A 72,089-nucleotide genomic window follows, 5' to 3' on the forward strand; every position below is an offset into this window, starting at 1 on the left:
CTATGTGATAATATCTAGGTGTAAGAGTTTCTATGTGTCAGGAATTATCTGACTTCTGTAACATGAGGCAGCTAGCAGACGGTTGGTTTAGCCAGTTTGTCTGCTGCTTCCTGACCTGGGCCCCAATTTGTCATGTTTCAGCTCTAAAGGCCGGAACACACCAAGCCGACGGTCGGCCATCGGGCAGTTTTTCTTCATCGGCCGACTAAGTTTCCTCGGTGTGTTTCGCACCGTCGGCTGAAGTTGGTCCTCGTCGGCTTTGTTTCGGCCGATTCGAAATGTTGAATCGGCGTCGGGCCGTCGGGCCATATGATCATTTTGATTGGCTATTCAGCTAGCGAACCAGTGCATGAGAAAAGAAAAACGGAAGTGACGAAGCAAGTAAACGACAAAGTCAAGAGGGAACACACATTGTTTACCTTTTAGATACATGAAGATTTCAAGAAAGACATGGCTATCTGGAACGAGCCAAGTGAAGACGAATTGATCAACATGATCCAGGAAAGGCCGGGTTTGTATGACATTACGGAAAAATGTTATGTCAACCGTGTGCTGAAAGCTGAACTGTGGCGTGAGATCGAAAATAAACTCGTCATATCAGGTAAGATTTCCTTTTTGGCAAATGAGGTCTTTAGAAAGCTTGTTTGCTATTGTTCAATAGTCTATAGCAGTGGTTCTCAAACTTTTTTCCCAGTGGGCCGCACAATGGTCCAAGTGAAAGTCTCACTGTCCGCATATAATTTACATATGACGTCACCAATGCAAACCAATCAGATTTAATGTTATCGTATTAGCACTATAATTATACCTAGATGTTGCACACAATAAATAACAAATAAAAACTAACTTACTGACATTAGCTTTACAATAATTATCAGTAATGCTCAATGAACACACAAACTGTATAAATCACTTTATTTTAATTCTGTATGACTTTATGACTCTCTTCAACAGCGTCGCAATAGTCACCAAACAATCACATAAACGCCTTAATAAGCAAATGTTACTCAGCTCTTTTTACAAACAACATTGAGCGCATTGTAATTACAATCTCTGACGATATCAAGCATTCGGTCACAACGCAATCCCTCGTGCAGCATCGGATCCGCGAGCGCCCGCAGAGTTGGACACATTCCAGCCGCGGGTGCGCTGATGCGGTTATTTTTACTGATTTAAAACACATCAAACAAACACATCGAATTCACAGTTCAGTCTTTTGAAATTGTAGGTTTTGCTTGTCAAGTAGCCTAGTTTACTACAGAGCAAACAGAAAGGCCGTCCATCTCGCTCAACTGATTCTTCCATTCTTCTTACCTTCAATGCTGCCACTCTTCTTGCATGTGTTCCTTCATTGTATGTTCCTCATTTTGTTTTTCTCCTCTAATAACAAATTTGACCATTTTTGACCAGGCTTAAATTTACAAAATTAATGGCTACTGTTTGAATTCTTCCTAAGCGCGCACTTGTGTTTGTTTCGTTAACTGAGTGATTGCATCATTAGCCTACATTGCCTGAAAATAATAAATGCTCACCAAAATTATTTTATATGACAAATAAAGCATTATAGCTCATTTATATTTATTTAATTCACTTTAATTTAAATTTTAAAACAAAAATAAATTGTATGCTATATGTTTATATATATATATTTTAAATTGTGATCGGCATATCGCGAGCCGCATTTACATTCGTGACGGGCCGCAGGTTGAGAACCACTGCTCCACATTTTTTTACAGTCTATGCTCCACACCCATTCAAATGCTTGCTGCAGTGAAGTGTCGCGTTGCGCGACTCGCGCCCAATTACACTCACTGGATGTCATGGCAACTGAATCATCGAGGAAAACTTTAAATATCTCGCCTTCGCTTTAATTTCTGACCATCTCCAAAAAGACATAAAACACTAAACAAATGATTCTGGCATGCGTTTATCAAAGTAGGAAATCCAGACTTTTAATCCCTTAACACAATTACTGCTTACTACTGTCCGGACTTTGAGAAGTGCTGGTCTATAGTAAAAACAAAACCTAGTGTTAGTGTTTTGTGTGTACCAAACTAAGTTTGTTTATGGAAACAGACAGTAATTAATAATATGTGCTAGCATCTAATATTTCATAATAATATTAAAGTTAATCAAATTGTTAAAAATATAATTAACAATACAGCAAAAAATAACATTTGATGGCATAACAAATACTCATTAAAGTGCCATAATAAGTAGCCATAACACTTAATGCTTACAAAATTTGACTTTGTCCCTCAGAGAAAGAGCTCAAGAAGCGGTGGGATTCATTGCGAACCCAATACATGCGTTATAAGAAACAAGGACCCTCAGGAAGTTCTGGAGCTCAGAAGACTGGCAGGCAGCAATGGATCCTGAACCGCCTGCAGTTTCTAGAGCCTCTCACAAAAAGGAAGGAGAGCACTTCAAATCTAACGATCACGGTAAATAAACAAATATATATGTATATATATATTTATTGTGTTTAATTTCAGAATAAAAATAAACATTTTGCTTTTTGTAAGGTGGCCAGTGCTTCTTCAAAAGAGTCTAATTACAAGTAACTCAGCATATTAAGTCAAGCCATTACATTAACTTGTCACAGTTGTATCTTATGTTTTTTTTTTAGGAACCTGCAGCCGATAGTGATTCCTGTTCACACTCAGATACCAACAGTGACACCTGGACTGGCACCCATGAAGACCCCAGCTTCAGTGAGGCTGACCTACGGTCAAGTACACCCTTGGCTGAATCCACCATCTGTGGAACTGAGTCTACAACCATGAGAAAGGACCATTTGCAAAGCTCCATCATAAAACCAAAGCCTCCAAGGAAGCGCAGGAAGATGCAAGATGCGAGACATGTTACATTTAACTGAATTGCACAAACTTGATTGGTCTTGTGTGTTTGGACCAGGAGAAAGCTTTTGACAAAGTAGATCATGAATATCTGTTCAAAACACTTGAAGGCTTTGGCTTTGGGAAAGTTTTTATTTCATGGACAAGGCTTCTATACAAGGATGTTTATAGTATACTGAAAATCAATGGAAATCTGACAACGCCTTTTTCTGTACGTAGAAGAGTGAGACAGTACATTAGCAACATGCAACATGCTAACAAAACAGTTTATCTGGCCTATTGTACATAATTTCTATTGAACCGATGTTGAAGATGTTAAGAGAGAAACTGCAAGGATTGACATCGTCTTGTTTCTCAAATATACCAGCAGTAAAACTAACAGCTTATGCTGATGACATCACAGTGATCATTCGATCCGATGATGATGTTAAAAATCTAATTTTGTGTCTTAACATCTTTCAGAATGCTTCTTCTGCACGTGTTAATTGGGGAAAAAAACTGACACGTTGTTGTTAGGGCATTGGACAAATCAGAATCCACCTCAGCTTCTACATCAGCGTCTTTGGAATAAACAAGGAGTTAAAGGTCCCCTAGAACATGTTTTTAAAAGATGTAATATAAGTCTAAGGTGTCTCCTGAATGTGTCTGTGAAGTTTCAGCTCAAAATACCCCATAGATATTTATTAATTAATTTTTTTAACTGCCTATTTTGGGGCATCATTAACAATGCACTGATTTACACTCGGCGCCGCCCCCTTAATTCGCGTGCCCCCCCTGCCTCACGAGCTGTCGACTATATTACAGCGCATTTACAAAGTTCACACAGCTAATATAACCCTCAAGTGGATCTTTACAAGATGTTCGTCATGCATGCTGCATGCATGCTTCGAGTTATGTGAGTAAAGTATTTATTTGGATGTTAAAGTTTTATTCTGAGTGAATTTGAGGCTGTCCTCCGTGGCTAACGGCTATTGCTACACTGTTGGAGAGATTTATAAAGAATGAAGTTGTGTTTATGCATTATACAGACTGCAAGTGTTTAAAAAATGAAAATAGCGACGGCTCTTGTCTCCGTGAATGCAGTAAGAAACGATGGTAACTTTAACCTCATTAACAGTACATTAGCAACATGCTAACAAAACTTTTAGAAAGACAATTTACAAATATCAGTAAAAAATATCATGCTATAATGGATTATGTTAGTTATTATTGCTCCATCTGCCATTTTTCGCTGTTGTTCTTGCTTGCTTACCTAGTCTGTTGATTCAGCTATGCACATCCAGACGTTCTGCCCTTGTCTAATGCCTTACATAATGATAATTGTTGGGAACGTGGGCTGGCATTATGCAAATATTGGGGCCGTACACCCCGACTGTTACGTAACAGTCGGTGTTATGTTGAGATTCGCCTGTTCTTCGGAGGTCGTTTAAACAAATGAGATTTATATAAGAAGGAGGAAACAATGGTGTTTGAGACTCACTGTATGTCATTTCCATGTACTGAACTCTTGTTATTTAACTATGCCAAGGTAAATTCAATTTTTGATTCAAGGGCACCTTTAAGATACTTGGACTGTTTTTTGGGACTGAGCAGTATATGGAAAAAAACTGGGAAGGACTAATAGAAAAAGTGACAGGAAAGCTCCTGAGATGGAAATGGATTCAAGCCCAGCTATCTTTTAGAGGCAGAGAGTTAGTATTGAACAATCTAGCCGCCTCAATGCTGTGGCATTGTCTAACAGTGCTGGACCCTCCAGAAGTACTTTTATCACACCTTCAAAAAGCTTTTATAGACTTTTTTGGGGTGTCTTCCTGTTATTGAGGGTGGTCAAGGATTAATTCATTTAGCCTCTAAGGTGAAAGCCATGAGGTTACAAACTGCCCAAAAACTGCTCTATACATCTGACTCTGTACCATGGATTAGTTTTGGTCTTGCCATTGTAAGGGGGGAAAATAAGATGGAATTTGATAAATGTTTTTAAATTCAGGAAAAGTTGTAAAGGATATGTTTGAGATTAGGTTTTATGGATCTGTTTTTAAAGCTTGGAGTTATTTTAAGTTGGAGCGAAAAGAACATTTTGGTTTGGATGAACCACTTTTTTATAATCCTTAGTTTTCCCAAAAATGTATTACTTCCAAAATTTATATTTCTAACGTCTCAGGTGGGGTAACTAAGGTTAATGAGCATGCGCAAAAGCTGAGCACACGTGTGAATGTCGAGCTCTGACAATTTGTTACATTGTGGTGCTTAATTGAATAAATAGCTAAATAATGCCTTAAATGTAAGTAGACTGAATCTAAGAGACTACAATTGGTGTTATGCCTCCTAAGAAGTCTAAAGTACAGTCTAAACAAGGCAACGAGGTGATTCAACAGGTGAGAACAAGCAACATGGAAAGTGGGAAAGACAACACGCATGAACTGCCAGCCTTGATACGCGCTGTGATAAGAGAAGAAATAAGTGTGGTGTTGGACAAACTTAACGTTCTCACAGAGGACATTTCTGTGTGCACACGGAAGCTTGGAGAAGTTGATGAGACTTTGTCAAATATGGATAGTCGTATCACAAAGTTGGAGTCGGTGTGTGAGGGGCTCCGTAAGGCCAACGAGGATTTAAAGGACAAGGCTGAGCGGCTCGAGATACACAGTCAGAAATACAACTTGCGTGTATATGGCCTGATGAGTGACATCGAAAAGGGCAATCCGACCAGCTAAATGTCCGTGTTGTTTAAGGAATTATTTCATGATAAAGTGCAGTCAGAGCCAGAGGTGGAAAATGCACACAGGATTGGGCCAGCGGGGAAAACGACGGGTAGAGCGATGATTGTGCACCTACAAAAGTTTACAACGAGAGAGCAGATATTAAGAATCTCAAAGAAAGAAGGTGTGCTACATGTTCGAGGTATGAAATTGAGGATTTTCCCGGATCTGACAACGGAGATGGCAAAAAAACGAGCAAGCTTCCACGATATCAGGAGCAAACTGAGGAGCGCAGGGGTGAGGCATGGCATCATCCATCCAGCCACGCTAATTATAACTTTCTCCAAGACAAAAAAGTTCAAGGAGTCCAGTGTGGCAGAAATGTATGTTAAAACTATAATCGAACCTGGATTGCATAACAGTGGACAGAGTTGATGAACTGTAACGACAAGCTGTGAGGACATGATAAAATTGATAAACTGAATTGACTGGATTAGTGATCCACCACCCCTATGAAATAAACTCTGAGTAAAGGCTTTGCTTTTGTTAGATTAAGTGGAAGAAAGTTACTTTAATTTAATTTAGTATACATGAATATATGTGTGTATATATGTATATGTGTATATATACAAACCCGATTCCAAAAAAGTTGGGACACTGTACAAATTGTGAAAAAAAAAACGGAATGCAATGATGTGGAAGTTTCAAATTTCAATATTTTATTCAGAATACAACATAGATGACTTATCAAATGTTTAAACTGAGAAAATGCATCATTTTAAGGGAAAAATAATTCGATTTTAAATTTCATGGCATCAACACATCTCAAAAAAGTTGGGACAAGGCCATGTTTACCACTGTGTGGCATCCCCTCTTTTTATAACAGTCTGCAAACGTCTGGGGACTGAGGAGACAAGTTGCTCAAGTTTAGGAATAGGAATGTTGTCTAATACAGGCTTCTATAGTTGCTCAGCTGTCTTAGGTCTTCTTTGTCGCATCTTCCTCTTTATGATGTGCCAAATGTTTTCTATGGGTGAAAGATCTGGACTGCAGGCTGGCCATTTCAGTACCCGGATCCTTCTTCTACGCAGCCATGATGTTGTAATTGATGCAGTATGTGGTCTGGCATTGTCATGTTGGAAAATGCAAGGTCTTCCCTGAAAGAGACGACGTCTGGATGGGAGCATATGTTGTTCTAGAACTTGGATATACCTTTCAGCATTGATGGTGCCTTTCCAGATGTGTAAGCTGCCCATGCCAGACGCACTCATGCAACCCCATACCATCAGAGATGCAGGCTTCTGAACTGAGCGCTGATAACAACTTGGGTTGTCCTTGTCCTCTTTAGTCCGGATGACATGGCGTCCCAGTTTTCCAAAAAGAACTTCAAATTTTGATTCGTCTGACCACAGAACAGTTTTCCACTTTGCCACAGTTCATTTTAAATGAGCCTTGGCCCAGAAAAAACGCCTGCGCTTCTGGATCATTGTTAGATATGGCTTCTTTTTGACCTATAGAGTTTTAGCCGGCAACGGCGAATGGCACGGTGGACTGTGTTCACCGACAATGTTTTCTGGAAGTATTCCTGAGCCCATGTTGTGATTTCCATTACAGTAGCATTCCTGTATGTGATGCAGTGCCGTCTAAGGGCTCGAAGATCACGGTTATCCAGTATGGTTTTCCGGCCTTGACCCTTACGCACAGAGATTGTTCCAGATTCTCTGAATCTTTGGATGATATTATGCACTGTAGATAATGATAACTTCAAACTCTTTGCAATTTTTCTCTGAGAAACTCCTTTCTTATATTGCTCCACTATTTTTCGCCGCAGCATTGGGGGAATTGGTGATCCTCTGCCCATCTTGACTTCTGAGAGACACTGCCACTCTGAGAGGCTCTTTTTATACCCAATCATGTTGCCAATTGACCTAATAAGTTGCAAATTGGTCCTCCAGCTGTTCCTTATATGTACATTTAACTTTTCCGGCCTCTTATTGCTACATTGGGATGTGTAGCTCTCATGAAATCCAAAATGAGCCAATATTTGGCATGACATTTCAAAATGTCTCACTTTCAACATTTGATATGTTATCTATATTCTATTGTGAATAAAATATAAGTTTATGAGATTTGTAAATTATTGTACTCCTTTTTATTCACAATTTGTACAGTGTCCCAACTTTTTTGGAATCGGGTTTGTATATATATATATATATATATATATATATATATATATGTGTATATATGTATGTGTATATATGTATATTTGTTTAGAATAACTACTCAGTCTTGTATAATATAAGCCCACATGATGTTTAGTTTAGAAGAATAATATGTCATGAGCAGGCGTGGCTCAGTTGACGCAGTAGCCTATGTATTTCGTTACAATGTTGAAGGGGTTTGTGTGCATGAGTGTGTGGATGAATTTGTTTAGTGAGTGTTTACATGTTGCGAGGGTTCTAGTAAAAGCTCAAGGTGATACTAAAAGTATAATAAGAGTGATGATAGGAAAGGACCAAATGTCAGATGGTTGAAAACAATATTATGTTGGAAAAAGGTGGTTTTAAAATGGCTCATTTGAATATTTGTAGTTTACGGAATAAAGTGAGTGACATTTCAGAAATTATACAGGATTACAATTTACAGGTATTAGTCATATCAGAAACACATTTAGATTCAACAATAAATAGCACTGTGTATAGATGGATATAATATTTACAGGCAAGATAGAAACTTGTATGGAGGAGGGGTAGCTTGTTATGTTCAGAGCCAAATTCCAGTTAAAGTTCAAAAGGACCTAACTATTATAGGAGTGGAAGTAATCTGGTTACAACTACAAATTCCACATTTAAGACCGGTCCTCATTGCATGCTGTTACAGACCGCCAAATGCTACAATAATGTACCTAGATCAAATATGTGAAATGTTGGAATTTGGATAGAGCATGTGATACAGGAAATGAAATATTTTTCTTAGGAGATTTAAATATAGACTGGAAATCTGAAAATTGTACATTAAGGAGTAAGTTACTTTCATTTGCTAATACTTGTAATTTGTCACAGATGGTTACTGAGTATACAAGAGTAAGTTTGAAAGCTGATGGGACATATTCAGCAACTCTTATTGATTTGATTTTTACAAATGTATTTGAGTTGTGTTCTGCGGTTGTCTCTATTCCAGTCGGCTGCAGCGACCATCATTTAATTGTGGTTAAAAGAATAACAAAGGTACCAAAATCAGGTCAGAAATTTATTTGTAAAAGGACTTTTAAAAACTTTAAAGAAAATGATTTTATAGCAGAAGTAAGGAGTATGGATTGGACTGAGGTAACACAAGAGCAGGATCCAAATAGGGCTGTGGCCGTCTTTAACAACTTGATAGCACAGGTGATAGACAAATTCGCTCCTATTAGAAAACGTACTGTGAGAAATGTCTCAACTCCATGGCTGGATCAAGAGCTCAAGGAATATATGAAGCAAAGGAATCAAGCTAAGATAGAAGCAATCAAATCTGATGATGTTGTACAGTGTATTGCAAAATTAAATAAATAAAAAAACGTTTATATTATCAAAGAAAGATTAAAGATGCTAAGAATGATAATGCAAAAGTATGGAGTACATTAAATGAACTAATGGGAAGAAAGCCTAAATTGCTTACAACATGTTTGGAGGCTGATGGGATTTGTCTCACTAAACCATATGACATTGCTAATTACTTGGGCCAATTTTTCAAAAACAAAATAAAAAAATTGAGACAAGCCATGGAGTTTTGACAAGATAGGTATATTTTATATAGATTAATAAGAAATATTATAATGAATTCTAAAATATGTAATTTCAGATTTAATACAATAACAGTAGACAACGTTAAAAAACTACTACGGGCAAGTAAAGATAAACCCTCGGGTATTGACAGCCTTGAGGTCAAGTTGTTAAAGTTGGTGGCAGATTTCATTGTTTTGCCTGTTGCTCATATAATCAATTTAAGTTTATTGAAATGTGTATTTCCATCACAGTGGAAGACAGCAAAAATTATACCTTTAGTAAAAAATAAAAAATAACAAAGAACCATTTTCAGGTCAAAATAGCCGACCAATTAGCTTGTTACCTGCAATAAGTAAAATTATGGAAAAAGTAGTATATGATCAAATACAGGAGTATTTTGCAGTAAATGGGTTAAATACAATTTATCAGCATGCATATAAAATGGGTCGCTCCACAACTACAGCGTTGACTCAGATTACTGATCATTGGTTACAGGAAATTGATAACAAAAATTTAGTTGGTACAGTTTTGTTGGATTTAAGTGCGGCGTTTGATGTTTTAGACGTTGCTAATTTTCTCCTGGACAGGTAAGATTCATCTATGCTTGGCTAACTTGTACTTGATGTCAATGGACATTTCATATATTCATGACAGTCGAACAAAGTTATGCATGTTTGTGCAAAGTAACATAACATTAGCTCACATAGACGTATGCTCTGTCATTATGCTCCCTGCTAACAAAATTACGTAACCGTTACGTAATTGCAACGTAATCTGGTGACCAAAGTTTCGTCATGGCGACGTAAGGTGCCTATATATGGAACGCGAACGGGGCCAAATGTCTTTAAACGAAACGCGTGACTTTTGACCGTGTCAACACGCACTGTTTGTTCGCGTTAACGCGGCAATTTTTTATGTGTTTCTTTTGTGTGTGTAGACATGCACATTCTGGTCGTGTTAAGGCGTCAGTTGTCGTCGCGTTACTTTAGTACATGTAAAGACGCACAGTTTTACCATGTTAAGACGACAAATTTGAACGTGTTTCTTAACGCGCACATTCTGTACATGTCGAAGAGTATATATATATATATATATATATATATATATATATATAATGAACTTTATTCACTTTCACATAGCCTAATAATGTTTTTGTAATTTGGTGTTTAGTTGGTTGTATAGTTTGTTTATACTGTTCTGTCTCTGTTTTGTTTCCAGGAACATCATATTGGCTGCTGCAGGCTGATGAGTTCTATAATAAAATGACTTCATTATATTTAAAATATGTTTTGATATTCATTTTATTTGCATTATTATTATTTTATTTACCCATAAACATGTCTTTAGGAATCCATAAGTTATAGAGACAAGAATAACTTTGTGAAACCTTTGGGGGCAGTTTCCCAGACAGGGTTTAAATTAAGACAGGAGTAGGCCTTAATCTGCTTAATCGTGTTTTTTAAAAATAAAATGGCTTTCTGAAACAGATTAAGTACAGATTACTAACAAACAGAAACTGAAACTGATGTGTGAATTTTTTAATTTATTTTTTGCATTAAAATAATTGTCTTTTAGGTTTTTTATGGCAGTCTTTTTTGCTGCCATTTATGCTTCTCGGTCCCATGCAATTTTAAGATTTTCTTGGTTCATTCCATATAGGCGACCTCTGTCACGGTTTGTTTTACAGTTTTTTCAAATTGCTTAGACACTAAAAGTGTGACTTGAGGCTCACTCACTGAAACCATTCACTCATGTATAGAATCTTAAGACCAAGTCTGCAAAACTACAAGCACATTATATGCTTTACACACAGTTTGCAATTGAAAAACAACCTTTTTGGAAAACTCTAAACACAGTTCTCTACATTAGATATGTCATTCAAAACTAACAAAACCTTTTTTTTTGTCGGGGGTGGTGCATTGCCATTTACTGATGACCTATACAGCCAATGATCATGTGTGAAAACACTTATACATAAATTGATAACTTAGAAATCAAAACTCAGGTTTGAGAAAGAAAGAATATGCATACAAGCTACAATATACTGTATATTGTTTCATAGTAGCTTCAGTAACAAATTTAAAACAAATTCTGCTGCAAAGCGGCTCTAACAAGCCAAAATAGTGTCAATATAAGTGACTTCAGTGTTGATTCAGTTCAGTTGATTTCAAGTTCAACTGTAAAATTCCTCAGTTGTGCATATTTGTGTGTAGTTATACTCAAAAACAACATTTTTGGAAGAGTTAAAATAGTTTTGCATAAAGTGTTGCTTTTGCAAGAGATGTCTGATGTTTTGCATGTTGTGTGTTTTGTGTGTAGAGTTACAAGAAATGGAGCCTTATTTCAGAAATTCTGTGTAAGCAATTAGATAAAACTGTAAATGAATCCTGTTTATTTTTAGTTCAGGACTCATAGTCCAGGTGTTAGTAATCTGTGCTTAATCTTTGTTCCAGACAGCAATTTTTTAACCCATGATTAACTATTCATTAAGGCCTACTCTTGGCATAATTTAAACCCTGTCCAGGAAACCACCTCTTGAAAATCTGCATTGATAATTCATAAAATGTGGTGTGAGCTCAATTTAAATTACAATTACAGACAAACACACATTTATGATTAATAGCCATTTAGAAATCATTCACAGTGCAGGGTGGTAAAATAAAGTGAACCACTGCATTTATTAACTGTTGATCCTCAGAAAATCCTCTATCACAATTTTTTTAATAGCTGCCTTTAAGGGTTTCTACCAATTTTGGACCATCACTTCTCACAACTTTCATTTGATCAGTATTTCTGTGTTGTCTCGATTTCATCCATCTTTTGGTTTTGCCATAGCATCTCAGTTGGCTTGAGGTATAGGAAAAAATAATTTTGGTATGTAAATTATGTTTTACTTGATTTATTTGTGTGCTTTGGTTCATTGTCTTGTTGCATCACATAACCTTTCTGAAGACAAAGGTTGAATTGTAAATTGTTCAAGAAAATGCATGACTTCAAAGCAGCATTAAACCATGTTTCACAGTGGGGTAGAGCTTTCGATATTGGTTTTGGTATTGCAGTGCCTCTTTTCCATAACAAAAATGCTTAGCAATAATTTAGTCTTTTTTGCCATGAAATTTCACTAGGCCTATTTTAATATTTAACCTTTAAACATTTACTGTTTCCCCTCCAAAACTCCTACATAAATGAATTATATTTAAAAATATACATATCATTATATGCATGCAGTTTATTTAGGCCTACCTAAATTGCTGCTGGATCCATAATAGTAAATAAACATATTTGTCATATAATTTCACTTAAATACAAAAAAACTTCCAGTACATGCATGCAATGACCAGTTAAAACATATAGATCATCCATTAAGTGCCTGCTGACCTTTTGTGGGAAAAAAAATTACATAAAAAGATTATTGCCGCTAGATGGCCTTAACGAGCTATAGAGGGCATTAACTGGAACATCGAGAAAAGTATTAATATGACATCGCTAGCACGATAATGACACTGAGGAGAAGACTTGAGGCTTTAAATACAAGATTTAATGCATTAGTACAAAATCGATTAAGAAATGAAGACGAAGACAACAATTTGTCAACACAACACAACACAATTGACAGGTTGGTTTTCTACACCTTTAATGTAATGCAATTCAAATTTCACGCCAAAATCTAAATAAGCGAAACATTTTAAGTTACTTAATTACTTAATTTTCAATTATCAACGTTAAAAGCAAACCTACGTCCTTGGATTTTAGATACAAATAATTTATTTAATATGGTACCAATATAGTAAGTATGGATTTACTGCAGTAGGCCTAGTCCTTCATTATCGTTTATCATTTCTCATAACATGTCCAAACCTCCACAGCAGTCACTTTACTAAGCTGAAAAATGACACGTATACAAAATAACCCACCATGTCTTTGCATTATGAAATAAATGCTTTTGTATCAGACTGAGAATGTTCCAAAGCAACATCCCCAATGAAGTCTCAGCCACGACTAGGAGACGAGCTGCTAGGCAGAGCATCATTAGGATTTCTTTCATTGAAAATAGTGGGGAGCATCTAATCACAACACAACGTAAGTGGGTCATTCTACAGAAACGTCCACTTTTGGTATGACAAAATGTCTTAAAATGTATTTCTTTTTTTAACATTTAAACTTAGAACACATTATTATATTACACTTGGACTTTATGAATACACATAAATGACAGCTTAATGATTTTTTATTTTTTTTGTACATTTATTTAAAGACTGCATGTCCCCTCTTTTTGTCACTGGTGTTACCTTACTTCTCTGGCATTTTTAAACATTTTTATGAAATATTATTTCTCATTTTTTTCAGCACATGCAGTCAGAGTTACAGAATAATAATGATAATGCAAGAAATAAGGAGATTATGTGTTATATATTTTAATCAGGTTAGTTAAAAGTGTGATTGAATGATGTTAATTCAATTGCGCAACCATGTATTTGCTATAACAATAAAAATATTTGAAAAACCTATATAAACAAGTAATGATACAATCCTTTACATCTTAATTCTTGAGTGTAGCAGAATTCAATGAATGTAAAATTATTATCATGTCACATATGACATTTTATTTAATGTGACAGACAAAAAACAGTAACACCAGTGACACAATGAATCACCAGTGACGTATACATAGGACCAAAGATCCTTAATTTTTCAACTATAATTAAGTAGTTTGGACTAAATTTTACATTTGGTGTACAATAAAAGACTATCATTGACACTTAGTGAAAGCAGTCAGAAAAAGATTATAAACAACATTTTAAAACTGTCTGTAAAGTCGCTGCACTGAATTTAGCCAAATCCCCTTAATTTAGCCATATCTGACCAAAGGAGGATTAACAATGAGAAAGAAAAGTTAGAATCATGTAATCTTAGTGCTTTTTTATGCAAAATAACTAAATGAATAGCTTTAAATAAAGTTTATCTATAAACGGTAACACCAGTGACGGTACCACCAGTGATATTTTCATAAAAAGGTAACACCAGTGACAGTAACACCAGTGACATTTTTCATGAAAAATGCATTTTACAAAATGGCTGCTGCAAGGAATCAATCCACATGTTGTAAATTATGATATATTCACTAAATCAAGTAATTTAATCCATTTGTATTCTAGTTTTTTAAAATTCCCTAGCGATAAAGTAGGTCACACCAGTGACTTCAACTAAAAGCTTCATATGAAAATATGATTTTATAATTAAAATTTCTGATAACTGAAAAGAGACAGTGGACTTTTCATTGGCCTTTCTTCATTGATCTTCAGGAAATAGGAAGAAGGAAGTCAAGTGATGCCATCAGTGTGATTTTTTTCTTTCAAAATAAGAGATTTTTGTTAAAGGTAACACCAGTGACACAACACCAGGGGACAACTACATTCATTAAAAATTTTATAATATTTATTTAGCATTTGTTTTTTTTATGTCATTTACATTATACATTTGATAGTTATGCATACATTATTGTATTTGAAATGGTAGAAAAACCTGTTTGTGAGCTCAAAATAAAGCACTTTCCCTCTGTACATGACTGTGGGGACGAGCACTTCTGTGGCGCTTGGAATTTTTATAATTAATTAAAAAACAAATATTGCCACATTGATGGCTCAACAAGGTTTCATTGTTCAAATAACATATTGTTTCATATTAAAATATAAAAAAATTGTAATCCTAAAGTGTTTTTTAAGTGTAATATTTCTGTAAAGTCTAGGGACAGAAAAGTGGACGTTTCTGTAGAATGACCCAAGTGCTTTCTGTTGTGTCTAATGAGACATTATTAAATGTGGTTATTATATGAGCATTCATTATCATTTGTGATATTCATATTTGATATTCATAATTATTTTTCTTTAAACAGGTACAACGGTTAAAAAACTAGTTGTACCATTTTCAATGGATGAGAGAGCATTTCACCAGAAAATTAGGGAAGCTTTTCCAATAATAGGAGAGGGTGAAATTGAAATCTGCAGAGTTGACAGGAGGCGAAGGGTAATACCTGTTGAGTTGAGTTCAGTTTGCCCTGCAGCTATAAAAGCATGCCCAGAGTTTGGCAGGTCAGCTGTATATGTGAGGCTTAAGGTAAGAACAACAAATTATTCTACCAAATGTATATCCCAAATTAATTTTTATGCTATAAAAACAAACATGTTCTTTTTCTTTGCTGATCCTGCATTGCTTTTACTGGGATGCTATTACTATTATTACTATTAATATTCAATTAAAAAGAAAACTGTTGTTTGAAAGACTAGTCACCCTGTATTTAAGCCATGTGTTTGCACTGCCACATTGTGAAGTATTGCCAAGTTCACTGCCTTACTAAGTGTTCTTCCATGACTCCCTTGCTTGTGTTCTTTGGACTCACGTTTTTGGATTACTGTTTTGGATTTGTCTGCCATTGGATTGTTTTGCCCGTGTTTCGACCAAAGCCTGTGACCTGACTACGAGTTGTGACTGTTGTTTTGGATTTTATGTTCAGATCCCTCAATAAAGACCCGCTTATGGAATCCACTCGGCCTAAATCCCCCTTACATTATCCAGTGTTTGTCCATTTTTAATTCCTCGTCTCAGTATTTTCTAAACAAACACACCATTTTAATATGCGTCAGCAGAAAATATATAAAACTCACACACGGCTAACCGTGACACATGTGGACTGAGTATCTTTATTCAAGCACATATTCATATTCACATACTCTCATATTCAGTCACTTGTAACATGAAACAGGAAACTCATGAATATTCATATATGCTTCGTCCAGTGACTACTGAATGTCTCAGAAGAGGATTCAACTGGAAACAGCCCAATTCATTACAAAGCATTGCAGTCCGTAACTATCTTCCTTTGGTTCAGCAAAATTATCCAAAAACTCATTTTTTGAGCAAGTATATTAACTTAACTTGAGGGTGAGTCACAACAGTAAGCTTGTAATAATGTTTTATAATAAGAGCGACCTGGTGGATTTCCGCGGGAAATTTGAGCATGCAGCAGTTCCTCTGTGCGTCATTACGTCACGTATGTAAACAAAGGAAGGGGTCGAGGCTAGTCGGTTTTATCATGTGAGGACGCTGCTGGTAGCGGATCATTTATAGCCTGTTTTCACAGCAGCTGAAATAATTAAACTTATCATTTTGATGGCGGATTGTAATCTAGAAAGGTCCAAATGACAATCATCAGTGACAACTGGAGATTCACTTGTAGTCAAAAAGCAAAAGGCTTTGGACAGTGGAGTGGCTACAGACATTGAAATCTACAGGTAACGTTAATATACACTAAATACACAGTCATGCAATGCTGATGTTGTTAACATTAACAATTTGAGAACACTATAACATTAATAATAATTTGCACGGTTTGGTGTGATTAGAGCTAAGCGAACGTTAGATTTAATCATCATTGGCAGCGCGATTTATTGTAGGCTTAATACTTTTTTCCGTGTCAGTTGGTCAAAACAAAAGTGGCAGAAATGTTACTTACTTGTTCAGATGATATTTTCCAGTGAAAATTCTTATATTGGTCATACTTTCAAGACGTAGAATCTGTGATTCTGAAGTTCAGTATCCACACCAGTGCGGTGACTGACAGCAAACATTAGATTCATCGGCGCTGACGAGCTGTGCCGAGGCACAACGCACGTACAGATAACTGTTTCGCATATGACTGCAATTGCAGGTTTCAAACAAGAGATGGCGGGAAAGAGGAAAAATGGTGGACTGCAGCTTTAATTTCATTTTTGTGTATTTGAATTACACCCACTCAATTTGTCAATTGAGTGTTCATTGATGAGTGTATTGATTGTTGTTTAAACGATAAACATTTATATATATATATATATATATATATATATATATATATAAAACACACATTTATAACAGCTGACTAGCCTCTTCAGCTAGTTAGTACAGTTATCAAAGTAATTTATCACTTAAAACTTGCATATGAAATAATTAGATTTCATTTACATCAATTTTGTTGGCAATTTAATTTATTGTATTTTCCATTGCTGCATACAAAGTTGGCAGATATGGGGTGATGGGCTAAGCCAATGAACAGTCATTTTTACAATTGTTACATTTATTTGAAAAGCTTTAAAATATCAACACAAAGGAGAATTTATGGAGTGTTAACGCAATAATAACTTACACACTCTTCTTAAATCTCATTACATTTATGTGATGTTAGTTCATAATTCAGACATTGGAAGAGAACTAGGAAACTGTAACAGCTGGTTGAAAATGAAGGAGAAGATGCAGGATCTAAACACAGCAGTCAAGGTTTACTCACAAAAACTAGAAACAAAAACTCTCTCTTGACTAATAAAAACAAATAGAACAACCAGTATAACATAACAGAGAACTGACTAATGAACAGAACAAACACAGGGCTTAAATACACAGTGAACTGAAGATCTAATGAGATAATTAACTAAACACAGCTGAACTCAAACACTAATCAATCTGTAACCAAGGAGACAAAAAAGTGGCGGGAAACTGAGAACAAAGAAGAACATGTGACTAATAAAAGGCAAACTCTAAACATGAACAACTAAACAGAACAAAACACAACTCAAACCCTTACACAAACAGCACAATGTGTTTTCTTGTATGTTGTTACAAATGTTACACTAGTATTTTATTCACTGTTGTTGTTTTTTTCCTTTTATTCTTCTGATAACAGGCCATTGCTTCTGTGTTCACTTTCCAAATTCTCAGTAAATGTACACACACCTATGAAATATAGATAGTTGGTGATTATTTATTTTTCTTCCTTATTGATTTTGTCAAAACATCAGACAACAACAAACCTGACAACCATATATAAGCAAATTAATCATTAATATTTGAATCAGTTAATCAAATTAACTTAACGTAGCTGAATTAATATTACAATATTACATTAGTCTGTTCGGCCAAATCAATTTCAGTGACATTGATTTATAAGCAGATCAAAATCAGCTCACAAGAATGTACACACAAGTTTTATTGAACTAAATCACGAACACATAGCTAGACTACACAAACACAAACATACAAATCACACATACACAGGAAATGAGAGAGTGGAAATTAATTGAACCGTATCATAACAGGATAATGAAGTGATGAAAAGAGTCATTTAACCAGCTGGAAGAACCATCAGTTTCTTCCTATAAAGCACCTTTGTTAACAAAGGGGTTCACAATCTTAATACTAAATCTGTTTAGTGTTCAAATGATACTTGCAAATGCCTTAGCTGTTGAGGAGCGTCCAGATCTGCAGGCTCAGGAGAAATTCTTGACGGTTCGGTCTGATGGTGCTGAAGTTGTAATCAATATCTTCTGCGTTGAATAAAGAAAATGAAGATAACTTGCGCCGTTATTTTGACCCTGTTGTCAAGGAAGTTGCGCATGGCTTGAAGGGAATGAGGCCTGGAGCTGGGTGGGATCTCATGTGAGCAGTCCGTAGTATCAGCAGGAACAAAGAAGAACCAGAAGAGAGACGATGATTTACGTGGGGGCTTTTTAAGAAATCAAACCTCTGAGTTTTGGCTTGACCAATAAGAAAGGTGCAATTCTCTGGTGGGAGGGTTTCTTTGTTTGAAAGTGGAATCATTTGCATGAGGGGAGTAAGCTGGTAAGTTTGTGTCCATTTATACGCTGATAAATACAACAAACATACTGTGGTGGATTTGGTTCGACACTCCCAGTGTTTGATTAAGTTGACTTGTGTGTCGGACTGATCATCTGTTGATTGCTTATGCCTGGCAGAAGAATAGTCAGTAAAAGAATCACATGGCTCAAAAGCACTGTCTCGTGTTGTTTAATAAATACAGTTTACAGTCACATTTAAATATCACTGCTCTCCATTCAGACACAAATATGAGGACACTAGAACACAACACATACAATGCCTTCTGTGAGATGGTGATGTCCACCTAAGTGTGAGTCATTAAACTAGGAGTAATTTGATATGAATCACCACCTTGATGGGCTACAACATCTAGAAGTTGTCATAAGTGTCTTTAAAGAGTGTGTGTGTGTGTGTGCGCGCACGCATTTTTGTGACATATCAGGACACAAATGTGTATAATGACATGGGTATGACATAGGTATTACAAAAAGAGGTGACTTATGAGGACATTCCCCATGTCCCCACTTTTCAAAAGGCTTATAAATCATACAGAATGAGTTTTTGTGAGAAAGTAAAAGTGTGCACAGTTTCCTGTGATGGGTAGGTTTAGGGGTAGGGGTAGTGTAGGGGGAGAGAAAATACAGTTTGTGCAGTATAAAAACCATTACGCCTATGGAATATCCCCACAATTCACAAAAACAAAAGTGTGTGTGTGTGTGTGTGAGAGAGATGAAATAATCCTCCTCAAATGAGGAATTTGACCATGAACACAGAAGTGGTGGTAGTGAAGGCCATGCTGAGAGCAGAGAAGTGACCCAGAGCCGAGTTACACAGGTCAGTAGAACAGCACGTCTTCGTCATCTGGTATATCTTTGTGCTTGAGTCAGACGGGAAATTCACCTGTTCAGTTGTATTGCATTTGGACACTTCGAGACATCCTTTCATCTTAATATCCACAAAACCAGCTGAAATTGAGATGCAAGAAAACATAGATTAAGCTTTAAAATATAATTTAAAAAATGTCTGCGAACACAAAAAATATATGCGAACATTAACAATTTTCTTCACCCTGGAAAGCGTAACAAGTAATTAAAATCACCAAAATAAAATGAATTATTCAATTTTAGTATATTAAATCTTACGATTTAAGGAGATGCAAAAAATAATGACTCTTTAATGAACATTTACGTTTTGTGTTACGTTGGTGTTCAACAGCTTTTGAACAGAATAAACTTACCAGCCTTCCCTAATCCACTGAAGCACTGCTGACCAGCATCACATGTCTTTTTGGTTGTGTAGCAAAGACTCCCGAGTCCCAGTTTACACTCATAACACTGCAGGGCCTGACCTGAGAGAGAGCAGATTCATGAAACATTTGAAATCTTTTTTAAAAGGCATATAAGTTTCTTCAGTATAAAAAGTAATAAACAGTTCTCCGAATCTCCTGTTTTACTGGAAAGGTAAGGTAAGAGCATTAATGCACCATTTTGCAGATTTGTTTCTGATCTAATCGTCAACATAAATAACATTTTCAGCATTTCTCAACCCTTTCTCTTCTCAGTATGTGCTCTAGCTCAGAGGAGTGCAAGTCATGTTTCTTTACTACAGTACACATATGTGCTAAACACAGGCAACAGAGGGATGAAGAATTCAACAAAACTTAAACATGTAGTTGACTGAAGCAAAGTTCATCTACAATAATAGTTCACCCAAATATGAAAAAAAAGGTTATTCCTTTTAAATGTCTCCTTTTGTAACCCATGGATTGATTGAGTAAATGTCAACAGAACTTTACATTCTTTAATATCTGAAACACATGGTACAAATATACCCTTTGTATTACACAAAGAGAGAGAGAAATCTACACAGGCGGGTTTCGGTTACACCCTGAATGGAGTTACTTATCTGAGTCATTAAATACTCTCAATCATCACTTTGTTACACAAACAGAGTGTGCTTTAGATTTTTTTTGGTTTTGTAAGATCAAACCAAGCATAGACCTGATTGTGACATGTCAGATAATTACTAAGTTCATCCCTCTTTTCTGTGAAATGTCTCTTTTCTTAATCCGCTAAACCTTGTTTTCTAAGCATATGATCATGTGATCTTCCTTAGAGCAGAATTTCTCACCGACAGTAGGGTGGGTGGAGGTTACAGTAAATATTCATTTGAAACGCTGTGAAATGTTGTTTGATACTTAGCAAAATAAATAGACACTTGGTTACCAGCATCAGGCACTATTTGTGAGTGGATTTTCATAGCAATGAGCAGAAGAAGTCCGGTTCACTAAATACAATGTATATTGCATGTATGAAGTATAGTGTTGCAAATATATGCTGAAAATGTAATATTTATGACTATATAATATGTTCATTAATATTCAATGTAACAAATTATTATGGAATAAAATACATTTTCTTCTCTTTGGTGATTGAATTGGAAAAGCGATCCAAACATTTTCTTGGTAATTATAAAGTTATTAATTATTAAGTTAAGCTAATTATTAAGTAACTATAATATTAATAAAAGGTCTTCTTTGTGATGTCTGAGCTGGATATTAGAGAGAGCAAACAACACAGCATCAATTTATGTATTGATAGTGTTCTGCAGTGTGACGCTAAACTCAATTAAAATGATAATATAGTTATTGTGAATGCAGGTTGTGACTTCATATGAATTAAGAAACTACATGTACTTTTAAAGGTGACCTATTATGCCCTTTTTGACAAGATGTAATTTAAGTCTCAGGTGTCCCCCGAATGTATCTGTGAAGTTTCAGCTCAAAATACCCCACAGATCATTTATTATAGCATTTGGGTGTCAGCAAAATAAAGCCGTTTTTGTGGGAGGGTTGCTTTAAATGCAAATGAGCTTGTGCTCCTTGCCCCCGAGCTCACTCTCATTCCAATACACTGAGGCATACATAATACAGAAATTCACACAGCAAATATAACTCGCAATATAACCGTTCATGATGTATGGCATCAAATGATGGACAAAACAGCGTGAGCGCATAAACAGCGCGCAAGTGAATTACAGCAGTGTGCGCACAGTGAAAAAGCTTCCACGTAAAATGTAAACTTGCAGAAATCTACTATAGTTATAATTAATATATCTGTTATATTATAACTTGTCTAAGATTTTGGAGTTATTTGCACAGCCATATCCAACACTGAAGCTAACCAAGGCTGAACCTGGTCAGTACCTGGATGGGAGACCTCCAGGGAAAACGTCTCGGTTACGTATGTAACCTTAGTTCCGTGAAAGGGAATGAGATGCTGCGTCGAAACGCTGTGGGAATGCCGCTACATGATTGCGTCTTGAAGTGCGTATAGAATCTGTCCAATGTCTTGACAGAACGCGTAGACGGGTGACGTCAGCGACCAGGAAACTATAGTTAACCCATTCAGCTGCGTTGAAACACTGTGGGAATACAATACCCACGCTGCTGTATGAGCAAGTTCTTGTCCGTACGAAATCATGAGCACAGATCAAGACAGAAGCACCTGCGCCCCTGGAGTGAGCCGAGGTGAAGTTCATAGAACCTCATAAATGTATGCGGTGAAGACCAGCCTTCCGTATCTCAAATATCCTGGAGTGAAACTCCTGACAATAAAGCCTTAGAGTCAGCCATACTCCAAGTGGAGTGGGCACGTACGGCTAAAGGTGAAGGCTGACCGGCCGACTCATAAGCAAGTGAGATTGCTCATTCTCTGCTTAGTTGCAGGACACCTCTTTCTAGGTGACCCAAAACAGATGAACAGTTGTTTAGATTTCCTCCACAGGACAGCTCTACATGTAGGGCCCTAACTGGGCAGAGCAGATACAGTTTCTCCAGGTATGACGTATGAAAGGGAGGACAGAAGGTGTGATAGGCCTTGCAGTATTAGTAAGGACCTTGGAAAAAAAAGTGATTTCAAGAACTGTTCTTGAGGAACCCAAAATGGTTGTTCTATGGAACTGCTATGAAATTCCCTGTTTGGAACTTTTATTTATATGAGGGCAGACTCAATTAATGTGTGCTGTGCATGTGATATGTTGGAGTTAGGGGTAGATTCATTTTTATTCCTTTTCAGTCACACTTTAGTCAAGAAAAGGAGTAGGCACCAAAACCAAAAATTAAAGTGAGATTACAAAATCTAACAGTATCCAAGTTTTAAAAGTATAAACTACAAAGAAACTATGTGCTCTTTTTTATATTCTCTCTGAAAAACACAAATGAACTTCCATTCTACTCTACAAAATATTAGCAGAGATATGACAGATACTTTTTCAGATTCAGAAATGTGGTCTATAGCCAAACTGATGGGTTCTTTAGTGTGCAAGTTTTCCTATGTAACTGGTTTGGTCTTTCTGCCTCAACTAACCTGTCTCTCTCATGAACACATCGACAAATGGGTAAGAATAATCCAAACCTCCCAATATAATGTTCTATTAACATGTTAGAAACTGCATTAACATAGCACTGATTATTGAGATAAGGGACAAAATGCCTGCTTTATGTTAAAAAAATAAATAAATTCATCATAATAAAAATACTTTAAAAGTTACATCTAAAGGAAATCTGGATGCTCAGGACATTCATTGCTTTTATTTTTAAATAATTTTGTTACTATTATTTAAATACATGCTCTATACTTGTAAAATACATGTAATTTACCTTGTCCTCAGCATGAGGACAAAACAAAATGTTTAAAAATGCAACAAATTTAAAAATATAAATTTTAATTGAAAGGTGGAGATCTGTAATATATCAAACAATACAAAAAGTCAGTCAACTCCTTTAGACGTCAACTCCATCAGGTTTTATGTCTGATGGTTGACAAGTGCTCTCAAAATGTCTAGATGATGTGATCTAATATGTTTTTTGCATATGGTGAATTCTTCTAATGTTGTTTCACAATTCTATTTACATTTACATTTTAAATTTGGCCCCAGCTTAACCTTTGTCAACTCTGTCAGTATTTAACACCATCAGGTGAAGGTTTATGTCAATTTTGAAAGAATTCAAAGACAATGAATTGAAAGAAATGTTTCAATTCATTGTGTTAAAATATTAAAACAACAACTGAACTACATGATATCATGTCTGATTTACCTAAGAACGATGATTATATGTTTAGTATTAAAAAGGTTAGAGAATTAAGAATTAATCTATTTTTAACTCCTTTACTGAACACCATTCTGTCATAATTGAAGACTTTATACTGCTGTTGCATGGATCAAATTCAATATGCTTTTTAATGTGTCGGATGGAACAAATTAAGTTATGAAGTGAATAAATGTAATTTTTTAGAGAAAAACATTGCAGCGGGGGAGAGCGTCAGGAGACGCGCGGTGGATGAGCGGGTTAAGCGCAAATAACAAACACCTGTCTCTTGTTACAGTAATTGGCGTGGAGAGAGTATTTAACGCCAGGAGAAACAGGAGACAGGTGTTTGTTATTTGCGCTTAACCCGCTCATCCACCGCGCGTCTCCTGACGCTCTCCCCCGCTGCAGCGTTCGCTGAACCACGCCCCCCTTGCCACAAACATTTTCAGAAAAACCTGTTCCCTTACATGGTTCATTAGCTGAGACCTTTGTCTACAAATATACCAGTTTAAAAATAATGATAGAAAAATAAATATAATTATATTAATACATAAAAAGTCATAAAAATCAAGAGTATTTCTTTGTGAAAGCTTGTTGTAGGCTCAAATCACTGAAAGCAATATCCCGGATGAGAATGACTCATAAACCACAGCTTCATTCGTCACACAAAAAAACTGACCAGAAATATTCAAACAAATAATCTACTGCTGATTTATACAGTAAGCTATATATATATATACATCTTACCTGCTGCAAAATACAGAACGACTGCAAAGAAGCCGAAAATGATTTTGTTCATCTTTCTTGCTGTAGCTGAGGTCAAGTAGAAGACCGTTAAACTCTAGTCAGACTGCTGTGAATAGCAGAGATCTGCTAGATTTATAGGTCCACACCCATGACACCATCCGTTACACTTCTGAATACAGTCCTGCGACATCTCAAGGGTGTGGTGTAAATTAATACAAAAAAATAATAGTGAGGACATTCCATAGGCGTAACGGTTTTTATACCATACAAACTGTACATTCTGTCCCCCTACACCTAAACCTGCCCATCACACAAAACTGTCTGCATTTTTACATTTTTAATAAAACTTTAGTGTGTTTTTAAAGCTATTTTAAATATGAGGACTCATGAAATGTCCACATTTCAAAATGTCATTCAAATGTCCCGCAAAAACATGCTCTCAATATAATTGTTTAAATTATCATTATTATTTTTTTAAGAAGCACCGGTCAGTACTGAAGCCTGCCATTTCAGTGAAACACGGAAGTCTATGTGGACCAAACTGTGAATCATTTCTCATTGCGTTCATGCAAAATGCATTCAATGGCCACAATTTTTTTTTTTTTTTTTTCAAAATTCATGAGCACTTTTGTCACTTTTGTCGTTCATACATACCCAGGGGCGTGTCTAGAGGGGTGGCACCAGCCCCCCCTGGAATATGATTGGCCATCCCTGGTGCCCCCCCAACATCATAGGACAATGCCCAACGCCACTGGATCAGAGTGCTGTCAATCACTCATTGGATCAGAGCGAAGCAGAATTGCAGTTCCCCGTGTTTTCAAACAGAAGGGGAGGGAGACGCCACGACATGGCACTGTTTATAGAAGATACACACTCAATTTTCTATTTTGAAATATCTCACTTTATTTTATTATTTAATCTGATTACTTTCGTGTGACTGCCCTGCTGAAAAATCCAACTAAAACCAGTCTAAGCTGGTTGGCTGGTTTCAGTTGGTCTCCCAGCCTGGCTTAGCTGGTCAAGCTGGTCTTCCAGCCTGGGATAGCTGGTGTTCAGATGGTTTTCAGGTGGTCTCCCAGCCTGGCCAATCTTGTGTTCAGCTGGTTTTAGCTGGTCTCCCAGCCTGGCTTAGCTGGTCAAGCTCATCTCCTAGCCTGGAACTAGCTGGTGTTCATCAGAGGGCTGTTTCATAAAAGATGCTAAGAAAAGCGAGGATTAAACTCCACAACCTGACTTGAATTAACCTAACAAATGAGCTGGGGCTAAAACGGTTTCATAAAAGGAAATTGAAGTTCACGCAGTACCACTAATTTGATCCAGGTTTCACCTAGTCAAGATAATTTCGCCTGCGCGCTTTTTTTAAACGGCCCTAGAGGTCGATCATGGATCAAATCGATCCACCATAGGAAACAGCAACATTTTGTGCTATTTTATGCGTTTGAGACATGGTGTTTTCCTCAGTGCATAACTTACTTTACACAAGTTTATTCTCCATCTGTAAATGTTAGAAAGTCATGATAATATTTCCATTTTGCTGCTAAACTTCACATTGAACGAGCGCTGCTGCGCGCTAAACAGACGGGACGCAATAGAAGCGCAATAATTCCAAAATATACATTTCGCTAAAATATTTGATGTTGGACATTAAATGTGCTTTATGTACAATTTTAAACCTACAAGTAAGTGTATTTTTATGACAGTAGCTGTAAATGGACTATTGTAATGGGGTAAATCAATATACTTTGGGACAATTACTGAGTTTAGATTCATATTTAGTCTGTGCATATTTATTTTAATTTTTAATTTTGTGATTTTAATTTTTGCTCTTCTAATAACCATAAAGGTACTACAGCTGCCAAACAAAACCAGAGAGGAATGTATTCATATATTTTAAAACAATCTTAATTAAATATTGGGCACAAAACATTTAGCCAGTAAGAAAGGAAAACCTGTACGTTACACACACACACACACACACACACACACACACACACACACACACACACACATTATATATATAATTCAGGTTGATTGGGACACTTTTTCCCAGTCATTTCAATAGCAAAAGTGTCCCAAGCAACCTGAATTCAGTATATATATATATATATATATATATATATATATATATATATATATATATATATATATATATATATATATATAAAGACCAGAGTATAGATTAAATATGGGCCTTGGAAAAGGCTAGCTGACTTTATTGTGCTTTGACTACAGTGGGTAGTTTCAGTGTGGACAACAACCATACATGTCACTTCTGCAGGCTGCATCTTACTCTGTCACTCTTTTCATAGCTTTTGCTGGCTCTGAGACACTCACTTGGTATTTCTCCTGTTCTTTGTCTAGCAAAAAAATCACTCATCACTTAATAAAAGATTAAAAATAAAGGCCTGATTGTTTCAGGGGTCTTGTCACAGGTCTATTGACTTTGAATTTCTGTGTTACTTTTGCTATAGTTTCACACTTAAAACAATGATTTGGTAATCCTCTTGTATTCTTTTGTGCTAAGAAATAAGTCTCCTGACAGTTCTCTCCCAAGTGCTTCCATTGTTGTCAGTATTGCAGTGGGTACGGAAAGTATTCAGACCCCTTAAATTTTTCACTCTTTGTTATATTGCAGCCATTTGCTAAAATCATTTAAGTTCATTTTTTTTCCTCATTAATGTACACACAGCACCCCATATTGACAGAAAAACACAGAATTGTTGACATTTTTGCAGATTTATTAAAAAAGAAAAACTGAAATATCACATGGTCCTAAGTATTCAGACCCTTTGCTGTGACACTCATATATTTAACTCAGGTGCTGTCCATTTCTTCTGATCATCCTTGAGATGGTTCTACACCTTCATTTGAGTCCAGCTGTGTTTGATTATACTGATTGGACTTGATTAGGAAAGCCACACACCTGTCTATATAAGACCTTACAGCTCACAGTGCATGTCAGAGCAAATGAGAATCATGAGGTCAAAGGAACTGCCTGAAGAGCTCAGAGACAGAATTGTGGCAAGGCACAGATCTGGCCAAGGTTACAAAAAAATTTCTGCTAGACTTAAGGTTCCTAAGAGCACAGTGGCCTCCATAATCCTTAAATGGAAGACGTTTGGGACGACCAGAACCCTTCCTAGAGCTGGCCGTCCGGCCAAACTGAGCTATCGGGGGAGAAGAGCCTTGGTGAGAGAGGTAAAGAAGAACCCAAAGATCACTGTGGCTGAGCTCCAGAGATGCAGTCGGGAGATGAGAGAAAGTTGTAGAAAGTCAACCATCACTGCAGCCCTCCACCAGTCTGGGCTTTATGGCAGAGTGGCCCGACGGAAGCCTCTCCTCAGTGCAAGACACATGAAAGCCCGCATGGAGTTTGCCAAGATGGTGAGAAATAAGATTCTCTGGTCTGATGAGACCAAGATAGAACTTTTTGGCCTTAATTCTAAGCGGTATGTGTGGAGAAAACCAGGCACTGCTCATCACCTGTCCAATACAGTCCCAACAGTGAAGCATGGTGGTGGCAGCATCATGCTGTGGGGGTGTTTTTCAGCTGCAGGGACAGGACGACTGGTTGAGAATGATTCAGTGGGCTACATAACACTTAATTTTTAAGAAATTACTTCTCTTTAAATGTTTTGGTCCATCATACTTACCTTTTAATAATAAAAAAAAAGTCTTAAATTTACACCATTTTTTATTTTATTTTTTTTATTTAGCACTACTTAGTAAATGTGTGTGTGTGTGTGTGTGTGTGTATATATATATATATATATATATGTATGTGTGTGTGTGTGTGTGTGTGTGTGTGTATGAAGACCTATATATATATATATATATATATATATATATATATATATGTTAATATATGTTAATATATGTTAATAAAGTCAAATAATTGTATGTGAGAGAGTCAGTTGTAATATCATTGCGTTCCTATTGGTCAGTGTTAGAGGAGCTCAGCTTAGCCTGACAGTTAGCCTACTCCGGACCAGGGTATAAGTTACCAGAGTAACTGAGTTTAACTAATTTAAGTTTGTTTTATGAAACAGAATTCGCTGACAACAAGTCTGACTAAGTAAAATAAGCCTGGCTTGTTTTCTAATCTTGTTTTATGAAACGGCCCTCAGAAGGATCTCAAGGTCTGTTTATATATGGATGTCAGCAGATGCTCCAAACAATGTTGTCAGGAAATTAGACAAGATTCTTTGATTTTATTTGGAGGAAGAAAATACACTATTTACTGAAAGATATTCTAAACAATAATAGAGACTTTGGTGGCCTTGACGTTTTAAATTTTACAGATCCTAATAATGTGTTTAAGATAAAATAGATAATTGGATTTATTAAAAATAAAGATGCATGGAATGTTTTCATATTTAAGTCTTTTTTTTTTTTTCAAAATTCATGAGCACTTTTGTCACTTTTGTCGTTCATACATACCCAGGGGCGTGTCTAGAGGGGTGGCACCAGCCCCCCCTGGAATATGATTGGCCATCCCTGGTGCCCCCCCAACATCATAGGACAATGCCCAACGCCACTGGATCAGAGTGCTGTCAATCACTCATTGGATCAGAGCGAAGCAGAATTGCAGTTCCCCGTGTTTTCAAACAGAAGGGGAGGGAGACGCCACGACATGGCACTGTTTATAGAAGATACACACTCAATTTTCTATTTTGAAATATCTCACTTTATTTTATTATTTAATCTGATTACTTTCGTGTGACTGCCCTGCTGAAAAATCCAACTAAAACCAGTCTAAGCTGGTTGGCTGGTTTCAGTTGGTCTCCCAGCCTGGCTTAGCTGGTCAAGCTGGTCTTCCAGCCTGGGATAGCTGGTGTTCAGATGGTTTTCAGGTGGTCTCCCAGCCTGGCCAATCTTGTGTTCAGCTGGTTTTAGCTGGTCTCCCAGCCTGGCTTAGCTGGTCAAGCTCATCTCCTAGCCTGGAACTAGCTGGTGTTCATCAGAGGGCTGTTTCATAAAAGATGCTAAGAAAAGCGAGGATTAAACTCCAACAACCTGACTTGAATTAACCTAACAAATGAGCTGGGGCTAAAACGGTTTCATAAAAGGAAATTGAAGTTCACGCAGTACCACTAATTTGATCCAGGTTCACCTAGTCAAGATAATTTCGCCTGCGCGCTTTTTTTAAACGGCCCTAGAGGTCGATCATGGATCAAATCGATCCACCATAGGAAACAGCAACATTTTGTGCTATTTTATGCGTTTGAGACATGGTGTTTTCCTCAGTGCATAACTTACTTTACACAAGTTTATTCTCCATCTGTAAATGTTAGAAAGTCATGATAATATTTCCATTTTGCTGCTAAACTTCACATTGAACGAGCGCTGCTGCGCGCTAAACAGACGGGACGCAATAGAAGCGCAATAATTCCAAAATATACATTTCGCTAAAATATTTGATGTTGGACATTAAATGTGCTTTATGTACAATTTTAAACCTACAAGTAAGTGTATTTTTATGACAGTAGCTGTAAATGGACTATTGTAATGGGGTAAATCAATATACTTTGGGACAATTACTGAGTTTAGATTCATTCATATTTAGTCTGTGCATATTTATTTTAATTTTTAATTTTGTGATTTTAATTTTTGCTCTTCTAATAACCATAAAAAGAACTACAGCTGCCAAACAAAACCAGAGAGGAATGTATTCATATATTTTAAAACAATCTTAATTAAATATTGGGCACAAAACATTTAGCCAGTAAGAAAGGAAAACCTGTACGTTACACACACACACACACACACACACACACACACACACACACACACACACACTATATATATATAATTCAGGTTGATTGGGACACTTTTTCCCAGTCATTTCAATAGCAAAAGTGTCCCAAGCAACCTGAATTCAGTATTTATATATATATATATATATATATATATATATATATATATATATATATATATATATATATATATATATACATATAAAGACCAGAGTATAGATTAAATATGGGCCTTGGAAAAGCAGACTTTATTGTGCTTTGACTACAGTGGGTAGTTTCAGTGTGGACAACAACCATACATGTCACTTCTGCAGGCTGCATCTTACTCTGTCACTCTTTTCATAGCTTTTGCTGGCTCTGAGACACTCACTTGGTATTTCTCCTGTTCTTTGTCTAGCAAAAAAATCACTCATCACTTAATAAAAGATTAAAAATAAAGGCCTGATTGTTTCAGGGGTCTTGTCACAGGTCTATTGACTTTGAATTTCTGTGTTACTTTTGCTATAGTTTCACACTTAAAACAATGATTTGGTAATCCTCTTGTCCTCTTTTGTGCTAAGAAATAAGTCTCCTGACAGTTCTCTCCCAAGTGCTTCCATTGTTGTCAGTATTGCAGTGGGTACAGAAAGTATTCAGACCCCTTAAATTTTTCACTCTTTGTTATATTGCAGCCATTTGCTAAAATCATTTAAGTTCATTTTTTTTCCTCATTAATGTACACACAGCACCCCATATTGACAGAAAAACACAGAATTGTTGACATTTTTGCAGATTTATTAAAAAAGAAAAACTGAAATATCACATGGTCCTAAGTATTCAGACCCTTTGCTGTGACACTCATATATTTAACTCAGGTGCTGTCCATTTCTTCTGATCATCCTTGAGATGGTTCTCCACCTTCATTTGAGTCCAGCTGTGTTTGATTATACTGGTTGGACTTGATTAGGAAAGCCACACACCTGTCTATATAAGACCTTACAGCTCACAGTGCATGTCAGAGCAAATGAGAATCATGAGGTCAAAGGAACTGCCTGAAGAGCTCAGAGACAGAATTGTGGCAAGGCACAGATCTGGCCAAGGTTACAAAAAAATTTCTGCTGCACTTAAGGTTCCTAAGAGCACAGTGGCCTCCATAATCCTTAAATGGAAGACGTTTGGGACGACCAGAACCCTTCCTAGAGCTGGCCGTCCGGCCAAACTGAGCTATCGGGGGAGAAGAGCCTTGGTGAGAGAGGTTAAAGAAGAACCCAAAGATCACTGTGGCTGAGCTCCAGAGATGCAGTCGGGAGATGGGAGAAAGTTGTAGAAAGTCAACCATCACTGCAGCCCTCCACCAGTCTGGGCTTTATGGCAGAGTGGCCCGACGGAAGCCTCTCCTCAGTGCAAGACACATGAAAGCCCGCATGGAGTTTGCCAAGATGGTGAGAAATAAGATTCTCTGGTCTGATGAGACCAAGATAGAACTTTTTGGCCTTAATTCTAAGCGGTATGTGTGGAGAAAACCAGGCACTGCTCATCACCTGTCCAATACAGTCCCAACAGTGAAGCATGGTGGTGGCAGCATCATGCTGTGGGGGTGTTTTTCAGCTGCAGGGACAGGACGACTGGTTGAGAATGATTCAGTGGGCTACATAACACTTAATTTTTAAGAAATTACTTCTCTTTAAATGTTTTGGTCCATCATACTTACCTTTTAATAATAAAAAAAAGTCTTAAATTTACACCATTTTTTATTTTATTTTTTTTATTTAGCACTACTTAGTAAATGTGTGTGTGTGTGTGTGTGTATATATATATATGTATGTGTGTGTGTGTGTGTGTGTGTATGAAGATATATATATATATATATGTTAATATATGTTAATAAAGTCAAATAATTGTATGTGAGAGAGTCAGTTGTAATATCATTGCGTTCCTATTGGTCAGTGTTAGAGGAGCTCAGCTTAGCCTGACAGTTAGCCTACTCCGGACCAGGGTATAAGTTACCAGAGTAACTGAGTTTAACTAATTTAAGTTTGTTTTATGAAACAGAATTCGCTGACAACAAGTCTGACTAAGTAAAATAAGCCTGGCTTGTTTTCTAATCTTGTTTTATGAAACGGCCCTCAGAAGGATCTCAAGGTCTGTTTATATATGGATGTCAGCAGATGCTCCAAACAATGTTGTCAGGAAATTAGACAAGATTCTTTGATTTTATTTGGAGGAAGAAAATACACTATTTACTGAAAGATATTCTAAACAATAATAGAGACTTTGGTGGCCTTGACGTTTTAAATTTTACAGATCCTAATAATGTGTTTAAGATAAAATAGATAATTGGATTTATTAAAAATAAAGATGCATGGAATGTTTTCATATTTAAGTCTTTGGGTGGCATTCATTTTCTTTTAAAATGTATTTTTTTGGTCGAAAAAATCCCAGTTAAACCAGCAAACTTTCATAAGCAGGCACTGCTGGCTTGGCAATTAATCTATAAAAATAACTTTTCACCGCATCAATACTTCTTATGGAATAATAAAGACATCTTGTACAAAAAGAAGTCAATCTTTAATCAGAAATGGGATGTTGGATGGAATTCTTACTGTTAGTCAATTGCTTAATGAACAAGGTTTACTTTTAACATATTCTGAATTTATCAATAGATTTATGATTCTTGTGAGGCCAAAAGAATATGCTATTATCTTTGATGCAATCCCTGACAGAGTTGTTACGAAATCCTGGATTCTATCCTATAAATGTTGATCGTCAAACCAGTTTTTGCAGTGATACAATATTTATGGGAGATATTAATATAGTAATAGATAAATGCAGTATCATATATATATATATATATATATATATAAACTATTTGCCTTGTTCAACAGTGTTTTGATCTACTAAATATGAAAATATTAACTGGAAAAGAGTATGGTAATAACAAATACTTTTTTTTTTTTTAATTAATAATAAAATTAGAGAAGTGCCCTATAAAATTGTACACAGAATTTACCCTGTCAAGGAGTTGCTTGAACATTTCCATTTGAATATTGAAAACTGATGCGAATTTTGTGGCAATGCCAAAGAATCAGTGACTCATCTTTTTTTAATTGTATATATTAAAAAAAAAATGTGTTGGTTGGATGTAATTTATTAATTTAATTTATTAGATCGTGTATACAAATAGATCTGTATGATGTGGTCTTTATTTATTTATTTTTTATTCCAAATGCACCATGTGCTTCTTTATACAACTTTTTATTTTACTTGGAAAATATCACATTCATAGTTAGCACTTAATATTTCTGTATATGGCCAAATCATTCACAAAATCATACATTAAGGAATGTTTACGCTCAGGCTCGAAGCGTCTAAGCCAATAAGATTTGCTGAATTATCAACCAATGAAATTGTGCCCCGCCCCTTCGTCCAGACCGCTTGGAATCGTGAATCGTGGAACGCGTTATTGTGACGTCACAGTGCGCGCAGCCGCTTCATAAATCGAGTCAGTCGAAACTCTTTGTCGGAGTTTAAAGCTGCTCTTTGGTCTCTTGCGATCGATCTGTAGTACTGAGTGTTACAAGTCTACCGCTAGAACCAACAGGCAAATACAGTGTTCACAGCTCGTTGAGATGGAGCATCTGGCGACTGTTACATTGGACACTATGTTTGCCAACTTTCCACTGGAGCTGGAAAGCTGCAGCAGCTTGGACTCATTCGAGGACGCTCAAGTTGAGCCGCTGAGTGGCGCTGTGAAGCCGGCTGACAGAAAGGCCTGCAGTAGCAGCTGCCAACAGCTCCCGACAGAGGCGCCTCGACCACCGGCTGTCCCTACAGTCGCCTGGGAGGACGATTCAACAGGTAACTGATAACGTTAATAAGTCAAACTGCAGGAGACAATTACTTTGTGACTTCTATGTAACAGCATCAGCACTGTGTTTTTAACTTTTCAAGTGTTCTTGGAAATTTGCTGAGCACAGAAACAATGCAAAACCTGCTAATTATTCACATGAACTCGCTGCATTAGGACAGTTTTACTCGTGAATCATGTAGCTGTAATCTGTGCTGATAAAAACAATGTTTCTAATCAACATTCATTCATATACTGTATATTGTGTATTTTTAAAAAATATATTTTTTGCATGTTGTTATTTCCTGTTTACTTCTTCTATTTTATTATCTGTGTCTTGTCACTGTCATTCTGTCTCTCATGTGTAAACATACCTGGCAATAAAGCTCTTTCTCACTCTGATTGTTTGCAGAAAAGCACACACAAGGGAGGAAGTCTAAGAAAGAATCCATCCAAACCCAGGAAGAAACCCAAGTGTGTGCTTTTGTGCCTGAGGATCCATCGCAGGAGCTTCCACACACATCCAGAGTGGATCCGACGGGCACAGATCCGCGGGAGTCTGAGCCAACAGACCGTGAGTCTCCAGATATTACCACTCTGATTCATGTCTATGTCAGCCTGATGTTTCTGGGTTTAGTTTTCATTTTTCCTCGTCTTCTGCTGGTTCCTCACCTGAAAGACCACCAAAAGATCTGTAAGGTCATTTTTTTAGCGTGTGGAAAAAGCGCCAATTACTAAAAACTAAACTAGCCAATCAGATTTCTCTTTACCAATCTCACACCCATACACACACAAACACATTTGACTTCACAACACACAAACGCACACCTTTATTTATTCTCATTCCCTCTTGCTTTCTTAGTATGTCATGAGTGCACACAGATTAATAACCAATTTGGGGAAAAAACTGGCATTAGGTTAGTGCCCTTTATGGTACGCACAATTAGGATAATTACGGTGTGACTTCAATGTGAAACAGCATCAGCACTGAGTTTGTACTCTTTCTAGTGTTGTTGGAAATTGGCCCAGAAACTCTCATGAACTCGCAACATAAAGCAGCTCTACATTAGGACAGTTTTACTAGTGAATCATTCAGCTGTAATCTGTGCTGATAAAAACAATGTTTCTAATCAATATTCATACACGTACTATCTATTTTTGTATATTGTGTATTTTTTTTTTAAATATATTTTTTGTATGTTGTTATTTCTTATTTACTTATTCTATTTTTATTTGTCTTGTCACTGTCATTCTGTCTCTCATGTGTAAACATACCTGGCAATAAAGCTCTTTCTCACTCTGATTGTTTGCAGAAAAGCGCACAAAATGGAGGAAATTCCTTGCTGGCCTCCGGAGAGCGTGGAAGTCGATAAAAGGATCCTTCCAAACCCAGGAAGAAACCCAAGTGTGTGCTTTTGTGCCTGAGGATCCATCGCAGGAGCTTCCACACACATCCAGAGTGGATCCGACAGGCACAGATCCGTCTGAGCCAACAGACAGTGAGTCTCCAGATATTACCACTCTGATTCATGTCTATGTCAGCCTGATGTTTCTGGGTTTAGTTTTCATTTTTCCTCGTCTTCTGCTGATCTGCACAGGTGTATTTCGTCACAAGCAGATGCTGCTGGAGTTCATTCTCATGCTGTATATTAACATGTTGTTGTGCATTTTTCAGGATCCTTTGAATCTCTTTATGATGTGGTAAATTGAAACTGAAGTCGAGACGTGGTGTCAGTTATCATCTAGGATTTCGAAACTCCGATGACAAACGAGTATGTTGCCCTTTCTGTAGACACATATATATTCATATATTCTGTATATTTCTGTCTTTACTCTTTCAGTCCTGATGAAAACATCAGTGTTTACAGTTTTGATCAAAAAGGTACAGACTGTTAGATTAGATGTACACAATCAAAAATAAATCAGTTTACAAAAATGTTCTTCATTTTTCAGGTATTGATCAAATTTATTAAGAAGAACCGGCCTGAGAAACTAGTGGAATTGGTAAGTTGAAAAGACTTTATTCTTCATAAAATGTTTTATTAAATTCTAATTTGGTAATTGATTAAAGTTTGTATGTGGACAGAGTAAGATATAATTGAAATAGCCTAGAAACATCAGTTGTAAAGTACATTGCTTTCACCTTGGGCAGCCCTAGAGTGGAAAATGAAGTGTACCGGGCCTTTAGTTAGGAGATTTGAGATGGGTAAGGAGTTAACTAAGCTTTTGTCAATCTCTTTTCTTTAGCCTGGGTATTCCAACCCTTTAAGTCAAGAGGCAGCTGCAATGTTGATGGTGCAAAAGCCTCCAACTAGCGAGCATCTCGTACAACTATATGATCACTTTGTCATGGAAGATCAAGACATCTTGATTATGGAGTATCCACGTTCCTACATCAGCCTGTTTGATTATGTCCAACGAAACAGCAGTAACCTGACCGAAACCGAGGTGAAACTCATCATTCAGGGGCTCATTGTTGCTCTTCATCACTGCATGAGTCGTGGTGTTTATCGTCGCACGCATATGAAAAACATCCTTGTCCACACAAAACCCTGCATGTAAAGCTGATGGACTTTGGAGGCGCACTGCTCGTCGAAGAAAGACGTGAGTCGGCTTTTTAAGCACAGTTCACTGATGACTTATTTACTACAGTTCACTGATGGTGTTTTACTGAACACTGAGCATGTGTTGCTTACAGGAGATGATGAACCTCTATTAATCAGTGCAATCAGAAAATATGCTGAATGGGCAACAACTGAGGACTTACGCATACTGCTGGATCTGATGGTCCCGAGAATAACTCGTTGCTTTTGGATGAGACCACGCGTGTCCAAAGGTGAGACCAATAACTAGTGTGAAAAACATATAAAGCCCTGACATGAGTGACCGTAAAATTATCAGTGGGCATCCAGAGAAAGTCATAGTAACAAATGCAGTGTATTTCATGGTAACATTACCTTACATGAACTACATATCTCAAGTCAAACATGACTAATCAGATCTCTTATAAAAAATGTTTACAGAATGCCTGGATCTTCTTGAGCACCTTCATGATGTAAAGTCACGGATGACGTTACAGGCTATGTTGAAGCATGACTGGTTTAAAAGAAAAACTGAAGCATAAGAAAAGTAAGTTAATTTTATTTTTTTTGACAGATTAAGGCCGCCTTGACACCTCTTGACCATAATTAATATCATGCTCTCATTATTTGCCAGGTTCCCCTGCATTGGCAGCTCAGGGCCTATAGTTCAGCTGTATGGGTCATCAGCCGGGGACGGTTCACGCTTTAACCCTGGAGCGTGGATAAGACCACGTGTGTCCAAAGGTGAGACCAACAACAGGTACAAAATGGAAATGACATTGCTTGAAAAACATATAAAGCTCTGACATGAGTGACAGTAAAATTGTTTGTGTCAAACCTTGATGAGTGTAAAGAGATGGAGAGATGTTTTTTTGATAGATTCAGGCCTTCTTGCCACCTCTTGACCTTAATATCATGCTCTCATTATTTGGCAGGTTCCCCTGCATTGGCAGCTCAGGGCCTATAGCTCAGCTGCGGGGTCATCAGACTGGGACCCCGGGGACGGTTTACGGCTTTAACCCCGGGACGTTCCCCTTCCACCCCTGCATGATGACACTCATGGCAACTGTCCTCTACTTGTGAACTGTTTGTGTGCCACCAACCCTCTCAGAACATTATCGCGTCCCACTGATAGCAGTGCGAGCCCCACCTTGCAGCCTGACAGGATGTGCTGGAGGCTTACATTTGGACTCCGTTCTTCCAGGCCAGACCACCATGTTTCAGACAAGCGTCGTGGCAAGCCCAGCCATTTTCCTGAATTACTGTGGACAGTGGATTTCACACAACTTCAGTGTCACACAGTTTAACGCCACACCTTGTACTTGCCTGGAAGCTGGCTTTAATCAATCCTTCCTTAGTGAAAAAATAGCACAATTTATTCAAATGTAATTTAGTGTAACTAAATGTATTTGTGGCACACTGTAAATTGTTATACTTAAAGTCTGTTCAAGTGGATCAACTCATTTTGTACTAAATGCATTTTAGTTGTCCAAAAGCAGTGCTGAAGTTCAGGTTGTATTAATTGTAAACTTGAAGTGTGCTAATGGCATCATTATTGTGTGATTCTAATACAATAAAGTGATCTTTAAAAATAATGGCACAGCTTAGGAATTTGCCTTTTACTGGTATTTTACAGACACCCCCTAGTATACCAGTAAAGCTCACTTATCTAGAGATCAGAGAGACATTGGGAACAGATATATGTACACCCATGGATTCAAACCCGGGTCTGTAAATGTTAGAAAGTCATGCAAATATTTCCATTTTGCTGCTAAACTTCACAGTGAACAAGCGCAATAGAAGTGCAATAATTCTAAAATATACATTTCGCTAAAATACGAGGCGTCTAATCGACGGTAATCCATCCATATCAGCTGTGCCAACACGCATAAACTGGAGCGGGATTGCATGACACTTGTACGTACAATCAATCATTTCTCCTCTCAAACTCACTAGAGCATGTCCAAAGCAACAGGCCGGAGTTATGAAATATTCGGTGTCTGAGATTTCCGGTGACACTGGGCGGAGCTTACATGAATATTCACGAGGCTACAACTGTTTTGATTTTATTTTAGTTCGTTTGAGGAGATAACTTGTATAAATGTATCTGTGGTTGCATAACAAAAGTTTCAGTTGTGATTGTGTCATTCCCTATTGCTTTCTCAGATAGCCTGCATAACTTTAACCAGGCATTATTATTTTTAAAACACATTGAGAGTTAGATTTATGTTCTGTTTATATTTTTGACATGCATTAATTAATGTAAACCTTCTTTATCCTTTTCTGCAAAACACACAATGCTCTCTATATGAACAGAAACATGATGAGACAGTGATATTAGCTTCCCTGCAGCACTTTCACAAGGTTTTATTTTAATGCGCTTTCCACAACAATTAAAATGTTAAAATTGAATTACAAGTGGTTAAATTGATCAGCTACAAAACTAAAAGTTACTAATGCAGGTTTTATTTAAAAATATTTATATGGAGAAGACAATTGGCAAAAGTGTGAGGAATATTATTGATATGTGGAGAATCAGACATATATACACACTGCTGTGATTGTTCTGTCATTTCATAATTGCTTGCTCAGTTGGTAAATATTTTTAAAGAGACTTTATTAAATCCTAAAGTTAAGTGTTACTTTTTTCATATTATAAGGAAACATTCTGAATCTTTTTTCCCACAAAAGGATGCATTTCATTGACAAAAAAAAAAAAAAAATGTAATGTGGAAAAAACATGAAGCACTGTGAATCAGGATTCAGTTTAACAGTGTTGATATGAAACTAAATGATCAAACCTGCAGTATATTAACAATGAAATGTATTAGTTCTATTCTACAAGCTTTCCATAACAATTAAAATTTTATTTATGTTAAATTAGCTGCTAAAATAATAGACCATGTAGTAATTTGCATATCTGTAATATATCAAAGATGAAAGTAAATAATGAGAGTAGTTTCATTTTGAATAAAAAAAGAGCAACTGATTCTGTGTTGAAATTTTATTCACAAATGAGGAGAAGTCACGACATATAATATGACATATATAATTAGCAAAAACACTTGTATTTAAACACACATTAACACACTTTACACAGGGTCTTTGGTTTGGTCTGCTCTTGTGATCCCAGTGATTCCAGCCTTTGATACTGACACATTCAATCTGAAATATATAATAAAATGACATTACAACAAACATGTATTATTAAAATACTTTTGTCTGGTGTACAGGGATATTTATTGGCAAAAGTCATATTTGGGAATTAAAGAATATTGGCTATAGATATTATATTAGTTATCACATGCGTAATTCACCAGTGGCCTATTTGGTTTGTCATTAAACTATATTTAAAGTACATTAACATGTTTTCTTGCATGTGTGCAATTTTTGAAACATATTAAATATAGAAATTCAAGTCTACCCAGATTAGAAGTGCTTCTGCAAACTAGGAAAGTTCACTGCTGCCTTCACCACAGGAGTTTACAATTAATATTATTATGCTACCATACATTTCGGCAAACTTTTAAAACTATATGCTTAAAAGACTGAAGGTAATACAGAAACAACAAAAATAGGCTACTTAAAACGCTATTGGCTCGTTTAGCGAATCCTAACGACACCTCTGGCGAATCATTGGCTGTGTTCATATCAAACATAGCTAACACATGACACGACATAACATAACACAAAATAGCTTATATATAAAATATTGTGCATCAGTAACAGTTAGAATATAAGCTTGACATCGTTTAACACTGAAACATAGGATTATTACCTTTAATGTAAGCCGAAGAGTGTGCATTAACATTTTCAGTGGCGCTTTAACTCAAAACAGGAAACTCATGAATATTCATGTAAGCTCCGCCCAGTGTCACCGAAAATCTCAGACACCGAATATTTCATTACACTGGGTTATTGTCAGACCGCCCGCTCCCGCCTATTGCACTCTAAAGTTACCGACCGCAATCCGCCTTTCATTCAAAATTCATTGTGGGACTGTCTCGTAATGGCTGAAATTCTGCACCAAGGCTGAATTTCTGGCAAGAGACTTCAGATACAGTACTTGGGACCACTTAGGCCTATATAAAAGCATCCAAAAAGCAGCATGTCATGGGACCTTTAACTCGTCAGATCTGAACTCAAGACTGAAGATAGAAAGTTTCTGTAATAGAGCCAGACCAGAGCAAAGCATGCTGGGAACTGCCCAGTTTCGGTTCATGCAACACAAATGATGAAGTGAACTTCAGTTTGACGTGTTTAAGTGGATTTACTCCATTAAATCAGGACAGAATGTGCAGTAATTGTGTGCTTTAACTCATTTTAATGAAGTTCATTTAACAAGCAGCAGAAATCATGTTTACAGTCACTTCCCAAAAGATATTTCTATCTGAGAGCTTTATTTTGAGTGTAATAATTGCCACAGCTTCTGGAAGCCCTTCTCCTTCATATATGCTTCCCTGGGTGCTTCTCAATACTCCAATGGATGCTTCCTCATTTTTTAGGTTTTTAGCTCCATCCTCCAGCCTGTGACCTGGAAAATGATCAAAGAAAGTCTCGGAGGCCATTTTAATTCTATAAATGCACCGCAAGAAGGTGAGGAACCAGGAAGCCCGAGGAGCTTTGAGCGAGGATGCGCAGATGCATAGACATCTAATACTATTAGTTTCTGTTATGCTAATTATGAATTGTTAATAGATTAATACTAGTCCCCAGATCCCTCAAGATTCGAGCACAGCTGATGACGCTTTAAACTGATGCTCAAGGGATCAAGAATATTCCAATGTACCCGTCCTTGTTTTCTTTTCTTGCATCCTCTCGTTGCATCTATGGGGTGAAGCTGAGGCGCAAGGAAAGAGATAAATAAGAAAAGAAAAGCACACTGTCTCGTCTTCACTACAAACACACTGTTTTTAAAGAATGATGATGTGACTGTACGTCAGGTGACCTGTAAATGCGGAAAAAACGTTTCCATTGCAGTTTTGCGAAATATTCCTTTTTCGAATTGCCTGAAAACCACCTCGTGAATGTAAACACTTTTTTGCAATATTTTGAAGGGTACATATAAATAAATGCATATTGTAAGACAATGAAAGTGTTTTTTGATCTTGCATGCCTGTAAACATGTTGTTAAGGACTCAAACAAAAATAGGAACCTTTCAAATCCCATAATAGGGGAACTTTAAATTAATGATTAATCTACATTTTGTAATGACATTTTATTAATAAAATATTTCATGATTAAACCCAAAAACACAACATATACTGTACATCTATTCAATATATATAAAACAGAGTTTAAAAAACTTAAATTATATAATAACAGAGCCGCATATCTCGTCCTGCTGGTAAGTTGATAACTAAGTTTGGATCGTTTGAGCCCAAGATTGAACTATAAACTACACACAAGTTTACTTATTTTGTCTGTCAGCTCCTAGTTGTGTTAATCGAGTCAAATATGTGTTATTTGTGACGTTTAGATGAAGAGTGTGTTAATTGGCCTGCTTGTGAACTCTGAACTTTATTTTTATGTTTATTTCATTTAAGACTTCTCAAGCAACATTGATGCACTGTATTCTGATCAGCCTTTTGGTGCTGTTTGTCCCACGTATGTGTTTGATTCGGTTTTGTCATGTTCTATGTTTAAAATAATATTAGTTGACTGTTGGCTATTAGCCCACATGCTCTATCGTCTCACATGTGCTCTCCTGTGTAACTGCGCCATTTTAACCCATTTGTGCCCAAGTTTTTCTGAATGGTTTCATGCATATATTCCTGTTAAATAGTGTCCTATGTGAACATGTTCTGCATTTATTTTCCCCAGGTTTTTGTTTTTTTTCTTAAAAAACCTATTTGTATGTGTGGCAACTATATGTAGCGGTGTAACAACATATCCCTGCTACATCTAAAAACTGAGGTATATCACTGATGTATTTTGAGTTTGCACGCTTCACCTGTGGTGGGTGTGTAATTGTAAATGTCTCAGAGTTTTGTTAGCATTCTGTGCCCATCATCCGTTATTTCTGCCACTTTTCATTAAAACATGACGTTTTATTTCTCATTTCTTTTCGTTTCGCGTTGTCTCTCATATTGAGGTATTTAGTCCACAAACATGACAGTATTCTTACCGCGACTGATTTGGCTCAGGCCCGCGCCCGCTCACATCGTTCTCTTTCTATGTAACCTGTAAACCGGTTCTAACTCTATAGCGACAATAACTCTATAGTGGTTGACCAGAGCACTGCACGTATTTCTCATTTAAACTACAATCCAATGGATTTTCCCTGATTTTCCCACACATGATTTCTGTCCTCTGCACGGCAATTATTCTTTCTGCGCGGCTGCGGCATCGGAAGTGCGCGGCCGTGCACGCGCGCAGCTTAGAGGGAACATTGATAATAACTGTGTAATATGTTTGTATTATTATTATTATTATATATTATTCGTGTCATTTTTTGTAATATTATTATTAACATGTCATCTAGGTAATAATTATATTACATCATATTAGTGTGTCACAGTGTTTGTGTGTACTTAGCACGAGAATTTATTTATTCAAATTTTATTATAGTATTATTATACACTGCACCATTACTATTATTGTGTGAAATTAATGTTAAATTACTTTTACAGAACATAGTATGCTGTAACAATCATTACGTTGGTTTATGTTATGTCTTATTTAAGTGGAAAAACAGATTGTCAGGCATGGTTGTGTTTCTAATGTAATACACAGCCTTTCATTTTGTATTTCAAGCATGTTGTTAGTGCACTTAGTGTAACAAATATTATACAATAGTTTAATAGGCTTTAATTAGCCAACCACAATTATTACAGGTTATTAAGATTTTATTTGCAAACTGTTGTGCCTCTATCGTCAAAAAAAGTCCCCACTGTTGCTCGACACCTGATATTCAACACTTTTGATCTGCACTGACATTGAGCTGGACGATGACATCACTGTTTTCTCCAGTGCTGATAAATGAACTAAATTAATAACTATTGATTTTTACAACCAATCATTGAATCAATAGTGAATTTACTTAAGCTGGACAATACAACCATTTTCTTTAAGAGCTGCTGTGCAGCCAAAACTATACACCAGTTATCACTGTAAAGCTGCTTTGACACAATCTGCATTGTAAAAAGCGCTAAATAAATAAAGGTGACTCGACTTGTTTCAGCAGTTGGTCAAAAGTGACGCTATAATGCTTTAGTTTTTATACACATAGTGAGAAAAACAAATGTAATCGTGGCAAGTGAAGAAAACACCATGAGAGGGAGATGAGGAAGAAACCGGGGGTAATTGTGCTGCATTCAGTCACTAACATGATCTTCTCTGTGACCCAGATGATGCCGGCAGTGGCAGGAACAGTGAAGAGAGCTGAGGTGCGTTCATCCATTAAACAATCCCTTGCTGAAGAAGAAGCAGTTCATCCTCCATGAGGTCGACTGTGGAGGACTGGAGCTTCATCACTGTCACCATATCTTGAGAGGATCAGAGGAGCAGGACAAAGATCCTGCAGTAAAGAGAAATGAATTCTGGTTTATGTTATGTTAAATAGTCAGAAATTAATCATGTGATAAATCTTAAACTCAATCAGTTTTGTATTAAATGGAAACCTTTCTAGCTGGACAGTGTATATTGTATTGTATTGTATTGATACAGTGTACTGTATCACAGTTTGTTGTTTAGAGTGACATTTTATAATTAAATCCAACATTACTCTTGACAAATCATGCATTATTTGAAAGTCCAAAGACTCAAGTTTTGATGTTTGATAACTATTTGCTTATTATCTGAAGTGACATATGTAGCCCATGTTAAATATGGAGCCTAAAGAAAATAAATAATAAAATTGTATAATCTACTAATTACACTTTTAATTAAAAAGTTTAAACGTTCTATTAATATGCATCGTAAATTAATTGTGTATAAATAAAAATAATTCGTATTATAATTAAGCACAGAACACGTGATGTATTACACGTACACGAGTGTGTATGACGTAAGCAGATGCCTCACGGAAGTGCGCGACACGCGCTGAACACGAGACGAAAGAGCGATACTAAGGGATTAAAAAGGTTTATGTTGTTATAATTAATTTAATATGGGTATGAGTAACTTTATAATACTTTATGGTTGATGATGATGAATGGTTTTAGAATGATGATTGCTGATTTAAGAGTGGATGTTAGCGGATTGTGATCCTCTGAATCTGAAGCGGGTGTTTATCAAACTGAGAAACTCGGGATTCGGCGAGTTTATTGATCGAGTTGAGAAGATCTCTCGTGGATTTAAGATGGCGGGTCATCCAAAAAAGAAGAAGAATGCTGATTCCTGAACCTGGGAAAAAGACACTTTTGCTGCATCACGAGGATTTCTTTAATTCTTTAACTCTGTTCAATTCTCTTTCGTTCTTTAAACTGGTATTATTTACCCACAATTTGTGGGTATATAATATTGTACCGTGTTTGGTGGTTTATTTGTTTTGTTTAAAACGGAATAGAAAGTAATAAAGCTGAAAGCAACATAGAATAAGACCCTAAACCCAAAAATTAAAGAGACAGTGAAGCTTAAGAGCTGTCCAAAATACAGCTAAGTTAAATAAAAGTCTTACTAAAATCTACATACACAGAAATAGTGTAGGTAACTTACATAAGATTTGTTTCTCTTTTTGAAACAATTTAAACAAAAGAAAAGAAGAAAACCAAAGACAGAGAATTATTATTTTGTGTATATATTTATGAGTATATTCCTCACATGGTTTTGTGATTGATTTACTGCCAGTATTAATTCTGTTCTCCACTAAGCTAGAAACTGGTCCATTGCTCCAGCTTACTTTGAGGTATGAGAATAGCATTTGTAATTGTTTCATAAAGTCATAATGGAGCATGGCTGTCACCTGGCAGTCTAACACCTAATCAAATGTCACTCGTATTTAATTCTTACTTTTGCATTAGGACTGGGCGATATGGCAAAAATCTAATCTCGATATTTTTTTCCCATATTGATCGATAACGATATATAAATTGTTAATGGTGCCAGCTTGACTGAAGCCACAAAAATTTGAGTTCATTATCATTTTCAAGTATAGTTTATTAACAAAAACAGATAACACATGCCTCAAATTCAAAACAACCCCTTACTAAAATAAATTAAAAACTAAAACGTGTGGCAAAATAAGGTAAATGAGAGTAAATGTGCAAAAGTAAACATAAAATTTGTTAGTAACATTTTTCTTTTCCTGAGAAAGTCTGTCTAATTGTCTGGCTTTAAGAGGTATAGATTAAATATGCAAAATGTAAACATAAAACAATATAACTATATAATTAAAAAAAATTCAGGAAGACAGTCTCGGTCTCAGACTAATTACAGTGTCTGGCTTTCAAGTATGTGTAAAAGTAAACATAAATATATTCAATTTATTAACAAAAACTTTAAAAGGTAGATTAAATTAAAAAAAAAAAAAAAAAGATAACACATTTGGCATCATCATATTTCTCATTCAGATAGCTTGACAGAAAGTTCTCTCAGGGTTCCCAATTGGAAAACCTGGAAAAAAAAATTTCCAGTCCTGGAAAACAGAGAAAATGTAAAGAGAATGTAAAATGTCAGGGAAAATCTTGTAGTTGTCCTGGAAATTTTTTTTTTTTTTTTTAAGTTCTTGGGGTTTTTTTTATTCGAGAGTTTATCACTGACCTAGTCTTGTGTTGCCATTTGCAGCAGTTATTATTATATTGTTATAGTATGTTATTAACTGCTTAAATGCATAATAATTTGCTTAATTATTATGCAAGTTGATTTTTCTGATCATATTTTTCCCCAAGCAAAATTAATCTTAATAACTACTATTAATTTTGTATTTAGTCATGAAGTTAATTTATGAAGGCTTGTTTTCTTAAAAATGAGCCAAAAAGAGATTTATCTCAGACTGAAAGGTCAAAAATGATTAAATTCCTATGAGAATTCCCAGCAGAGTCGGACAAAAACAGGTGGAGAAGAAAAGACAACAGGGCTCAACAATAAGGACTGCCAGAAGGCCCGGGGCCAGTGTGAACAACGCTTGGAGTTTGGAGTTTATCTACACACCTCAGTTGGCAGGATTTTATTTATTTATTTTATTTTTTGTGGGACTAGAGGGAAGGGTCATGAGGAGCATGAATGCTAATGTGAATAAAGTGTTGAATGAGGGGACAGATAGATTGACATAGTGTAATTCCACCCGTGATGAAGCTGACCAAAAATCAACATTGATTCAATGTTGTCTTTTTCAACACTGGGTTGCATCACATCCTGTATTTCTGAGTAATATAAGTGATAAGCACACAAGAAAAATGGAAATCCTTCAAAACCTTCAAACTAAATTCTTTAAATATAAAACAAAGGAGAATCAGAAATAGTCTTTAGTCCGTGGCAACACTGTGTGCTCGTGTGTAGCTCGCTCATTCACGTCTGTCAGATGCTGTTTTAGCCGTTTGTCTGTGGTTTGTCTATAGTTTGGGAATGGTGGTTTCTAACAGTTTTTTGACCACTTCTTTAATTTTGCTTGGATTTTCGTTTGTGTTTTGAATTTAATTTAGAAATACTTTTGAAACAAATCTTTTTGCTTTTTAATAAAATAAATTAATTTTGAAATGAAACAAGCGTTGGAGTGGAGTGCGTGCAAAGAATAATTGGGAAGGAAACAAGGAAAGGCCGACACATTTAAGTCAAAAAACTAAAGGGAATGTGGAGTTTGCACCACAAGCGGGAGGAGAACGTGGTTTTCCGTGAGTACATGGTGAAGAGTTTTATTTGCTAAGCCGCTGCGCTTATGCATCGTGGAAACGGAGCGCTGATTCACAATGCTGATGTAGCGAAACATTGTTGAGTTATTGCACAAGCATGATTTGGTGAAATGAAGTTTATGCTTGATGGACAATGGATGATGTTGTTGAAAAAGTGATTATGGACGAAAGGGAATTGTTTAAGTTGCTCGCATCTTGCAGAGGAAAGCTTGGCGCTTTGACGAGAAAGCAAAACAAAATAAATGCTGCAATTGAAGCGGGCGAAAATAAAAAAAACTGGCTAAACATGTTGAAACTTTTAACACTGTTGGCGGGTTTTATGGAATTGCAAGTGTCTGTGCAGAGTTTTGTTGTGTATTTTGTTAATGCTGTTATTTAACTACATTTCCCATGATGCACATTGTTACATGTGTTTCCGGAAAAAAGTTCCGGTGTGTGATCTCTCTCCAACACCTGTGAGTAAACGAGCGGTCACGTTAAGTGTGTGTATGTGTCATCCTTCCCTGCACGCGCCGTTATAATCTCCTAAAAATACACAATAAAGTGGCGACGAGGATCTCGTTATTCTGCGTGTGTTGTGAAGATGCGGAAATGAAGCGGCTTGACGGCGACATCGCTGAAAAACGCGAAATAATACGAGTCTGCTGTTAATCCACGTCTGAACTGAAAAAAAGGGGGAGGAAAGACGACGATTCAGATAAGTGACTGAATTGATTGTTAAACGGCAGAGAACGGCAAAAATGGCATCAGTTTTTGGAAATATGGGTCCTTTTGATGAAAGCAATGAGCAGTGGAGTTCTTACACAGAACGATTTGAGTACTTTGTAGCAGCGAATGCTATTACTGAAGAGAAAGTTGTACCCACATTTTTAAGTGTGATGGGACCAAAAACATATACACTACTGCGTAACCTCCTGCAACCAGAAAAAACCTGGAGAGAAAACGTATGATCAAATAGTGAGCACTCTTAAAGCGCATTTCTCTCCAAAACCCTTAGTAATAGCAGAGCGATTTCGGTTCCACAGACGAAATCAGCTAGAAGGGGAAACTGTGACAGTGTTTGTGGCAGTGCTAAAAAAATTAGCTGAACACTGCGAATTTGGTGATGTGCTCAACGATACACTTCGGGACAGATTGGTATGCGGACTCCGCTGCGAGGGCATACAGAAAAGGCTGTTAACCGAGAGCAACCTGACACTACAAAGAGCAATTGAGCTGAGTGTGTCTATGGAATTGGCTGCTAAGGAAGCCCAGCAATTGAGCTCAAACAGTAAAGTGTACAAGATGGAGACTGAAAAACAAACTGAAAATAAAGGCCCATGTTTCCGTTGTGGCAAGACTGGACACTCACCTGTTTCATGCTGGTTTAAGGATACGGAATGCCGCAGCTGTAAGAAAAAGGGACACATCGAGCGTGCATGTAGAAATAAAACAGAAAAGAAAAAAATACAGCCGAAACCAGTATTCAGAAGGAAACAAAAGAAACGCATATTTGCAGTCGGGCAGGAAAACAAAGAGGGTACGGAAACATCTGATGAGGAATTTCTCTTGCATGTGCTCACCGTTGCAGGTGGAACCAAGGCTTATAAGGTCACAGCGCTGCTGGAAGGACAACCAGTGAAAATGGAGATTGACACTGGTGCAGCTGTGTCGCTGGTGTCGGATGCGATATACAGCGAAATGCTGAGCCACCTGCCACTCAAACCACCTGATGTAGTCCTTAAAACTTATACTGGGGAATCAGTGACCATGAAAGGACTCACCCAAGTAACAGTTGAACTGAATGGACAAACAAAAAAACTGCCATTGTATGTGGTCGTGGGTGATTACCCCTCGTTGATGGGTCGTTCCTGGCTGGAGCAACTCAAGGTGGACTGGCCAGCCATACATATGGTGACACCTAAAACACTGGATCTTGAAGGTGTTCTTCAAAAACACACTGAAGTTTTCAAACAGGAGTTAGGCAGCATGGAAGGAATCAAAGTGAAATTGACTGTGGAGCCAGGAAGCCAGCCAAAGTTCTTAAAGTCCCGGCCCCTGCCATATGCACTCAAACCTAAAGTGGAGGCGAGCTTAGCTGAACTTGTGAAGAATGGTGTGCTGGAACCAGTCAGTGTGAGTAAGTGGGCAACACCCATTGTTCCAGTTATAAAGAAGGATGGAGGCATAAGGATCTGCGGCGATTTTAAAGTCACTGTAAATCCAGTGTTGTCAGCAGAGCAATACCCCTTGCCCCACATTAATGACCTTTTTGCTGGGCTGACAGGAGGGCAAAAATTCAGCAAAATTGATCTCAACCAAGCATACCTACAGATGCATGTGGAGGAACAGTCCAGAGAACTTCTCACCATCAATACACACAAAGGCCTATTTCGTTACAAACGCTTACCGTTCGGAATTACCTCGGCTCCATCCATTTTTCAGCGAGCGATGGATCAGATTCTTGCAGGACTTCCAGGAGTTGTGTGTTATCTAGATGACATTCTAGTGACTGGCACGAATGAAGAGTCACACTTACAGCACCTGGATGCTACCCTCGAGAGACTGAAAGAGTACGGATTGAGAGTGCGCAAGGATAAATGTGAATTTTTCCAGTTTTCAGTCGAGTATCTAGGCCATGTCATTGATGCCTCCGGTCTGCATACGTCCCCATCCAAAGTTAAGGCCATTGTGGATGCTCCAGTGCCCAAAAATGTCAGCCAGTTGCGGTCTTTCCTCGGCTTACTTAATTATTATGGGCGATTCATCCCAAATATCGCGACGCTGCTGAAACCTCTCCACAAACTGTTGTGTCATGAGAATAATTGGAAGTGGACCTCTGAATGCCAGGAGTCGTTCATAAGAGCAAAGGAGACACTTTTAAGGTCAAATGCCCTCACTCATTTTGACCCTGCTCTTCCTATCCAGCTGGCTTGCGATGCTTCCCCTTATGGTGTGGGAGCTGTCTTGTCCCACATCATGCCTAATGGTCAAGAGAGGCCAATTGCGTTTGCTTCCAGGAGTCTGAGCAAAGCAGAAGCAAACTATGCTCAGATTGAGCGAGAAGCATTGAGCATTGTGTTTGGAGTGCGTAAGTTTTATCAGTATATTTTTGGTAGGAAGTTCACGTTACTGACCGATCATCGCCCTCTCACGGCTATTTTTGGCCCACACCATGGCATTCCCTCTCTTGCTGCCAGTAGGATGCAAAGGTGGGCCTTGTTGTTATCTGCTCACACCTATGACATCAAGTACCGGAAGTCGAAATTGCATGGGAATGCGGACGGTCTGTCCAGGTTGCCTCTCACAGACAGAGTAAAGGAGGCACAGGTGGCTGAAATCTTTTACTTCAGCCAGGTGGAAAGGGCCCCAGTGACAGCCGCGCAAGTACGCAAGGGCACACGAAATGACCCTGTCCTGTCAAAAGTCATGGATATGGTCATGACAGGCAAAGGGGAGAACGATGATCTGGAGCTAAAACCATACGTCTCTCGACGTCATGAACTTTCAGTGCAGTCAGGCTGCTTATTATGGGGAAGGAGAGTGATTATTCCCCCGGCTTTGCGTAAGCCAGTGCTTAAACAGCTGCATGTAGGACACTGTGGAATGGTCCGCATGAAGGAGATTGCCAGGAGCTTCTTCTGGTGGCCAGGAGTGGATGGCCAAATAGAGGAAAAAGCAAGGATGTGTACCTCATGCCAGCGCATACGTAATGTACCACAACTTGCACCGCTGCACCCATGGGAGTATCCTGAAAAACCATGGCATCGCATTCATGTTGATTTTGCAGGCCCAGTTGAGGAGAAAATGCTGTTGGTGGTCATGGATGCACACAGTAAGTGGCCTGAGGTGGCCATTATGAAATCTACTTCAGCTGAGAAGACCAGTGAGAAGCTGGGAGAAATTTTCAGTAGATTTGGATCACCAGTGCAGCTTGTGTCAGATAATGGCCCCCAATTTACATCCCACGAGATGGCCACATTTCTACTAGCAAATGGTGTACAGCATATCACGTCATCACCCTACCATCCTGCAACAAATGGGTTAGCAGAGAGGTTTGTTCAAACCATGAAACATGCCTTGAAAGCTTCTCTTGGACAGGGCACATTTCATCAACGCCTTCATAGCTTCTTGCTGTGCTATCGTAGTACTCCGCACGCAACTACCAAAGTGTCGCCAGCGTATTTGTTGTTCAACAGAGAGCTCAGAACAAGCTTTGAGCTGCTTAAGCCAGCAACACTCAAAGAAACTGTCTTGCGGCAACAAAAGAGTCAGGTACAGCGAAGGAACCTGCGAGCCAAGGACAGAAACTTTTCAACAGGCTCACCAGTGCTGGCCCGGAACTATGGCAGTGGTCCGAAATGGGTTCCGGCTACTGTGGAGGCCCAGACGGGCCCAGTGTCGTACAAGGTCAAGACTGCTGACAATCTTTCCTGGAGGAGACACACTGATCAGTTGCTGGGTGGAGCCAGCACAGTCACAGATCTTCCTAAATTCACTGATGTCACCGAGCAAATAGACGACACTTCGCCAACTTCAGTAGTCTCCACCACTGAGCCTATTGTGACCTCAAATTGTCCATTTGTTGAAGAACCATCGTCACCGGTTGTTCTGACAGAAAATGGAAACTCAGTAGGTCGCCGGTATCCAGTAAGGGAGCGGCGTCCACCTCAGCGTTTATTGGATTACACTTAGTTAAGGGCTACCCTTATTGCTTCGGGGCAGAATAATCCCCTAAGGGTAAGCTAGGGTCTGAGGTAGTCTACCCTCATTCCCAGGGAAATAGTTGTTATTTTAAATAAGGATTCAACATGAAAGACTCAATGTTCACGTAAAAAAAAAAAAAAAAAAAAAAAAAAGTCTATGTTATAGATATGTTGAAAAGAGAGACTGCATTTTATAAATTCATGATTTCAGTTGGCACAGTTTAATTTGTAATCTTTGTGTTATACCTCAAAGAGTAAGAGGGGAGGAAATGTTGTGTATTTTGTTAATGCTGTTATTTAACTACATTTCCCATGATGCACATTGTTACATGTGTTTCCGGAAAAAAGTTCCGGTGTGTGATCTCTCTCCAACACCTGTGAGTAAACGAGCGGTCACGTTAAGTGTGTGTATGTGTCATCCTTCCCTGCACGCGCCGTTATAATCTCCTAAAAATACACAATAAGTTTGTTGAATGATGATGAAAAGGAGGCTGACCACGTAGACTGGTATGAGCCGAAATTAATTCTCTTCAGGGAATTTCTGAATGAGATTGAAGCATGGATGGGTGAAAATCAAAATGGTAAAAGTGATGTCTTGGACGGTGCTGTTGGGCCCATGGATAGTGTATCTCAGGCCACTTATAAGTCTTATAAAAGAAGTTCCCAAAAGTCATCTAGAGTTTCTTCTAAAGCAAAGTGAGTGTCTCTGCTGCTTTTCTGCAAGCAGAAGCGGAACGAGCTGCATTAAAAGCTAAAGCTCAAAGCTTTGGAGAAAAAACATGTTTTGGACATGGAAGAGGCTCAACTAAAAGCAAAAAAGGAAAAGCTTGCGTTGGAATCTGAAATGGCTGCAGCTGATGCTAAGGTAAATGTTTTCCTGAAATCTGAATCGCTCCTCGGAAAAATGAGTTCAAAAAGCACAAAAGGAAGTGCAAAGTCTGACACAAGCAGTACTTATCCATCTACTGAATATATTGCACCTGCAAGAACACTAAAGGTTCAAATAACTCAAGACAAACAAGGGAAAAAAGGTAAATCTACTCCTACAGTGAAAACGCATCAAAGCCATGAAAAAACTCAGAAACATAAAAGGGACTCATCCACTTTGGACAATACAGCTCTTGCAGATGTTTTGAAAAAACAAAATGAAATAACTGCTTGGTTGATAAAGCAACAGCAAACATCCCTTCTTCCCACAAGAGAAATTCCTGTGTTCGGTGGAGATCCTCTGCAGTTCAGATCCTTTATTAAAGCATTTGAACAGGGTATTGAAAGCAAGACTGACAGTATGCAAGACAGGCTCTATTACTTAGAGCAATTTACAGTTGGACAACCCAAAAATCTGGTCCGCAGCTACTTGCATATGGATCCTGTAATAGGATACAAGGAAGCAAAGCAGCAGCTTGAATGGAATTTTAGTAACAGTATAAAAATATCATCTGCTTTCATTGAAAAGGCTTTGAATTGGACTGCTTTAAAGGCAGAGGATGGACCAGCTCTAAGATCATATGCACTCTTTCTTTGTAGCTGTTTTAACACTTTGCAAGAGATTAAATTTGTGGAGGAGCTGGAAAATTCAGCCAACTTGAGAACGATTGTTTCCAAACTGCCTTTCAAGCTGCGTGACAAGTGGAGAACAATTGCTTGCAACATACAGGACAGCCACAATAGAAAAGTCAAATTTAAAGATCTTCTTGAATTCATTGAAAGAGAGACACGAGCTGCATTGGATCCTGTATTTGGTGACATACAAAGCACAACAGACAAGAGGGGAATTTCTAAAATAACCACAACTACAAAGCCCAGTTTTAAATCTCCTGGCAGAGGCAGCAGTTTTGCTACCACAGTTACTACTGTAGCAGAAACATGAACGACAAGCTGAAATTAAGTTATACTGCCTCAAATGCAGTGGAAAAGCCACCATGCATGTTTTGTGATAAAAAAAACCACACCATTGAAGTTTGTGAGGCATTCAAAGTCAAACCCAACAAAGAAAAGGTGGAATTTCTCAAGGTAAAAGGATTGCGTTTTGGATGTTTGGGACATGGGCATATGAGCAAAAGCTGTCAAAACCGCAAGACTTGTCAGATTTGTCACCAACAACACCCAACCATTCTACATATCGAGAGTAAGCAAATTAAAAGAAAAGACGAAACTCCTAAAGTCTTTTCAAAAGATCAGATATCAAGTGCATTGGTTTCCTTGAAAGATGGGAAATATATTGGGGCTGGTTCAAAAGATTGTGCTCTATCCATAGTTCCTGTTAATGTGAAATTGAGTAAGGGAACCAAAGTTGTGCAGACGTATGCATTTCTTGATCCAGGTAGTTCTGCAACATTTTGCACAGAAGAACTGATTAAATTAAATTAAATGCTGCAGGAAGAAAGATGAAAACACTTCTGAAAACTATGGGTCAGGAAAAGCTTGTGTCCAGTTACAGAGTTTCTGGATTAGAAGTGGCTGCTTTAAAGGGAAATGGATTTCTAGAATTATCTGATGTATACACACAGAAGTCGATCCCAGTCACCAAAGACAACATTCCTACAGAAAAGGACATTAGAAAATGGTCTTACCTGAGGGATGTTGATTTGACGCCAATAAATGCAAGCATATGGCTACTTATAGGCATCAATGTTCCAAAGGCATTGGAGCCATGGAGAATTGTCAACAGTGAAGGTAATGGACCATATGCTGTGAAAACTCTCCTTGGTTGGGTCATTAATGGTCCACTTAATCATCGTATGAATGATGATGAGGATAATGTCCCTGAAATGCAAGTAAATGGAGTGTCTATTGAAAATTTGGAGGAACTGTTGATCAAACAGTACAATCAAGATTTCATTGAACAGCAGTACGATGAAAAGGCAGAAATGTCAGTAGAAGATTGGCAATTCATGGACATGATCACAAAGACTGCAGAACTTAAAGACGGACATTATTATTTAAAGTTGCCTTTTTGTGAGTCCAATGTAAAAATGGCCAAACAATAAGAACATGGTACAGCAACGTGCTCAGCACTTGTTGAAAAGATTTAAAAGAGACATATCGTTCCATACTGAGTACAAAGAGTTTATGGATGACGTGATTGCAAAAGGGGTATGCAGAGATTGTACCAAGTGACCAGCTGAATCTAGAAAATGGAAAGGTATGGTATATACCACACCATGGAGTTAGGCACCCGCGCAAATAGACACTGCGTGTGGTATTTGACTGTGCATCAACATTTGGTGGGACTTCCTTTAATAAAGAGCTATTGCAAGGCCCAGACTTGACAAATAATTTGATAGGAGTTTTACTTTGTCAAGGTCCCATTGCCTTCATGACTGATATTGAAGGTATGTTCCACCAGGTAAGAGTGGCCACGGAAGATGTGGATTTTCAACGTTTTCTTTGGTGGCCTGATGGAGACATAACAAAAGGACCTCAAAGAGCACAGAACGGTTGTCCATATATTTGGTGCAGTATCATCACCAAGCTGTGCGACCATTGCCTTGCTAAAGACAGCTGATGACAACCAAAGGGATTACACAGAAGATGTAACTAACACCATCAGGCAGAATTTCTATGTCAATGATTGTTTAAAAGCTGTAAATATGGTGGAGCAAGCTTTATCTTTGTATAATCAACTAACAGCACTGTGTAGCAAGGGAGGATTTCGACTTAACAAATGGATTTGCAATGACCGTTCCATTCTCAGTGTAATTCCTCAGGAAAACCGAGCCAAGGCAGTGAAGACGCTGGACCTCAGTAAAGACCAGTTTCCTATGGAGAGAGCTCTGGGTGTTCAGTGGGACATAGAAAAGGATGCATTCACCTTCAGTATAACAATCAAACACTCAACGACAAGACGTGGCATTTTATCTATTGTGAGTTCAATTTACGATCCATTGGGGTTTCTGTCACCCATCATTCTTTCTGCAAAGCAAATTCTGCAGAATCTGTGTAGGATCAAACTTCCCTGGAATGAAAAGGTCCCTTTGAATACTGCTTTAAGGTGGCAAAGATGGCTTGACGAGTTGGTTCCTTTAAACACCTTTAGCGTGAACAGATGTTCCACATCCAAAGATTTCGGGACCATAGCATCCGCACAGTTGCACAACTTTTCGGATGCAAGTGAGGCTGGGTACGGAGCAGTGTCATACCTAAGACTCATAAATGATAAAGGAGAAGTGAATGTGACATTCGCCATGGGAAAGGCCAAGGTAGCACCGCTTAAACAAACAACCATACCAAGATTGGAATTGGCAGCTGCCGTCCTAGCTGTAAGCTTGGAAAGGTTGTTGAAAGCAGAGGTACAGTTTTTCACAGTCTGTGATTTCCGAAAATGTTTTTTCCAAAACACTTTTTCTTGTGTGTTTTGGTCAACGTGAACTACCGTACAATCTCTCGCTATCGCGCCGGTATTCAAGTTTCTGCTTTTTGCGCACCGATAATGGATGTAGATGTGTTTGGTACACTGCGAAGAAATAAAAAAAATGAATCAACAAGAAGAGCCAAATCACGTAAACTGTTAAGACTGGCTACTGTAATATCAGTTTCAGGTAAGATTACTTTCATTTCTGCACTTAATTACATAACGTGTAAATTACATTACGTGTCTCTATTACTAGCTTATTCTCTGCATTTTATTATTTGTCTTTTTTTTTCATATGAATGCTTATTATCCACAAGTTTAAGTACTTTGTACACTGTTAATTATTTTTCAATAGAAAACGAATACTCTTAAAAGTAGCAACTAACCAAGAACAGAGTCCAGTTCCTCAAAGAATGGGCAGCGTTGTGGATCCGACCCAGTCTTCTTGTTATGCTTCACACATTCGCGGTAACGTCGTTTCAGATATTCTATACAGACTTTGCACTTCACCCAGTCGAAGGTATTTTGAATAGATGGACAAACCTCACAAACTTTTTTAAAAACTGCTTCCCACACCTTGTGGTTATGTATACAATTTTCAAACTGAAACTGAAACGTAGGTTCGCTCCAAACAGAAATTAAAGCTAATGTTTCCTCCCTACTCCAGTGTCGCGTCACTTTCTTATTCGGCGCCATCTTGCCATTGATCGGTCATATGACCATACGCAATCCACGCATTCTGAACACGTGATCTTCTGAAATGCCCACATGTAAAACACAGACACTCCTACCTCGGTAATAAACACGGAGATGTTAGTCCCGTCCGAATCCGTACATAAAATCACAGACGTAGGTTGATAAGAATTGTTACTCAAACGTCGTTTGGAAAACTAGTCCCGTCCGAATAGGGCTTAATACAACGAAAGGATTCAAAACTTTCGTAGCAAACAGAATTTCCATTATTCACACCCATTCAAAGGCCTCACAGTGGAAATACATCTGCTCAAAATGAAATCCGGCAGATGCAGCATCAAGAGGCATGAAAACTGAAGAATTCCTTCGATCTCAAGTTTGGATCAATGGACCCGACTTCCTCTTGAAGTTCACTATCTCAATGGCCTGAAGCAGAGGAAGAGGTTAGCTTAATTCTGGATAATGATCCAGAAGTCAAAGAAAAAATATGTGCTTGTGTTACTATGACTGACGAAAAGGAACCTCCAACAAGTCAACTCTTGAACTACTTCTCGGACTGGACTTGCCTGAAAAGAGAGGTAGCATGGATTTGTAAGTTTCTAGAAGTCTTAAAATGGAAAGTGAAAGAATAGAAAAGGCAGAACCAACTCAAAGAACAGAGAAGTTGTAAGCAGAAAACAAAGCTACAATTACCTGAGAATCTGAGTAGGACACTTTGTGTTGAAGATTTGATTGCGGCAGAAAAAGCCATTGTATCTTTTGTGCAAAGAGAACATTACAGTGAGGAAATTTCTGCTTTAAAAGGAGGCATTCGAAAAAGATAGTCATTTGTACAAACTTGACCCTGAGATTGTTGAAGGAGTATTGAGAGTGGGTGGAAGGCTAAGCAAGTCGGCTTTGCCCGAAGAGGTGAAACATCCTGTCATCTTACCGAAATCTAGTCATGTTTCAAAACTCATTCTTCGACGTGTGCATGAGAAAATAGGGCATAGAGGAAGAAACCACATGCTTTCAACTAGGGATGTCCAGATCCGATAACATGATCGGAAATCGGGCCCGATCACGTGGTTTCAGACTCGATCGGAATCGGACGTTACCTCCCGATCAGGACTCGGATAGCCTATATATGTATTAGGGGTGCAACGGTTCTCGGTAAAAAATCGAACCATACGGTTCTCCACTTACGGTTCGGTACGCACTTGCACCGTGGTCCATCTCGAATGACGACGCATCTATTGGTTAATATGGTTTGTTTAAAATAGCAACGTGGAAAACAGACAGAGTTCAGATAATGTATGTTTCAGTCGATGGATGCACAAAACGTTACAACAACGATAATCAGAAAGCGTGGACAAAACAGTCACTCTTTGTGAACTGTTAACTGCGAGTGCCGTCTGCTCTAATGTCCAGTCATTTACGCCGTCACCCGGGTGTTGATAGCGCGCGAGCGCAGGTGAGACCTGAACAGCACACGTTGCTGTCTGTGTTTAAACTAACTCATTTAAGCCTTGCTGATTTAAACCTTCAAGAACAAGACGCGAAAGAGAACTCGCACGCGCTGTGAGAAGATTTGTGTGCGCTCATCCGTAGCGCGCACACGCTTATTCCAGTCAGCGCGCAAATACGGAGTTCTCTTTCAAGTCTTGCGCTTCGGCGGCCACATTCATACAAAAAATGATGTCAACATGCCCGTCCTAGCGAGTATCCTGGCAAACATAGTCGGTTATGTCTTAAGTGAACGTATGTTAGTCGAGAAAGACAGCGCATGTGTAACAGTATATGTACTGGATCGTGCATGTCTTAAAGGGAAAACAACTATTCCTGCTGCCTGTATTTAATGTTAAATCAAACAACAAATAACAAAGAAATCACTCACTGCTCTTGACTGAATAGTTTTTGTAACTTCAATAATGATTAATCATTATTTATTTTATACAGTAAAGATAATATGCAGTGATATTTTATATTTGATTACTATTTGATTACTGTTAGATACCTGAACAACCTGAAAAGCACTGTTCCTGATCCTTCCTGGATCTGTTTTTTCGCTCTTCTTTATTCTTTTTTTATGTAGGCTATTATAGAAGTATCGGATCGGGACTCGGTATCGGCAGATACTCAAAATCAAATGACTCGGACTCAGACTCAAGGGCAAAAAAAGGTGATCGGGACATCCCTAATGTAAACATCCAAATAAATAGAATACTCAAATAATCCGATGTATGCATGCAGAATGCATGACGAACACTTTGTAAAGATCCATTTTGAGGGATATATTAGCTGTGTAAACTTTGTTTATGCAATGATAGAGTTGAGAGCTGGGGAGGGGGCGGAGAGCGCGAGCAATTAAAGGGGCCGCAGCCTGAATCGGCGCATTTCTAATTATGCCCCAAAATAGGCAGTTAAAAAAATTTATAAAAAAAAAAACTATGGGGTATTTTGAGCTGAAACTTCACAGACACATTCAGGAGACACCTTAGACTTATATTACATCTTGTAAAAAAATGTTCGATGGCACCTTTAAAAGAACTCCAGCACAGAGAAACAAACAAAAAAACAAACACACACACTTTTTGAGCAATGTTTCTGGGCAATGTTGTCATAAACGGTCAACCAGATGAGACAGGGCCCATGACCGATCTAAATTATCCAGATAGCAATGTATTGTATTTTTTCAATGGGAAAGTGCCCAAGCAACAATCACTCAACAAGATTGCCCAGCAACAATGCTTAAAATGTTCCCCCATATACCATCAGCTTCACATACAGTCAACCAGCTGAATTGTCAGGCACTGATAATAACTTAACTGACAGCATGACTATGAGGAGTTGTTCTAGTTAACCCTAATGCTATGTTCAGTGTGTCATTAACTTACATATTTGCCATAAATGCTACGGGGACACAGTGCCGATACGTCCCCAGCGAACGTTTATTTTGTTGCTGTTGGCACAAAATGTGCAAGAACTGCTAACGTTAACTGTATGTGCTGTTGTTCTATGCTGTAAACACATGTTTGGTTATAGCCAGCTATAGCTAAAGCTAAATGATATTATTAGGCTAACGTTAGTTGGACAAGTTATGGGGTTAACTGGCTAACGCCAGGCTGTTGGTGAGCCGGTTTCTGGGCAGTTTTAACGACAGTGCATAGCGTTAACGTACTGGGTGCGATAAAATTATTCTTTAAATGTCACACAGCTACTTAGTCGAGCGACTGCCTACCTGACAACCCATCTTGTGAGCTGTGCGCTGTGACACCGGCAACGGTAAATGGCAGTGAGCCCAGCCCACCCATCAGAGAAGTGTCCGCTCTTATTTTGAAAAGGGCTTATTGAGGGGGCGTGACATCACATTGAAGCAATACTCCTGATTGGCTGACTACACGTGTGGATCGTAGTCACACAAACTCTGCGGAAAGATAATGCCAAAAAGATCTGTAGACGTGTGCAGAGGGATCTGTGAATGCCCTGTGATCTGCAAACACAGATTCAACACTTGCATGCTGAGCTTTGCACAGAATGTGTACGAATGTCTTTTTACAGTGGTTTGAAAATACAAGTTAGACCGTGTTTGTTTGCAAATTGTGAGGAGGGCATTTGTAAATTTTTTTAATGGAAAAAACAGTGAAACAGCTGTGCCAAAATTCTGAAAACAAATGCAACACAATCTACAGACAAATAATGACCCTCATGCGCAGACAAATCACTTTGCATTCATTCAAATTCTGGTTGTCAAGTACAAGTCACTGATTTCTATTTGTGAATCATGAAGAGTCTGTTTGTGGATTTTTTTATCTATTTGTAGATCTTGTTTTACATTTGCGGATCATGAGGAGTTTGTTTGCAGATTTGGAATCTATTTACAGATTGTGTTTTACATTTGCAGATTTTAAATTTATTTGTAGATCTTGTTTTGTGTTTACAAATTGTAATATGCATTTTTGACTCATAGTCTCTTCATTTTCAATGATTATGGCATTATTTTGTCACAACAGCGAAACAATAGTGTCAGAATTCTGAAAACAAATGTGACACAATCTACAAACAGAACATGATCTTCACCTGCAAACAAGTCACTTTACATTCATTCAAATTCTGGTTTTCAAGTACAAGTCACTGATTTCTATTTGTGAATCAGGGTGTGTTTATTTGTGGATTTTTAATCTTTTTGTAGATCATGCTTTATATTTGTGGATCACAAAGAGTTTGTTTGAGGACTTTGTATCTATTTGTAGATCTTGTTTTACATTTGCGGATCACGAGGACTTTGTTTGCGGATTTTTTAATCTATTTGTAGATTGTGTTTTGTTTACAAGTTGTAATATCTATTTGTGACTTTTAGTCTGTCCATTTTCAATGGTTTTGGCATCAATTTACCCCCATAGTCAGGTGCCTGTGCACAAAGAGTCAGTGACGCATCGGGACCTGTGCAAACAGAGAGAGAGCGTTGGAGCTTAGAGAAAGTTTGATTGCTCTGCTGTTACACGAAGTATCTGTTATTCAGTTACAGATGACTACACAAATCGTGCATACTAATGAAAACATATAAACTGTTACCTAGAAGTAAACAACTGTAGTTTAGCCATAAGTCAGCCGCGACGCTGAGAATATAGTTACCTTTATGGAATAATCCTGTCTTGAGATACAATGTGAACTAATATTCTCAGTTGCACGTGCAATCGCGCATGTCTGCGATTTATATTAATGTATGTTCCGCCTTCGGAAACCGAAAATCTCGTAACACCGGTCAATTTAATGGCCCAATGAAAAATAACGAAAACCAGGACATTTTCATCACTTTATAAAAAAAAAAAAAAAAAAAAAAAACAGGACAGGACATGAAGACAGGACATGAAAACAGGACATGTCCTGGGGAAAAAGGACGTTTGGTCACCCTAACTTACTGAAGATGAGAGCGATGTGTCATCCGTCGATTCAATAGCGGAGGAGATGTTTTTGTATGGCGGAGATGTCATTCTCGACAAGTGTTTTATCATATTTTATAACATATTTTATAACATATTTGACTGTATCTAACGTTACTGAGGTATGTGTTTTGAGGTGTCCTGTGTATTTGGTGCGTTCTTGCATGAGTGTATGTGTTTGGTGTTTATGTGCGCTCTCTGCAAAGGTGTATATTTGTTTACGTTCGTGTGTGTGTTTCTGCGTTCATGCATGGGTATTGTGTATAATAATCAAACCAGTTTCGGAACATTTATAATATGAAGGAATGCTGGAACAGAAAATACCGATTCTGCTCGGAGTGGAACAATTTCGTTTTTAAGCCCTGATATATACTAATAATAAAATATTTATGTATTTAAGTCTGCATTGTCTCTGTCTCTTTTGATCTCGAGATCAATTTTCTTGTGGCTCAAGTTGTGTTGTCTTTCCACCCATTTGGTCTTTTACAAAATTGCTTAAGTTTGACACCTGTTTTCTCAGCCAGAGAAAAGACGACCTCAAACACAACCTATCCTCAGCTCCAACCACCACTGCACATTTTTCATATCTCCCTCATCTAACACACCTGGTTCAACACATCAGCTCATTAATAGTGATTGCAGGATTTGAACTGAATGTTTCTAATAAGACAGACTTCCATAATGTGCAGTCATGTGGGGTCCACAGGACAGGTTTGAAAAGCACTGCACTTGTTTTAAGCAAACTACGCCTTCATGGCTTAAGATATTAAAGGCTTTCGTCCACTATAAAATGAAAATTATCCCAAGCTAACCAACGTCATCTCATCTTTGCAGTGCTCATTTTGAAGAGCATGCTTTCACCATGGACTTAAAGGTAAAAAAAAATCAGCAGAATAATTGTGCTGCCAATGTGGCTGAAAAAAAAATCACATTCAGATGATCAGATTTTAGCCCAAGCATGCATTCGGTTAGTGGATTGTGAGTTGTCATAAGTGCTTGGCAGACAGTGGATCCCATCAACTCTCTTACAAACATTCCTTAAAATATATTCTTTTGTTTTCAGCAGAACAAAGAAATACATACAATTTTCATGTTTGGCTGAACTATTCCTTTAATATAATTGACGTTAACATACTCAACATTGATAGAAGACTGAAAAAACATTTCAGTGGCATCCAGTGTTTTTATTCGAAAGACATAATTGTACTTTATTATTTTTGTCTTTTCCTTTTCTTTTCTTTAGGGGAATCGCCGTCTTAAGAGTACAGCAGTTCCAACAATTTTCTCGTTTCCTTGTCATCTGGTGAAGTCCTCTTGTACAGTGGTAAGGCGCAAGATTTTTGAGAGTGATAATTCAGAGGTAAGTGGGTCCTCGTTTTTGTTCTGCAAAGTTACAGGAGACGATAAAGAGGATTCTCCAGTTGACAAGAGCCTTAACCTGAAATCTGCTGCCGATTACAGCAATGCCAGCCTGACTGAAAATGCCAATGGGAACATCCCATTTAGCAATGACATCTGTCAAGCTGACACTACTGTAACAGTGGATATCAATGAGGATCATAGATATGCAGCTTCAAGTGCTAGTGCTCCAAGGTCTTTAAAACGGAAAAATCAGGCCACTGAGAAAATTCTGACTAAATACAGGAAAAAGCTTAAAATGCAGTCCCAAAAGTCCAGGCGTCTAAAAAAAAAGATCTCCTCCTTAAAGGATGTCACTAAAGAACTCAAGAAGAAACTGATGATATCCAATGAATGTGCTTCTTTGCTTGAGTCAATTGATGATGTGCCAAAGCACATCTTGTTGAATATACAGCAGGGGAAAAAAACAGCTAAGTACTCAGAGGAGCTGAGGCGGTTTGCCACCACGCTACATTTTTACTCCCCAAAGGCATATGACTATGTGCGTGACAATTTTCAGAAAGCTCTGCCACACAGTCACACCATTCGCAGCTGGTACAGCAGTGTCTCAGCCGATCCAGGATTTACTGTGGCATCTTTCACAGCGCTAAAAAGCCATGCAGAGGAAAACAGAGAGAAAGGAAAAGAAACGGTCTGTGCCCTATTGATGGATGAAATGTATATTCACAAGATGACTGAATTTGCTGGAGACCAGTTCCATGGTTACGTGGACATAGACACTGGAGAGATTGACAACACGCTGGCGACCCAGGCCTTGGTCCTCATGGTTGTGGCTGTAAATGAGTCATGGAAAATTCCCATAGCATACTTTCTCATCACAGGAATGGATGGATCAGAGAAAGCCAATGTCATTAGGAGAGCCTTAGCAGGCTTCATGAGGTTGGTGTTAAAGTTGTCTCACTTACATGTGATGCCCCCACAACCAACTTGGTTATGATAAGGGAACTTGGCGCTGACCTGAATATCAACAACATGAAGCCCTACTTCTTGCATCCTGAAGACCCTACACATAAAGTACATGTGATCCTGGATGCATGCCACATGCTAAAGCTCCTTCGCAATGCCTTTGCATCTTCCCTAGAATTTGAGACAGAAGATGGAAGGAAGATAAAGTGGAAGTACATTGAAGCCCTCAATGAACTTCAAGAGAAAGAAGGCCTGCGACTGGTAAACAAGCTAAGAATGGCTCATTTACAGTGGAGAAAACAAAAAATGAAAGTTCACCTGGCAGCACAGATCTTCAGCAGCAGTGTGGCAGATGCCATGGAGTTCTGTGAGCAAGGCTTGAAGTTGGAGGAGTTCAAAGGTTGTGCTGCAACTGTGCAGTTTTTGCGCACTGTAGATGCAGCTTTTGATGCGCTGAACAGCAGAAATCCTCTTGGAAAAGGTTTCAAAGCCCCAATCAAGCCAACAACTAAAGATCGGGTTGAGACCATTTTGAAGCAGGCAGAAACCATGCTCCGTGGCTTGAAGGTCCAGCAGTACAACAAAATGGTGCCACTTCACACCACCAAAAAAAAAGACTGCCATATATGGCTTCATTGCGAATGGCAGAAGTGCTCTTAACATCTACCATGACCTTGTGGAGAGGGCCAATGCACCATGCAGATATCTTCTCACCTGCAAATTAAGTCAGGACCACTTGGAGCTCTTCTTTGCTGCCATAAGAGCAAGAGGTGGTCACAATGACAACCCCAATGCCAGGCAGTTCAGAGGAGCATACAAACGCCTACTTGTGAGGCACCAAGTGAAAACAGGCACAGGGAACTGTTTGCTTCGAGACAACACTTACATCCTAAACTCAACACCTGCATCTGTGAATGTTGCCCGAAGATTGGAAGTGCAGTTGGTGGAAGTGGGCATGCCTGAGGATGACACAGTTCCTGTCCTCCCTGATGTATGCAGCCTTTCTGAATACAAAGAGGCAGCGATCAGCTACATCACAGGATTTGTGGTGAAGAAGATGAAAGAGAAAATCACCTGCTTGCCGTGTTCACAGGCATTAACATCTGATGGTGCCGCACATGATTTAATTCATCTAAAAGACAGAGGTGGCCTGCAGAAACCATCACCAGGCATGGTGTCCATTTGTCTGACCACAGAGAAATACATTCAGAGAAGGATCACAACAAGTGGAGGTCAGCTTCCCTGTGGACGAGGAATCACATTAGCCATTTCCAGTGAGGTTCTAGCAGATTGTGCTGAGAAAGATCTTTTCCCACAACTACACAGCCATATGTTTGCTACATGTGTTGAAATGAATCATACTCATTTATTGGTAAAGATGGCATCCTTGTGGTACTGCAAAGTCAGATTTAATCACTTTGCAAGGGGGCAAACTGAAATGGCAAAAGAGGGCAAAATGGTTCGCAGACAGCTGACTAAATTGATCCATTTTTATGGGGAATAATTTGTGGATATTTGTTGCTGTCGCATTTTCCATCTACCATCTATTGTTTTCTTTGCTGATGATTCATGCCTCCACTGATCCTCCTGAAGTTCTGCTGCTGCTGTTGCTGCTACTGCTGCTGCTGGTGATGATTTACAGTCCGCATAAACAGGACTGAATCATTCACAGAAGACACCTCGACTCCACTGATCCCCCTTAATTTCTGTTGCTGCTGCTGGTGATGATTTACAGTCCGCATAAACAGGACTGAATCATTCACAGAAGACACCTCGACTCCACTGATCCCCCTTAATTTCTGTTGCTGCTGCTGGTGATGATTTACAGTCCGCATAAACAGGACTGAATCATTCACAGAAGACACCTCGACTCCACTGATCCCCCTTAATTTCTGTTGCTGCTGCTGGTGATGATTTACAGTCCGCATAAACAGGACTGAATCATTCACAGAAGACACCTCGACTCCACTGATCCCCCTTAAGTTCTGTTGCTGCTGCTGGTAATGATTTACAGTCCGCATAAACAGGACTGAATCATTTACTTAATTTTCTTTAATATGTGGTTGTTGTTTTTTTAATAAGCTGTTCAGTCACAAGAAGCCATTGTTAATAAATTGTTGAAATTGAATTTAACATTGTTCCTTCTAAGTATAAAAGTATGACTGTTTTGTTTTAAATACAGTTTACACTCTAGAGTTTCCAGTTACCATTACATGACGTTGTCATTTTTTGTTCATGAATAAAAAATAAAAAATAAAAATACAATACCAAAAAATGCATTCCTTTCATTTTAGTTTGAGAAATGAATATGTTCATGATATTTATGTTACATGTTTCTATAAATGTTATATTTTTGTTGTTTTGTTAATATTTTTGTATATAGTTTAGAATTTACATGTAATGTGCATTTCTGTTGTTCACAATTTTCAATGTCACAAAATCTGTTTTGTCTCGTCTGAGTCAGTCTTGTTTGTCAAGTATGTCTTGTCCTGTGTCCCACTCATGGCCTGCACCTTGTCGTGGTGAGTGGGCTTTCAACTAAGATGGGCCACTTTGTTGAAATTTATGGTTGGATCTGGTGTATAAAATTTTTTTTTTTCTGTCCTGTCTTAGGACATTGAGGATTGAGAATGATGAAGAGAGAAGATACACACATAAAGGTTAGTCAATTACTAAGGAATCTCATATTTGAGTGAACTCTCTTAACACTGCTTTATGTTTCTCAGATTTCTGCTACCGGTCCATCAGACAGCATGCTATTATGGCGAACTCAATACAGCTGCTTATTCATGATGTGATCTTATGACATTGCCAAAGAGTGCCATCGCACATGTGCAGAATTAGCAGAACACGCATGTGCTATGTACTATGAACGACATGAAGGTGAGTAATTAATGACCGAATTTTCATTTTTTGGTGAACTAACCTTTTAAGTTTTGAGGCATGAGCTTTGCACTTTGCTTTGCAATAAATGTTTTTCATGATTCCTTTTCTTTATGTATATATTTACAGAACCTGCGTTAGATTCAGACGCAGTGCCACGCAGTGACAACATGGAGGACTCACCACATGTGTAGTATTCCACTCTTTATGTAATTCTTTGTGAGTATTGTCTGTAAATGAACCACTGAAAAAAGGTTTAAATTCTAAAATGCCAAACTATGTATTGTCAGTAAAATCTGCAATAGTATTATGAAAGTACTGTTACAAAGAGACATGTTGGACAAATCAGTATTTATGTAATTTAATGTCTTGTATATTCATATTGCTCACACGCTGCTCTTTACACTTGTTGGCATATACAGTTACTCAGATAACAATCATTTAAAAAACTGTTGATTGGAGACAGGCAATCTTCTCTTTTTTTTCCCTAGAAAATGTAATATATATTTTTAATGGTTTTCTTTAAAAAAAAAAAAAAAAAAAAGAAGAAGTATGGTGGGGGCTTTATGCTACTCCAGTAAATTTATTTACAAAATCTTGGCTACATTCACCGTGGGGAAAATGGCTGAGGTAAAGCAAAGGGTTTGGAGAAAATTAAAAGGAAAGAAGGAAAGAAGGAGAGGAAGAGCTGTGACAGAACTCAGTGTGATGACTTCCTTTGTGTAAACAACAACAACAAACATTGTTCATCAAACGTCACATGAAGTGTAAAAATCCTAGACATTTTTGATGCCACAACTTTGGGTAGAAAGTTCAAATCCAGCAGTTCAAACCCTACTGGATTTGGTCTTTCAAACACCGGGCAATGTTTTTTAAAAATATATCATTTCCCAAAGGAGCCAAATGAACTTGATCATGCAAAAAATGGCTAGGATCTCTACGCTTTATCTGACGGTGATGCACAATGCCTCCACCAATAGACAAAACAAAGGAAGTCATCACACTGTTAATAAAGCGCCGGGCTTTGTCCATTTTTTGGGGGTGTGCAGACCTCCACTGGCATCTCTGTGTGATGGTAGAAAAGATGATTTTCATCTGCGGGAACTTCCTGTGGAGGTCTTGCAAGTCCTGCTTGATTCCTGCAACAAGCTTGACACTCTTGATGGTTCCGAGGTCGTTCCCGCCGCAGTGAATCAAGAGGACATCTGGCACAGCTCTTCCTCCAAGGCACTGATAGAAGAAGGGGAGGACGTTTCTCCAAACCATGCCTCCCCAGCCAAACCACCGGATATGGGCGTCCAGCCCAAGGTTGGTCCCGACTGTCTGCCTCGCATGTTTTTCCCCACGGTGAATGTAGCTGTCCCCAATGATGTATATTCTGGGTCCTGTTGATTGTTAATAATAATAATAATAATAAAAACATTATCACCTTTTTAAGAAACTTTGTTTTTGTGTGTTATTTATATTTAAATGTTTTTTTTTTTTTTTTTTTCATATTTTACAAAGCTATGGTATGCTGTATGTCAGGAATACTCAAAAGTTTAATTTCGTTTCCAGCAAAGGATTTAGAAGTGTTTTTTTTCTCTCTAAGTTTTGGAATAGTCAATGTAGTTTTCTTTGCTGCAAATTGAGGAGAGGCACTCAGTTTTGGTGATTTTTTTTTTTGATTTTTTTTTTTTATGGAGAATAAATGCATATTTTTCCATCCACTCATTTTTAAGCACACCGTTTTCGTTATCAACTTTATTTTATTTTGAAATGACGACTTGAAACAGCTCACATCAAACACTAAAACATCCCAGGATTCAAAGGTCTTGTTAAGGTAAGCCGGCATGCTTAGCATAAAACACTTTACAGAACCATTTTTAATCGATATTGGTGATGTAGATGCACTTTTCTTAAATCACAGGTTAAAATATAATTAATTAAACCTTTGTAATAATAGAGCTAACGTTATGCAGCTATTGTTGATTTCCGGACGGATTGAATATAGCTGGGACAAATAACTAATAAAACTTGAGTTAGCTTATATCATTCTTAAATTAGAAGCTTAACGCTGAAATCAAAATAGAACATTTATTTCTATATATTTTTATGTTATTTATACTTACGTTTGAACTCTGTGGTGGCTGTGAAATGTGAGGTCATTTTGTTCAACGTTAATCCTAAAATGAAGATAACAAAAATGAAACAACAATCCATTCAAAATATATTTATTTTATATGAGAAAAAAAATGCATGTGGTCGCCATAAACTGTATGATGATAACTTTGACAGACTGCATTAACTAAAGATCGTTAATTTTGCTGTCCAACCATAGTGTCCAACACATCGTGAAAGACTTGTTCATTTTAAATCATTTAAAAAATAGCCAACGTCAGTTTTAATATAGTATATTATTATGTCTTTAAATTTAAGTCGTTAGTTGTTGTATTTCTATTTAACTTACCTTATTTCAGCAAGCAAAAGAGAAGTTCAATGTGAACCGCCAATAAAAAAAACGAGTAAGAAGTTCAGGGGGCGTGGTTGATTGCGAGTGCGTTTGGGCGGAAGCTTGATACTGCGGCTCCGCCTCCGGCTCCACTGACGGTTCCTTCTGCGCATGCCCAGGCTCCAAACTTTTTTTTTTTGACGTATTGCGTAACATGTCAGCGCCCATTCGGTCGGCCATTTTGGCTTCAGTTCATTACAATGGAAGGAAACGGCGTCGCGTCGTCCATCTTTTTTTACAGTCTATGCCTATCAAGATCAAGGCCATAGATGATAACACCATTGGGGAAGGAATCACCCACCAGACCAAGCCATTAACTCTTCAAGTGGGTTTATTCCATCAAGAATTAATCTCCCTATACGTCACTGACTCACCTAAGCATGAAGTAATTCTCGAATTTCCATGGCTATACATTAATGACCCCATTATTTCCTGGCATCAGGGTGAGTTGATTAATTGGTCCAACTTCTGCAGAAGTCATTGTTTTTCCCAAGTCCCCCAACCATGTTTAACCATGAGTATTGATAGCCCAGAAACGAACAAGACTGTTAACATCCCCAACTGTTATAATGATCTGGTAGAAGTCTTTAGCAAAACCAAAGCCACGAAATTACAACGTCATCGCCCTTGGGACTGTTCTATAGAGTTACTGCCCAACGCCATGCTCCCGGAAAGTAAAGTCTACCCACTGTCTGTAAAGGAGACCCAAGCCATGGAAGATTATATCGAAGAAGCACTAAGCTCAGGGTTCATCCGACCCTCAACTTCTCCAGCTGCCGCAGGGTTTTTCTTTGTCGAAAAGAAGGATGGAGGGTTGAGGCCATGCATTTACTCTAGGGGACTCAATAACATTACTTTTAAATTCCGCTACCCCCTTCCATTGGTTCCCTCAGCCTTGGAGCTGCTCTGTGAGGCCACCATTTACACTAAACTTGACCTACGGAGTGCCTATAATTTAATCAAGGAGGGCGACGAATAGAAAAATGCCTTCCTCAATACTAGGGGACACTATGAGTACCAAGTTATGCCGTATGGGCTTGCCAAATCTCCCCCCGTATTTTAGTCTTCCATTAATGAGATCTTCCGGGACATTCTGAACCAGTATGTAATAGCTTACATTGATGATATTTTGATCTACTCGAAATCCAAAGATGAATATGTCAACCATGTCAAAACAGTCCTTGCTCGTCTACTCTCAAACCAGCTACAGGTGCTGGTCATATAATTAGAATATCATCAAAAAGTTGATTTATTTCACTAATTCCATTCATAAAGTGAAACTTGTATATTATTGTGGCGACCAGGGCGGGCGAGAGCCGTGAGAGAACGGTGCGAGGCCGGTGGCGCGACAGTTAATGAGCTCCGCCTGGGAGGCGCACCGGCCTTGAATCTCTCACGGAGGAGATCCGGGAGCATAAAAGGAGGAGCGACGACAGTGAATGACGAGAGAGGACCAGGCCTGGAATTTACGTTATGTTTTATTATGTTTGTGTGGCCGGCAGACGTCCGCGAGGGTCTGCCGGCTTTACTTTCGTTTTGTTCTTTGTTTATTTTGGTATTAAAGTTTTGTTGAACGTTCGACCGGTTCCCACTTCCTTCTTCCCGTATATACGAACTGTGTTACAATTATATTCATTCATTACACACAGACTGATATATTTCAAATGTTTATTTCTTTTAATTTTGATGATTATAACCGACAACTAAGGAAAATCCCAAATTCAGTATCTCAGAAAATTAGAATATTACTTAAGACCAATACAAAGAAAGGATTTTTAGAAATCTTGGACAACTGAAAAGTATGAACATGAAAAGTATGAGCATGTACAGCACTCAATACTTAGTTGGGGCTCCTTTTGCCTGAATTACTGCAGCAATGCGGCGTGGCATGGAGTCGATCAGTCTGTGGCACTGCTCAGGTGTTATGAGAGCCCAGGTTGCTCTGATAGTGGCCTTCAGCTCTTCTGCATTGTTGGGTC

At 37.9% G+C, this 72,089-nt stretch overlaps 2 protein-coding genes and 2 long non-coding RNA genes across 4 annotated transcripts; 3 read left to right on the forward strand and 1 right to left on the reverse strand.

Moving 5' to 3' along the window:
• The first annotated feature begins 12,769 nt into the window (after positions 1-12,769).
• Positions 12,770-15,559, forward strand: LOC125249946. The gene is made up of 3 exons (XR_007180692.1): positions 12,770-12,937; positions 13,274-13,401; positions 15,215-15,559. It is a non-coding gene; the product is annotated as an uncharacterized LOC125249946 (long non-coding RNA).
• Positions 15,560-19,568: 4,009 nt separating this feature from the next.
• On the reverse strand, positions 19,569-24,923 carry LOC125268628 (sperm acrosome membrane-associated protein 4-like). Its single transcript, XM_048190971.1, has 3 exons — positions 24,803-24,923; positions 20,201-20,311; positions 19,569-19,928 (listed from the first exon to the last, which is right to left on the reverse strand). Exons 1-3 carry the CDS (start codon positions 24,852-24,854, stop codon positions 19,708-19,710), a joined length of 384 nt encoding a protein of 127 aa, XP_048046928.1. The 5' UTR covers positions 24,855-24,923; the 3' UTR covers positions 19,569-19,707.
• Positions 24,924-36,170: 11,247 nt separating this feature from the next.
• LOC125268637 lies at positions 36,171-39,485 on the forward strand. Its single transcript, XR_007184940.1, has 6 exons — positions 36,171-36,388; positions 36,632-36,988; positions 37,083-37,220; positions 37,408-37,513; positions 37,601-37,710; positions 37,902-39,485. It is a non-coding gene; the product is annotated as an uncharacterized LOC125268637 (long non-coding RNA).
• Positions 39,486-48,688: 9,203 nt separating this feature from the next.
• Positions 48,689-52,782, forward strand: LOC125268641 (uncharacterized protein K02A2.6). Its single transcript, XM_048190989.1, has one exon. The coding sequence runs from the start codon at positions 48,985-48,987 to the stop codon at positions 52,429-52,431; it is 3,447 nt and encodes a 1,148-aa protein (XP_048046946.1). The 5' UTR covers positions 48,689-48,984; the 3' UTR covers positions 52,432-52,782.
• The last annotated feature ends 19,307 nt before the right edge of the window (positions 52,783-72,089 follow it).

Source organism: Megalobrama amblycephala, linkage group LG1, assembly GCF_018812025.1.
Source record: "Megalobrama amblycephala isolate DHTTF-2021 linkage group LG1, ASM1881202v1, whole genome shotgun sequence".
Taxonomy (NCBI): domain Eukaryota; kingdom Metazoa; phylum Chordata; class Actinopteri; order Cypriniformes; family Xenocyprididae; genus Megalobrama; species Megalobrama amblycephala.

What these genes read in the sequence shown, in the direction of transcription:
- LOC125268641 (XM_048190989.1), top strand. Translation starts at nt 48,985, where the DNA reads ATGGAATTGGCTGCTAAGGAAGCCCAGCAATTGAGCTCAAACAGTAAA.
- LOC125268628 (XM_048190971.1), bottom strand. Translation starts at nt 24,854, where the DNA reads ATGAACAAAATCATTTTCGGCTTCTTTGCAGTCGTTCTGTATTTTGCA. An exon ending in CGTTCTGTATTTTGCAGCAG is followed by an intron (nt 20,312 to 24,802) that starts GTAAGATGTATA and finishes GCTCTCTCTCAG; the next exon opens with GTCAGGCCCTGCAGTGTTAT. An exon ending in CAGTGGATTAGGGAAGGCTG is followed by an intron (nt 19,929 to 20,200) that starts GTAAGTTTATTC and finishes TCTCAATTTCAG; the next exon opens with CTGGTTTTGTGGATATTAAG.